This window comes from Humulus lupulus, chromosome 9 (assembly GCF_963169125.1).
Source record: "Humulus lupulus chromosome 9, drHumLupu1.1, whole genome shotgun sequence".
Taxonomy (NCBI): domain Eukaryota; kingdom Viridiplantae; phylum Streptophyta; class Magnoliopsida; order Rosales; family Cannabaceae; genus Humulus; species Humulus lupulus.
This window is the reverse complement of record NC_084801.1, coordinates 25,032,772-25,104,860: the sequence shown is the minus strand read 5'-3', so window position 1 is coordinate 25,104,860 and position 72,089 is coordinate 25,032,772. Positions and strand designations below refer to the sequence as shown.

Sequence of the window (72,089 nt, the reverse complement as noted above, 5' to 3'; positions counted from 1 at the left end):
ATCATGCATATTAGATTTAGTGAAAGTTATGTTTGAAAATTAGTGAAGTAGGCTCTGGGAAATTTGCGTGCTGTGGTGATATAAGGATGAATTGATTTATGCTTGATTATTTTGTTTGTTTGTATTGTTGTTATAGGAAATTTTGAAATTGCGGTATGCTATAGAAACAGAGGATACTCTGCCGAATATTTAAAAAAATTTATAAGACTAGAAACTAATAATGATAGATTCATCTATGCTTGATTATTGTGTTTGTTTTAAATGGTTTTATAGGTAATTTTTAAATTACGGTATGCTATAGAAACAGAGGATACTCTGCCGAATTTTTAAAAAAATTTATAAGACTAGAACCTAATAATGATGGATTCATATATGCTTGATTATTGTGTTTGTTTGTATTGATTTTATAGGTAATTATGAAATTACGGTATGCTATAGAAACAGAGGATACTCTGCCGAATTTTTAAAAAAATTTATAAGACTAGAACCTAATAGAAGTTTTTTTTCTAACTTATTAGGAATTGAATATTGTTATTAGTATGGATAAATCATGGATGCTTGAGAGGAGAGAAACATCATAATTTCAAGATGGATTCAACAAATTTTTAGAGTTTTGCCTAAAGAATTGTAGTGATCCACAAAAAATTCGTTGTCCTTGTATCGATTATGGTAATGGAGTAAAGGGGAATATTACCATGATAAAGGATCATGTATTTTGTCGGGGATTTGATATGAGTTATAGTAAAGGATCATGTATTTACCTAAAAACCGAAGTAGAATCCCCACTTTCTACTTCGGTTTTACCTAAAAACCGAAGTAGAAAGTGCCCAGGATGCTAGCGTATATACACTTTCTACTTCGGTTATTAAGTAAAAACCGAAGTAGAAAGTGGGGATTCTACTTCGGTTTTTAGCTAGTTTTTACTTCGCTCCGAACTACTTCGGTTGCGAATTTTAGCGAAAACCGAAGTAAATCAAGCTTAAAAACCGAAGTAAAAGCCCTTTTTCCTTGTTGTGTCCATTCAGAGCTGAGCAATGGATGGGCATGATCAGTTCCATTCTTGATAGTATGGGGTTGGTAGGTCACAATAGGGTGATCTGGGCGACATATGTATTGCGGGATGATGCCCGGACATGGTGGGAAGTAGTATCCCAGACACGAGACACAGCTGTGATGGATTGGAAAGAATTTAGGCAACTGGTCAATGAAAAATATTACTGTGATGTAGCCAAGACTGCTAAGATGAATGAGTTTGTGAATCTCGTTCAGTGTAATGCAACAGTAATCGAGTATGTTAATAGATTTTATGGGTTGGCCAAGTTTGCTTTTGGCATGGTACCCACAGATGTAGCTCGAAAGGAAAAGTTTGTTCAGGGATTGAATCCTGGAATAGCTTAGGGCATTAGAGTTGCCCAAGTTTATGAAATCTCTACCTATGCTCAGATGGTAGAGAAGGCTTTTACTGTTGAGAGCAGGAGAAATGAGAAGAAGAGTGTTAGGGAGCACGGAGCTCGGATAGTGGTACCTCCACTTATTGGCCAGTTTTATGTTTGAGATTATCATTTCGGAAAGGATTAAAAGGAAAGGTGATTAAGTGAACAACAGATAAGAAAGATTGAGTGGAAAGTCTTAGCTGGATTAGTTAAAGATTAAACAGTGTCAGGTATGAATTTATTGAGGTATAAGGATCAGATTTGGGATCCGATGGACACTGAGATTAATTTGGAGATTCTAGATGAATCTCATGCTACTCTCCTATTCTCTTCATTCAGGCATCATGTCAGTGTATCAGAGTTTGAAAGCTTTATAGTGGTGGCCTGAGATGGAGAGGGGCATGATGGAATATGTGGCAAAGTTCTTAACATGCTAGTAGGTTAAGTCAGAGTATCATAAATCAGTGGGGCCATTGAAGCCTTTGAGTATTTTGTAGTGGAAATGAGAAAACATCGCAATGGGTTTCGCGATGGGATTGCCCAGGTTAGTGGGTCAGCGTGAATTGGTTTGGGTCATTATGGACCAGTTTTCCAAGTGAGTTCATTTCTATCAGTGAGAACAAGTAACACAATTGATCAATATTCATACCTCTTTGTGAAAGAGGTAATGCGCTTTCATGGGAAATTCAAGGTCTATCTTATCAGATGAAGACTCTATTGTTACTTCCAGGTTTTGGAAGGGTTAAGAAAAGTGATAAGTATATAGATGGGATTCAGTACAATTCATTATTCTCAGACTGATGGTAATCAGAGAGAGAGTTATCCATTGTTGGAAAGGTACCTTATGAGACAAGGTATGATAGAGAATGCTTAGCACCAGTTCATTGGAATGAGATGGGTGAGGTTTTGATTCTAGATCATGTGATGGTTCAGGGGACCATTGAGACTATTAGAGGTTAGAGCTTGGATGCTCACTTCTCAGAGTAAATGGAAAGTTTTACTGAATTGAAAAGCAGGAACATAGAGCTCCAGGTAGAAGATTGTATCTTCCTCAAAAGTATCACCATGGAAATGGGTGAGGGGTTAAGGGCAAGTTGAGCCCTAGTGTAACGACCCAAATTCGCTAATAAGGCTTAAGGGCCTTGATTAGTGTGCCAGGAGGGCAGGTTGGGATTTATGTGTGATTTTATGAATTAAATGCATGATTATGATTTAAAGCATGGTATTTGGCTATTTGTTTAACTGAGATGCATGGCTATGTTTACTAGTATGCATGTAGGCCCGGATCGTGTTAGAAGGGCATAATTGTAATTTTGGCCATGTTGGGCATAACTGTATTGATATGTGATAATTGTATTCTGTGAATTGTACCACGTGGGTGTGGTTGTATTATTGTGATGCACGTGCCGAGACGGTCCTAGAGAGCTAGTTAACTCAAGAGTCACAACGGGATTTCTATACCTGGCTCGGGAGGAGCCTAGGGGTACCTCGGGATTTTATGGTTAAGTTGAGATTAAGCGGGTAATGGTTATTGGAGATTTAGTAACCTGGGTAACCATTAGTTACTGCTGAGAGTAACAAGTTTTAGAAAGAAAATGGTAGAAATGAAATAGAAATGAAAGGACTTAAGTGCCCTTGAGGTTTAAGTAGGAAAGGATAGGCAAGGAGGGGCAAATTGGTCATTTGGTTGGGAAATAGATAAATGGCAGCTGGGATTTGGGGGTATACGGTTTGGGGCATTTATGCCACTTGAGGCTTGATAGAAATTGAAGAGAAGAAAGAGAAGGAGAAAGAAGGTTAGGGCAAGAAGAAGAAGAGAAGGAGAAGTGGGAGTCTAGGAGGAGATCAAGGACTTTGTGTGGGTTCTCCATTTGAGGTAAGGTTTTTAGACACATCTAAGTTTTGATTTCTGTTTTGATTGGTAAAATCTAGAGCTTGAGTTGTTTTGTTGAAGTTTTGAGTTAGTTGTTTGAGTTTTGGTTTGGGTGGCTGAAAATAGGAATCAAGGGGTGGATTCTTGGGTGTGTTGATGTTTTGATCTTGTGTGTAATGCCTATAGGTTGTTAAGTTGTTCATTTGAGGTTTTAAATTGATTTTGGGGTTTGGGTATTGGTTTGGTGTGATTTGGAAGGTTTAAGTTCGGGAAAAACGCAAGAGAAAACCCAGATTTTCTGGGTTCGCGTATGAGCGCCGCGGCCCTGTTCTTGGGCGCCGCAGCGCGATGTTGCATCAGGAGAGGGGTTTGTTGCTGGGCGCCGCGGCCCTTGAGGGGTGTGCCGCGGCCCTAGGCCATTTTGGCAGCCCAAAAGTTGAGTTTTTAGGGCTTTTGCCCGGGGACTCGGGGGATGGTTCCAATACTTCGCTTTATGGATTTAGAGGTCCCGGGAGTTCGGGATTGGTCCCGGGAAGTGGTTCTAGGCTTGGTTAGTATTGAAAGTGTTTTATGTGTGTTGTGACTAGGATTTCGGAGGGGCTCGTGCTAGTGGACCGTGCTCGTGATCGTGGTGCATCGGGAAGCACGGAATACAGGTAAGAAAACCGTAACACCCGAGATTAGGGCATGGCCCCACTGTGTGACTGTAGGGCATGGCCCCGGATTGTATTACGTGCAAATGCTTAGCCTTAAATGAACCGTGATGTGTGTGAATGTTTATTTTGAATGTACTATATGTGTGATTATGATGAATTGAACGGCAAGGGCCGAGTACGGCGTAGGCCGGGGCGGCCGTGGGGCCGAGTACGGCGTAGGCCGGGGCGGCCGTGGGGCCGAAAGTAACACACAGCACATGGGATGCTTATATTCAGGGTGGGACCCAAGGGATACATGAGTTATCCTCGCGGTGAGAACCGAAACTCCAGGCTTTGGTAAGGCCTTGGGGGCGGCATGGCCGTACTTGTTTATTATGATGGTTTTTCCTATGTGTCAGTGAATTATGCCAGCTATTTGATTTGCATATGTTATGTGTTATTTGGGTTTTCTTGCTGGGCTTCGGCTCACGGGTGCTCCGTGTGGCAGGTAGTTGCAAGGACTGAGTCAACCAACCATGAGTACGGAGAGCGTGAAGCGACGCGCACATGTTTGGCCTGCCCGACTGCTTTGGTTGGGGGTTTATTCGAAAATGGCTGTAATAATCTATAATTTTATAATTTCTCAACTGTAACCTTATTTCAAGATGTAATTAGTTTTCAAACCTATTTTGGGATCCCAACTGTTTAATAATAGAAGTTTTGATGAAACGACGCATTTTCAAAGATTACAGCCTTATCTTTTAATTAGTCACACTTTTGTTTCAAAACCTCGGTTAGCGAGTTCATTGCACACTGTTTTGTCTTGAAAACTCACTTAGTAACGGCTCTAAGGAAGTAGGGTGTTACACCTAGAGTAGTATAACAGTTTAAGTCCTAGATAGGACTGGTTAGGTTGACTTTGGATCGACCTTATCTTTGGCACTGTTAGTTGTATACAGTGTATTTTGTATTTCCATGCCGAGGACGTGGGTTGAGAGAAACTCATGAGTTGAGTTGTGAGATCAGGGGATTTGAGGCTAAGTTATCCTGTAAAGAATAGCCAGTCCAAATATGAAACAGAAAGAATAAGGTTCTGAGGAGCAAAGTTATACCTTGGGTTAAGGTATGTTACAGAATCAGTGGGGTCGAGGGAACGACCTAGGAAAATGGAATCAGTTGTGCGAAATTCTTATTCCGAGCGATTCAGATAAATTTCGATGACAAAATTTCTGTAAGGAGAGGATAGTTGTAATGCCCCAAATTTCCTAATAAGGTTTAGGACCTTGATTAAAAGGCCAGGAGGGCCATAATTGATTTATTATGTTATTAAATGATAGTATGCATGTTTAGGTGTATTAAATATGCATGTGAACCCATTTATGAGTAATTGGGTGATTTTCATATTTTGGCCATTTCAGGCATATTTAGCATTATGTGATATGTGTGTGGTACTTTATTATTATTTGGTTATGCAAGGGTTACCCAGCACGAGACAATCCTAGGAGGTAAGCTAGTGGGAAAGTCACAACGAAATTTATTCTTGACTCGGAGTGAGTCAAGGGGTATTTACAGTATTACCGAGTTATTGGGTAATGGGAATCAATATTTGGTGATAAATTGGGAGTTAGTAAGATCTGGGGGGAATTATGGAGGTTTTGACTATTATGCCCCCAGGGATGTTTTCGGGACCCCAAGCGTTAGGATTTGTTTGAGGCTACTTAAGCTTGAAGTAACCTTTAAAGAAATAAAAAGAACGTTCTGTACGTTCTCTCTCCCTCAAAGTTCTATTTTCGTCTCCCGATCGCATTTTCGAAGGTAACTTGAGTTCTAGTACTCGGATTCAAGCGAGGATCGAGGCATAGAGATCCTAGGGAAGATTAGAAGCTTATTAGCCGAAGGATTTAGTTGGAAACAACTCAATTGGAGGTAATTCAAGTTTTAAGTTTTTTTAAAGTTTTTAAGCTTGAATTGGACTTTGTGTTTTGCTGAGATTTTGTTAGATTTGAGGCTTAAGTTTTGTTGGTTTTGGATGATGGGGATGTTTTGGAACTTTGATTTTTGAGTTTGGAGATGTTTGGATATGTTTTTGGGAGGTTTTAAAAGGTTGAAAACGGGGGAAAATGGCTGGTCCGAGGTTGGGCCACGACCCTGTTCTTGGCTGCCGTGGCCCAAGCTCGATGAAGCAGGTGGAAGGGTTTTGTGAGCTCTGAGGGACACGACACTGGGTATAGGGCACCGCGGCGCTTGCCCCTGATGCCTCTGTTTTGGCTGGGGGCCCCATCCCAGTGAGTTGGGGCCGCGACACTTGAGTGTATTTATGGCCGAAATGATGTTTTAAGCTTGAGAACTCAAACCTTAGGCCTCGGGATCATTTCCACTACCTGATTTAGTGGGATGGGATGTCTCAGAGGCTAGGTCTTGGTTTCGGGATTCAGTTTTAGAACTTGAACTTATTGGATCACTGCTCATGGTTGTGACTAGGTTATCACTAGAGGCTTGGAATCAGGATCATTCTTGTGGCTCGTTTATTGGTAACCTGTTCTTGGACCAAAGGTAAGAAAAGTGTACCGTACGAATATGACATGCATGGTTATTCTTGATGCATGTTGGACGCTTAAATGTGACATGCATGGTTATTCTTGACGCATGTTGGATGTTCATGCATGGTTATTGTTGAGGAATGTCAAGTGATTAAATTTGATGCATGTGTTGCATAAGAAACATGTGATTATGGCATGCTATGAATATTGAATATGAGATTGTTCCGAGCTTGAGTCTCTGTGTTTATGCATGATCCTAACTATGTTAGCAATTTTTAAGTAAGCATGTTGAATGCCCTATATTCAGATATTTGACATATGATATATGTTTGGTAGCATTGCTTACTTGTGTATGGCACTGACTAGTTAGGGTCGGCACTGGTCGCGTATTACTGACCTGAGAGTCAGAAATGGCCTAAGCGTCATGAACGCAGAGTCGATAAAAGATTAGATCTAATCGATATCAGCGTTCAATTACTCTGGGAGCATTGATGCTGGACCGACCCTAAGGTCGATGAAAATTATAAGTGCTTGACTAGTCTTGGACTAGTTACTCAGAGCCAGGGCCAAAGGCCAAGGTGACTGTTTGTCACGTGGCTAGGGAGCGGAATCACATTGTTGTGACCCTATGGTCATGCGATAGGTTATATTGTTGACTAGTTCATCAAACGCCTATCTTGTTTAAGCTAGTGAAATGATCACTTATCTGCAAAGCCCCGGTGACCCTATCGTCACATGGCTAATGGGAACGGAACCCACCTTAGTGACGATTACAACTGTCACTCTTCTATTTGGGGCTAAAAGCCTGGGATGATTATTATGATCATCGGTTGATGTTTTTACATGAACTCATTTGCCTGGTTGAATAGGGCTACATTTGCTAGGCGTGTGCCTTATGATTTGATGACATGTTATTACTATTCATGAGCATATTGAGTTTTCTTACTGGGCTTCGGCTCATGGGTTCTATGTGGTGCAGGTAAAGGCAAAAGAAAGCTGGACCATCCTTGAGTTGGAGAGCTTAGGTGACGATGTGTACATATGCAGCTGCTCGACCACCACGGCCGAGGTTTGAAGAGGAACTAGGGTTAAACCCTATTTTGCCAGTTAGATTGGCTAGTTGTAAATATTCTATTGTAATAAATCTTTAAATTATATTTTTGGGATCCCAATGTATACAGTAAATGTTCTAATGAAACGTTATTTCTTAACCAAAATTTTTAATCCCTAAACCGCTAATCATCATTAGTTACACGATTTTGGCCAAATGACTCGATTAGCGAATTTAGCACTGTTTATAAGGCACACCGTAACAGTCCCTGAAGTTTAGGGCGTTACAGTTATGATTGGTTAAATACAAATGAGAAAGTGTTAAAATACAATCAATGTATAAACACTTAGTAGAATGCACATAGTGTAGATGTGAATTTGAGTTTCAAATTTTAGGCACTTATAAAATGCAAATTTGGGTCCAAAGTGATACATAAAAGTATCTAAGGGTTTCCAAAAAGTTTGGTGGCATTTGGAGCAGTTTTTGGACCTTTGGAATCCAAAGTTAGAAGGGGTGGCGATACGTCACCACCCAAGAGGTGACACATCGCCTGAAGGCTAAGGTTTCTAGAAATCCTTACACAAATGCTTAGACAAATGCTTGTAGGCGACACGTCGCCTGCTGTATTACGTGGATTTACATAAATGATCTAAATTACATGTTTTGCAAGTCTAATCCTATTGGTTGGACCTATTGACGGTGCCTACTGTATATATGGGTCAAAAAAAATTATTTTTGAGACTTGATCACTCTCTCTACTCTCATTCTTTCTCTGGCTCCAAGAATCTCTAGTTTTCTCCAAGAACTCTCCAAGAAAGTGCTTGACTTAGAGAGTTGAAGGCTTGTTCAATCTCAATCCTCATTTCCTCAAGAGAAGACCTCAAGCATCAATGGTGTTTGGGAAATAGAGTATTAGGACAACGTTTCTCAACGTGTATAAGCCTTTGGTTTTGCTCTAAGGATTGTTCAAAGTGGTGATTTTCCTAGGTTTTGAAGCTTCATCAAAACTTGAAGAACACCATTATTCTACTTGGGTTTGCATGTTCTTTCTTAATCTTTTTTAAGTCTCTGTCAATCCAAATTTTGTGTAGATTCTATTTTTTGTGGTGGTGTTATCTCACTCTCCCCCAACACCATGTTTATGCTAAACTCTTTTAATGAAAAGTATTACTCTTTTTTCCAAAAAAATTTAATACCTAACTTTTGAGTTAGTTTAATTACATTTTCTAAGTCCAAATGACTCGTTTAGCGAGTTAAATACTATTTCAAACACATAGTGTAACGATCCTAAATTAGTAAGGCATTAGACCACCCTTATTAAATTGTAGGGTTGATAAAAGCTTCACACTAGGGGGCTACGTCATTTTTGCAAGCATCGTTGAAGGTGTCTCCTTTATTATGAGCAGACTTCTAGTAGCAAAAACAAGAATGACCTCTTTCTATCTCAAGAACTCCATCCCCAAAGCCACATCAAATTTTTCCATATGGACCACCACTAAGTCATTATGCCTCTCTCATGCGTCAATTTTCACTTTCAAGCCCTTAGCCACTTCTGTTGTAGACAAGGCCTCCGAGTTGACCACCTTCATACGACCTGCATCTTTCCCTAGTGTCAGTCCTAGTCGTTTGAGTTTGAGTTCCAAGATGAAATTGTATGTGGTGCCAGTGTCAATCATCATACTTCTAGTCGGCTTGACATTGATTGTGTCTTCCATATACATTAATATAATGATTGGTTAAAATACAAACACTAAGTGTTGTTACACAAGCTAGTTGTAAAACACTTAATAATTTCACATAGTAAAGATGTGAAATTTGAGTTTCTATTGTAGGCACTTAAAAATTGTGTTTTTGGGTCCAAAGTGATACAATAAGGTATCTAAGGATTCCCAAAATGTTTTGGATCATTTTGAGGTGTTTAAGGTCAATTTGGAAAGTTTTGACCTGCCAAGGTGGTGTTGCGTCACTTGAAGCCCTAAGGTTCTAGCAACCCAGCAGACGATGCATCGCCTACCAGTAGGCAACGCGTCACATGATGTGTCCGTACAGACATATGTTTTAAGCTCCAAATGATGTGTTTTAAGGCTTTAGTCCTATTTGTTAGACCTAATGACGGTTCCTACACTATAAAAAAGGTTCTCATAGAGTTTTGATAGACTTTATCACTGATCTCTTTAAAATTAACACGCAAGTATACGTGGTCAAATCAAATAATATACGATAAGTAAAGTGTCGATCCCACGAAGACTGATATTAATTACCAATAATTAACTTCTAATTCTAATTGATTTAAATAATAATTTCATAATTATGAGTAAAATAATTATTACTAAAAATTAAGGAAACTATTAAGCACTAGAGAAATTCAGAGATAAAAATTTGATTTAATTCAATGGATGTAAAAGTTAGGGCTTTAGTTTCATCAACCATCCCCTTATGATTTTTAACCAATTCTCAATATTTCTTAATTCTATTGTGATAGCAGATTATAATTATATATTATAGTTTTGCTAAGATCTATAATTCTCTACAACATATTATTTCCTACATCTCTGTGGTAAATCAATATATTGCAGGCTTTAAACACCTAATCCCTAAACTACACAATTCATAGAAGTACTTTCCTCTAATATAAAATTGTGATTATCTACCTATAGCATAATCAGCCTTCTCTTTTCAGAGAATAGGTTAAAATCATATAAACATGTAAATGGTGATCAAACATTCACAAGCATTAAGCATAAGATAAATAATCCACAATAAGAGAAAGAAATTCAGAAAAATTGCATTAAGAAATCAAAAGCTTCAAGAAGAATCCACTAACCCCCTAATAACAAGATTAGTTCAAAACAAACATAATGGAATCAATCAAATTAAATATAAACATAAACTCAAGAATAGAGAAATAAAGAAGAGATCAAGAAATTAAACTCTCAGATCTTCAATGTTCTCCCAAGTCTCTAATAATTTCTCCACATAAAAAAATTAATGAAAATCCCCTAATTAACTCTTAAAAACGTATTTAAATAGAAACCCTAAAAAATTTTTTTAGTAAATGACGATTTCGCCCTTCTGATAGCCACGAAAAAAATACACTCGTCGCAGCTCTGGCATTTAAGCGCCGCGGCGCGCCTCTCTCAATTTGCGCAATAAGCTCTCTGACTTCAGCAAGCGCCGCGACCTTTCTCCCATGCGTCGCAGCCCTTGAAAATCCCAGAAAATGGCTCTCTCTGCTTTTTCCTTGCGCTGCAGCTCTTCATGCAAGCATCGCAGCCCTTCATATTGACCCCAAAAACTTATTCCAAAACTCCAAAATGAACAATTCTCTCTGCAAATGAATCCTCAATTGTCTTCTTGTCAACTTTTAGCATAAATTTCCCAAATTGTGCTGATTTTTCATTCATTTCCCCAACTTCACGTTTCCTTATTCTATTTCCTGCAAACATACCAAAACAAGCATAATATCGCATAACATTCCACCAAAATGACTCAAACTTACCCTAAACACATGTTAAAAACAGACTCATCGAATTCCCTCAAACTTGACTTTTACTCGTCCTTGAGGAAACCAAAACAAACAACTAAACTAATGACAAAAACACAACACACACATATGAATCAAGCCAACAACAATACTAAGCCTCAAGCTATGACAAACAATTCACTTATATAATCTTCAAGGAACTCAACTTTTAATCCAGAATTTCAGTTGAAACATTTATTCCATTCAATTAAACAACAAAAATAACAGCTCTCAAAATCATGATTAACAAATAACATGTAATTGAATTCATTTATGCTCACTAAATTTCCACTTCAATCCAACAACCAAATAATATCCCATAAGCTTGCTACACTTGCTAATCTGCACTAATGTAGACAAAACATGCTCAGAAATCAATAGGTCTTTTCAAGCTTATAATTGAATGGCTTAGGCAAAGGTGGATGAGAAAGTCATTTAAGCTCAAAATGTACCATGAACACTAACCAACCAATTCAACCTTTAATACAAATCACAAGCCCAAACCCAAAGTTCCCAATATCTTATCATTTCGAGAGAAGTTGCATAATCAAAAAAATTTCTTTCATTTCTTTCATGTATAACATTACACTCCCCCAAACTTATTCCTTGATAATACAATTTGGAGTGTAATGTTTTCTCATCATTGTATATTTTTTCTTTTCTTTTTCTTTTTTCTTTTTTTACTTTTCTCTTCTTTCTCTCAAAATATATTTTCTTCATTGTTGACACAACTTGTCATACATAACCTCCCATTACAAATCAACCACAATTACTCCAAATTAACGTTCCTATACTCATGGTACATTCAAAGGAAAGGAAAATAATAATTCGGCTCTCAGGATATAATGTTAAAGCAAATGTCAATCAATAAAAAAAATTCAATTTAGGCTCAAAAATGGGTAACTAAGGATTTAATACATCAAGGTTCGCTTGAAAGGCTCAAACAGTCCAAAAAAAATTGCCTAAATCATTTTTCTAAGCATGCATGATCTAGGATTTCGCCTCAAAAAGCAAGCAAACAAGTTCTAGGATAAACCAATTTCAATCTTCCCTTCCTATTTTAAATTTAGCAAGCCTAAATTTTATTCTGTTATCCAAAAATCAGGCACAGATGGCGTGGCAGACGTTTTTAAACACGTGGCTGACACCTGGCAGAAGTTCTGTTCGATCATCGACCAGTAAGATTCTCCTGGTGTAACATTTGAAGTTTCTATACGACCAGCGTGGTCATATACTCTGCGTATTTCAAGGTGATCTTGAGTAAATCATAGTCAATTCTGAGATTGTCTCCTATGATTCCAGATTATCCGATTAATTAGGAATCAATATCTGTAACAGATTCATGTAATCTTCCTTGAGCCTATAAATAGAGAAAGATAGCTCAAGGAAGGGACTTTTGGCTTTTGGTTGATTGAAGCTATACACTTACGAGAGAATTAGAGCTATTGTATTACGATTATTTTGTTTATCTCTCTCAGGCTTGTGAAACTCAGAGAACCCTAGTTCTTTGATCACTCCTTTGAGATCTCATATCAATAATAGCTTAAGTGGACGTAGGTTATTACCAGTTCTTGGGGCTGAACCACTATAATTTACTGTGTTCTTTACTGTTTTTGTCATTATATCCATTCCAACACATCTATCCACGTCAAGCGTTATGACTCCATGTAGCGTTATGACTCCATGTCAGTTGACCAAAACAAGGGTCAACATACTCAATCACATAAAATTTATCAAAATCATGATTAAGCTCTCAATTATTTAAGTGTTTAAGAAAAATAGAACAAAATATTCAACCAAGCACATGGATTTTTTCATAGTTTTATTCCCATTCAATTTACACAGCTCATTATTCAATCATATTATCAATTGCTAATCATTTTCAACTTGATTCAACTGACACCCTAAACAACTTAAACAAAACACAACTAACACAACTTAGACATAATCAACACAAAACAAGATAACACAGACACAAAAAACAGCAATAAATCTCTTCCCCCAAACTTAATCTAAACATTGTCCCCAAGGTTTGTTTGTTTTTTTTTCTTAAAAAAAAATAAAATAAAATAAAAGTAAAGAAAAAGAGACTTACCATAAACATTCAAAATGGTGGAGGCAGCGGCGGTTGATAAGGAAAAAATTGAGATGGTAGTGGGAATGGAGCTACGTCTTTATTGTTTCGGAGAGACCATCGATTTACCAATGCATTGAGCCGGTCCACGTGAGCGATTTGATACTCACTTTGCTGTGCCAAATACTGCTGCATATGCTGATTTTGAGTAATCTGATAATTGTTCTGTTGAACCAAATAGTGGAATTGATTCTGCATCATCTGCATAAATGGATCAAAAGTACCAGCTTCAGGTTGAACAGGCGATTGTACAACTGGTACCTCATGCGTAGGCTCCTCAGGAAGAGTACCCTCTAAGTCTGCTTCATTGTCCTCATCTTCGATATCATTTATTCGTTGTCTTTTATCAGTGGCACGCGATCGAGGTGGTGGTGCTTCTAAGGACGGTGGTTCATAATTAAGCACTCTATTTTTAGAAATTTCTGACATAGGCTTCCGAACTACGTCACTTCCAAACATAACAACTCCATATGTACGGCATAAATCAGTGATTAACGAGCCATGTCCTAATCCTACCGTAGTGGTCAACATACTAATATCTTTCATAATTTTTCTAATAATGTGGCCTACATCAATAGTCATCCCAATCATAATGGCGTACACCAATAACAACCTCTCCTTATTGATATCTGACATGTGGGTAGTCGGCATTAGCCGTGCACTCACAGAATGCACCCAAGCCCGAGCCACATGATTCAATTGATAACGCCAAAGATATTTTGGAACACCACCAACAACACTAAAACGAGCTCCTGGTATACTCAAGGTTTCAGCCACCTCTATCCAATTAATATCATCCCCATGAGCCCATTGATGATACTCATCATCCTCTTGGTCATACGTTGTCATGTTGTACAACACAGAAATAGTATCTATAATGACAGGAACTTGGACACCTCTCACAAATACTTCCGTATTTCTCATCTCCACATAATTGGCATAAAATTCTAAAACCACCGAAAATTTTGCATGACTTACATCCTTCGCAGCAAACATAGCCCAACCCCTTCGTTGAATTTCTCCATGAATATCTTCATAAGTAGAAATTTCACAGGGTGTTTCAGTATACTCAAAACCTCTCTCACTTATCACCTTCCTCTTACGTATCCTTTTGTACTGATCAAAGTTGCCTTACTTACAAATTTCGTAGCATCATATTCTGGTGGTTGTTCAGGTTCCTTAGAGGAAGATGGCCTATTTGTGTTCCTAGAGGATGATGCCCTAGAAGGATTTCTTTTAGGCCCCATAATATTCCACTAAAATTTTGACAGCACCTCCCCTATATTTCAATATTCCCCAAACTTCCCAATGGCTTTTCAAAGAATTCAAAAAATATTCACTACAATGTTTCACAATCCCCACAATAATCTCAAAACAATAATTCCTTCACAATGTCTTCAATATAATGAAATCACCCAAAAGAAATTCAAATATTTGGAGAAACACTTACTTGACTGTGATATACTCCTCTTGAACCCTTCAATTGCACCAAGTAATCATTAAATCACCACTTGAACTCCAATGGATAGAATTTGAAAACTAAGGGTTTGAAGATTTTTGGGAATTAGAGATTTCAATAACAGAATAAGAAATGGGAAGGAAAAAAATGTTTTGAGGAATATATATATGGATTCAAGGTGTAATAGGGAATTTGAGAGAAAACTTCTAGGTTAAAAGAGAGAAAAGCTAGAGAGAAAATTTTTGGAATTTTTCAAAATGGAGAGAAGTGACAAAAATGGAAGAGGGGAAACCATCTTAAAGCTTCAGATCCCACAAGCGCCGCGGCGCGCTCCTTCAAGCATTGAGGCCCATATAATTTTTTTTTTCGGATAACCCAATGAGGCGCCGTGACCCTTCCCTCATGCGCCGCGGCGTTTGCTGCATACCGAGTCGCCCTCTCTGGTTTTGTCAAGGGCTGCGGCCCTTGCTCCATTCGCCGCAACCCTCTCTTCAGGCTTCAATATTTTCATTATTTTTATTTTTTCAATAGTTTTCACTATTTCCACGGTTCTATTATATTAAAAAATACCTAAAAATAATAACTAAAAAAATAATATGTCCAACCACAACTAAAAAATAAAAACTAAAATTGTTCATAAACTTTCAAATTTAAATCAAATGAAAATTAAAAATAATGAGATGCCTCTCAACTGCACTGTCGTTAACTTCATTTAGCTGGACGCTACTTTATCTTCAGATCAAATTGGTTCCAACCCGACCACGGACTTGCATTTTTCCACCGAACCCTCCAAGTAATGCTTCAATCTCTGACCATTCACCTTAAAATGTCCCGTCTTTTCACTATGAACTTGCACTGCTCCATAAGGAAGTGATACAACTACCGTGTACGATCCTGACCATCGCGACTTCGATTTACCAAGAAAAAGTTTAAGTCTGGAATTAAATAGCAAGACTTTATCCCTTGGTTGAAAATCCTTCCTCAATATTCGCTTATCATGAAAAGCCTTCGACTTCTCCTTATAGATCTTCGCATTCTCATAAGCTTTGTGGATGCTCAATATTCCACGCCCGTAAAAGATCCAAGACACACGCTAAGGTCCCATAAAGGCCTAAATGCGTGTCTGAACCGCAGGACGCTCGGGCCACCATCCTCTTGCAACAGCTTCGCATCACCTCATGGCGCATGGCGTCTCGTGAGGCCCCAGCCGCGCACCACCTCTCAGCGCACCTAGCGCCCCGCATGGATCGCCTCGCGTGCGCACATCGCCACCGCCTCGCTCGGACACGCCTAGGCGCGAGGCCCCGCCTCGCTCTCAGCACGCCCACGTGAGGCCATGTCCACACGTCACCATCTCGTGTCTCATCTCGGCCACGCGAGGTCGTGCGAGGCCCTTGCCCATGCCCAGGTGCGAGGCACCGCCTTGCTCACAGCACGCCCACGCGAGGCCATGTCCGCACGTCACCATCTCGCGTCTCGTCTCGGCCACACGAGGCCCTCCCCACGCCCAGGTGCAAGGCACCGCCTCGCTCACAGTACGCCCACGCAAGGCCATGTGCGCACGTCACCATCTTGCGTCTCATCTCGGCCACGCGAGGCCATGCGAAGCCCTCGCCCATGCCGAGGCGCGAGGCACCGCCTCGCTCACAGTACGCCCACGCGAGGCCGTGCCACAGTCTTGGCATCTTGTGGGGAGCCAGTATAACCCGCAAGGCCATGGCTCGGCCATGCCTAGGCCGTGCGCATCATCTCGCGTGCAACGTCTTGGCGCGCCCAGCAGCCTCGTGGGGGGCATCTCGTGAGGTCCTCGCGTGTGGCGTGCCTCCTAGATGCCTCGCCTCGCGAGAGGCATCTCGTGAGAGCCTCGTCAAAGGGCTACGCGTATATGGCGACCTTGCCCCAATGGATCTCGTCCAAAGGCCCCGCGTGCATGATGTCAGTGTTAGAGGTGGCCCACAAGATAGAAAAAGAATACAAACAAGGTACCTCTAAAGGGGTACGTATATGCCTGCAAGGATCATGGGACAGGCCTGACACCTATACCCGACAAATAGTGGCGGTTGGGAATAGTACGAGGAGTGGCTGCACCTCCACCACGTCTCTGACACCCGTACAAGGTGAGTGGTGGAGTCATGACCGGGTACAAAAGCTAAGGTGCTCCCATGAACTCTGACCGTGTACCAGGGCCGACACCACTACATCTGATACCACCCTTCTAATAGTGTACTTGTGCACAGATTGGCCCCATGGACCACAATGTATCAGGGGCCATTAGAGCCCACTATAAAATAAACTCCACTTCCATTTGGAAGGGGGTTGGAAAATTTACTATAGCAAGTGCACCATAGTGAATGAAAATTAATTTCACCGTTGTTCTTCTGCAATTGTTCTTGGAAGCTGATACTTAGATTCCTAAAGCTTTTCCTTTGGTAATCTTTACTTTCCAATTTTTCTGACTGAACTTAGTTGACGAGTTCTCACCGTCAACAGTTTGGCGCCGTCTGTGGGAACGTAAGTACCAAGCTACTGTTCTACCATTACTTCCAGCAAGAAGAAATGCCGAGATGTTCAAAGCGACTCAGGGAGCCACGAGAGGTGGAGGTCCACCTTAACGGAGTCCAGCTGAAGGCCTCCATGAATGATCCTCCTCCACCCAGAGATGTGAAGCCCCCAAGGGACCCTGAGGTTCACGAGGGTGATAAAGAGGCCTCGTCACCGGCCGTCCCGTCCGGAGGGAGTCCTCCAAGGGCACCACCGGGGAATGCCAATGAATTCCCGCTCCCTAAACCGCCACAAGTACCGAACTCCGACTGGCAGGACCCAAGCCCCTTGACGCGTAGACATGATAAGCATCCCCAGGTCCATTCCGTGAGCTCGAGTTCGAAATCTCGATTCTATGAAGAAGAAATACGTGAGCTCCACTGTAAGAACCAAAGGTTGGAGACCACCCTAGAGAACATGCAAGAGGTGTTGAATGGCCTATTGCAGGGTAAGTCGAGCGTGACTTTGCCCAAGAGAAAATAGAAAAGTCGGGAGGGGGTGGAGACCACCGTACCGGTAGATGATGGGAGGACTCGACTCTCTACCAGTAACACCCCCCGAGCGAAGCAGCGCGAACATCCTAAACAACCGAAGCAAGCCCAGAAACCAGAGCCAAGGACCAACGCTGCCCCTCGGAACGAGGACGAGGTCACCTCTAAAAGAGCACCCTTAGAATTACGGGAGGAGCTCAACAAAAAGAGGGCGGGTAAAGGGACCACGCCCCCTATGGCGCCTCGAGAGGGCAAAGGAAAGGCGAATCTTAACCTGTCCGCTTTAAAGGACTCCCTAAGCAAGAGGAGGCAGGACCTGGACACAGAAATGAGGAGCCTGCGAAGCAATATCGTCACCGCCTCTGGCGGTCAGGATTTTGAGGAAGAGTTTGACCATGAGTCACCCTTCGTGAGGGAGATCCAGGCCATCCGGCTCCTTGCCAACTTTAAGGAACCCAATATGACCCCCTACGAAGGAAGCACAGATCCAAAGTACCATCTGGACACATTTAATGACCTGATGAAACTAAGGGCATTGGTAGCGGAGCCAGATGCCACTGCTTCGCCGTCACATTGAAAGGACCCGCATACAAATGGTTCAATAGATTAAGGTCGGGGTCCATTGGGTCTTGGCAGCAATTTTCTGATGAATTCCTCCAACAGCACCACGCAGTGCGGGACTACACGATGCCAGGCACCAGCCTGGCCAACGTGAATCAGGGAGAAAAGGAGAGCCTGAAGAGCTACATTCACAGGTTCAACATGGAGGCCACAAAGGTCGGGAGCCTGACCCGCCGAGAGTTAAAAATGGCCATTACAGCCGGAGTGCGCCCAGGAAGCAAATTGTGGGACAACATGCTGAAGAGGGAAGTCACCGACTTAGATGACTTCTACGAGAGGGTGCAGAAGTACATTCGTGTGGAGGATGGCCCCGCAAACCTAAAGGCAGGAAAGGAGGAGTCCAACGCGAAGCCTTCACCTAACGACGGATCGAATGTAGCAAAGAAGAAAAGGGCTTATGCTGGGTCGAGGGATGATCAACAGAGAAAGACCAAACGGGGGAGTGATCATAGGAAAGCGGCTTACACTTACTATACGAACCTTACAGATACCAGGGAGCATATTTACCTCACCAATGAAGATCGAGTCCCCTTCAAGAAGCCCCCACCAATGAGAAAGGACCGATCCAAAAGGGATCCCAGTAGATACTGCCAGTACCACAAGGATATCGGGCACACCACAGCAGAGTGTATCCATTTGAAGGAAGAAATTGAGGATCTCATCCGCGGGGGGCATCTAGGCCGTTATGTCAGGAGAGAAAGGCCAAAGCCAAAGAACGAACCTACGATACCCCAGACGCAAGGGCGAGCCCCAAAAATACAGGGAGAAGTCCGAACCATTTTCGGAGGTCCAGGGTTTGGGGGAGATTCTCGGAAGGGACGAGATAGGTACGCAAGAGAAGCCAGGCGAAGTCCGCCACCCTGTGTCATGAGTTTGGAACAACGACCCCCGAAAAGCTTCAAGGGGGAAAACGACTCGATCACATTCACTGAGGAGGATGCACGGGGGGTACATTTTCCCCATAACGATCCACTGGTGTTGACAGTTCAGTTGGCAAATATGTGTGTGCACCGGGTTCTGGTGGACAATGGGAGCTCAGTGTACATCCTGTATCGCCCTGCCTTGGAAAAGATGGGACTGGGCACTCGTCACCTAAAACCTTGCCAATCTTCCCTGTATGGATTCACAGGGGACTCAGTGCAACCCCTATGGATGATCGAATTGGCACTCACCATGGGGGAGCAACCCCAGCAAACAACGGTCATGGCTAACTTTGTCATAGTAGATTGTGCGTCAACTTTCAATGCGGTATTGGGTAGACCATCCCTAAGAGAATTGAAAACCATAACTTCTATATATCACCTAGTCGTCAAGTTCCCAACTCCAGGAGGGGTCGCTATTATGAAAGGAGAACAGAAAGAAGCAAGGGAGTGCTACAACACCTCACTCCGTGCGCCTATGAAATCGCGGGAACCAATGGCCATGGTGATACATGAGGCGCTACGAGTGCCCACGGGGAGCTCGCAGAAGCTAGACCCTCGAGTCGTGGAGGAGTCAAGAGCGGAACCAGTGGAGGAAGTAGAGGAGGTTATAGTAGTGGAAGAACCGTTGAGAAAACTGAAGGTAAGAAGAAGCCTGCAAAGTGACGTGAAGGAGGAGTTGATAAGGTTTTTGAAGGATAATCTGGATGTATTTGCATGGAGCCACGAAGATATGGTGGGTATAGATCCTAGTGTTATGTGCCACCATTTGAATATCTTCCCTAAAGCGAGGCCCGTTAGGCAGAAGAGGCAGGCGCTAGACCCAGAAAGGTACGCAGCCTTAAAGGAGGAGGTCGACAAGCTGAAGACCAATGGGTTTATCCGTGAGTCATTTTACCTTGTATGGGTGTCGAATCCAGTACTAGTCCCAAAACCGAATGGGAAATGGAGGACCTGCGTCGATTTCTCAAACCTGAATAAAGCTTGTCCTAAAGACAGCTTCCCGCTCTTGAGGATAGATCAGCTAGTAGATGCGACAGCGGGGCATGAATTACTAAGCTTCATGGACACCTACTCGGGATACAACCAGATTCCTATGAACCTAGCGGATGAAGAGCATACGTCGTTCATAACGGATAAAGGACTCTATGTTATAAGGTGATGCCCTTCGAGTTGAAAAACGCGGGTGCCACCTATCAAAGGTTGGTCAATAAGATGTTCGCCAACCAGATAGGGAGGAACATGGAGGTATATGTTGATGATATGTTAGTAAAAACCAAGACTGCTACAGAGCTCAACAAGGACCTTGGTGAGATGTTTGACACACTCAGGAAGTATCGAATGAAGTTGAATCCTATCAAGTGCACCTTCGGTGTATCCTCAGGAAAATTCTTGGGTTTCATGGTCAACTCTAGAGGCATCGAGGCCAATCCTGATAAGATAAAGGCCCTGCTAGAAATGAGCCCGCCAAAGAGCAAGAAGGAAGTGCAATGTCTAACGGGAAGGGTGGCTGCCCTTAATAGATTCATTTCGAGGTCAACTGATAAGTGCCTCCCCTTCTTTGATGTCCTAAAAGGGAGCAAAAAGTTCCTTGGGATGAGAAATGTGAAGAGGCATTTATTAAGCTGAAGGAGAACTTGGGGAAGCCACCTCTTTTGGCAAAACCTGAAAAAGGGGAAAAGCTATACTTATACTTGGCAGTGTCTGAGCATGCCATAAGCGCGGCCTTGATTAGAGGGGAGAAGAAGGATCAACGACCCATCTATTATATCAGTAAACGGTTGGTGGATGTGGAGAACCGGTACCCTGAAATCAAAAAGTTGGCATATGCATTAGTTGTGGCTTCGAGGAAGCTGAGACCCTACTTCCATGCTCATGCAATTAAAGTTCTCACTGATAGCCCTTTGAGACAGGTCCTGCATAAACCTGAGACCTCAGGAAGGTTGATGAAGTGGTCCATCGAGTTGAGCCAATTTGATATTGTTTATACCCCAAGAGTTTCCATCAATGGGCAAGTGCTGGCAGACTTCATAGTGGAGTTCACCAATCAGCCGAGTGAAGGAAGAAGTGAGGAAGGGGGGTGGACAGTCATGGAAAAGGAGCAAGGGGGCCTAGAGGAATGGAGCCTGCATGTGGACGGGGCGTCCAATGAAGGAGGATCTGGAGCTGGTATCATGATGACGGGGCCCGAAGGACACAAGATGTATTGTGCGATCCAGTTTGGGTTTGAGGCCTCCAACAACAAGGCGGTATACAAAGCACTCTTGGCAGGATTACGGTTAGCCCTGGAGCTAAAGGTGACACGCCTACGTATTTTTAGCGACTCACAGCTGGTGCTGTACCAGGTGAAAGGAGAGTATCAAGCAAGAGGACCAAAGATGGCCGCGTACTTAGAGAGGGTTAAGGGCTATCTGGGATGATTGGCGGAATACAGCATAGAGAAAATCCCAAGAGAGAGGAACACCCATGTCGATGCCCTCGCAAAGCTGGCTTCCACCAAGGATGGGGATATTCTGGAGTCGATACCTGTGGAATACTTAACTAGGCCCAGCATCATCACCACGGAAGTGCACATGGTCAGTGCCCCAAAGGAGTCGTGAACTGAACCGATTAAGAGATGCCTGGAGGAAGGAACCTTGCCCGCGGACAAAAAAGAGTCCCAGAGGTTGGTGTACAAGGCCACTAGGTACACCTTGGTAGAAGGGGTTCTATACAAGAGAGGGTTCTCGATGCCACTTCTGCGATGTGTGGAAAGGGAGGAGGCGTTGAAAGTATTGCATGAGATACATGAGGGTGAGTGTGGCAACCATGAGAGTGGACCCTCCACAGCTAGGAAGGCCATGAGACAAGGGTACTACTGGCCCTCCATGGAGAGAGACGCGCATGACTTTGCCAAGAAATGCGACAAATTCCAGAGGCACGCCAACTACCCTCGGAAGCCCCCAAATGAGCTAACTAGCATGACCAGCCCCTAGCCCTTCGTTATCTGGAGGATAGACTTGATCGGAGCTCTTCCCGCAGGCAGGGGTGGAGCGAAGTACGCGATGGTAGCAGTGGACTACTTCACTAAGTGGGTTGAAGCAGAACCTCTCGTGAAATTAACGGCCAAGCATATCACCTCTTTCGTCAACAAATTCATTGTCTATAGATATGTAGTACCCTACAAAATTGTTTCTGACAACGGTACCCAGTTTGAGGGGGGAGCTTTCGAGGAATATTGTAGGGGAAGAGGGATAAGGATAAGCTTCTCTGCAGTTGTACACCCACAGGCCAATGGACAGGTGGAGGCCATTAACAGGGTTCTTAAAAAGAACTTGAAGGCAAAGCTAGAAAAGATGAAGGGAGCCTGGGTAGAGGAGCTACCAAATGTGCTATGGGCCTATAGAACCACCCCACGCACGACCACTGGGGAGTCCCCATTCTCCTTGGCATATGGATGCGAGGTCGTACTCCCGGTAAAGATGCAGGTTAAGTCCCTTAGGATACAGACATACGGGGACAAGACCAATCGCGTAGCTCTAGCGGAGAGCTTGGACCTGCTAGAAGAAAAAAGGGAGAAGGCACAAATGAGAATAGCAGTATACCAGCAGCGCGCAGCAAGGTACTACAACTCGAGGGTGCGAGAGAGGACTTTCAGAGTTGGTGACTTGGTGCTGAGGAAGGTCCTCCCCAACACGCGAGACCCAGGGGCGGGGGTGTTGGGGGCGAACTGGGAGGGGCCCTACCAAGTCGCTCAGTGCATACCCCAAAACACTTATAAGCTGGCGCGCATGGATGACACTGTCATACCTCGAGCATGGAATGTGGAGCACCTTAGGAAATACTACCAGTGAGGCACCCACACCCAGTGCTAGAAGGACATGCTTTCAAATTGTTGCATCTTATCTTAGTTCGGTAGGCAAACATCAAAGAGGTTACTTAGATAACCTCCCAAGTAGGTGTAAGTTCTTATATGTATCGTTGTAACCTGAATTCTATGAATGAAACTGGTCACATTTTCGCACGCTATTTTTTCTACTTTATGTGGGCATCAATCAAAGTGCCTGCCGAAGTAAACTTCACCAGACACTTTGGGGGCAATAGTGGCCCGTGAAGATAAAGCATGCAACAAACTGGAGAATCCAAAGAAGGACCCCTTGCATCAGGATCCTAAAAAGGACCCTATGCACCAGGAGGATCCTAAATAGGGCCCTCCATCAGGAGGACCCAAAAAGGGACCATGACCCTAAAAAAGACCCTTTAACGGGAGGTCCCAGAAGGACCCCTGATATCGGGGCCTTAGGCGAAGTCCTTATATATAGAAAACAGGGAGAGGACCTTGCAAGGCATCCCTTAGGTTCACAAGGATTAGCTACCCTTGTGAACATCAAGGAGGCCAAAGGGACTTACAAAAAAAAAAAAAGTATAGTAACAACAATAATAAGTCTAGAGTGGACACCAAGCCATCTAGCCAAAAAGGGTCCTAAAAGAGACCCTTGCAAAAATAGTACTATGAATAACGACGAGAAGGACACTTGTCGCAAAAAATAATAAGCGCGTGCAAGAATATATAAAAGGATAGCTAGGACCCAAGGGGTCAAAATATCCTTATAAAATTAATCAAGAGGCACCAAAAGAGGTCCCATTGAACCCTTTCACATGGGCTCCGAAGGACCTCCAGCCTGGTAAATAAAAGAGGGGAACCTGCCAAACCCCATCATACAGGCTCAAAAGGGCCTCAAATGCAGTGGAATAAGAGATAAATAACCACATATGTATATATACATTAAAAAAAAAGGAGTCTTGAGGACATGACAAGATTTACAAAAGAAAAATAGTAATAACAATAATTTAATGACCCAAATTCGCTAATAAGGCTTAAGGGCCTTGATTAGTGTGCCTGGAGGGCATAATGGGATTTTGTATGTGACTTTAATGAGTTAAATGCATGATTATGATTTAATGCATGTTATATGACTATTTGATTATTTGAGATGCATGACTATGTGAATTAGTATGCATGTAGACCTGATTATCTTAGAAAGAGCATATTTGTAATTTGGCCATTTTGGGCATGACTGTGTTGATATCTGTGATCTGTGACTCGAGACGATCCTAAGATGAGCGGGTTAGTGGAAAAGTCAAAGCGGGAATTTATACCCGGCTTGGGTCAAGCCTGGGGAGTTTAAATGAGAATTTGAAAAATATATTGAGGTTAATCTTGATGATGAGGAATGTATATTTGGTGATTTATCAGGTATTGGGTAGCGAGCGGGAAATTATTAGGAACACTTGAGGAATTAGTGGGGATTTGGGTAATAGGACTAAAATGTCCCTACATGGGCAAATTGGTCTTTAGGCTTGTTAGAGAAAAGTTAAAGGGAGCTTTATACTTAGTGGAATTGGTAGAAAAAGAGTTAAGGCTGAAAAAAAGAAAGAAAGAAGGAAGAAAAAGGAAAAGAGAGAAAACAGAGGGGCTTTGTTTTCAAAGGAACGGTTTGTGGTTCTCCCACCATTTCCCTTCATTTTTCTTGGAGTTAAGCTCAGTGGAGAGCTAGGGTAGGCTGAGCATCAAGGATCCTAAGCTAGACTTGAGGATTGGCAAGGGATTAGCAAGAACACATCAGAAATTTGAGGTAAGTTCTTGGAGATTTCATTTTTAGGGTTTGACTGGTTTGAGCTGTGTATATAAGCTAATTAGATGGGGATTTTTGGGAAATCAGGCCAAGATTGAGAAAGAGAAAGCTAAGGAGGTCTAGGGTTCAACTCAAGGTCGAATTTCCATCCACGGTATGATTTCTAAGACTTTATCTTTGATGTTTGAATGAATTTCTGGTTTTAGGGTTCATTATGGTATATCTTGAGTTTTGAGTTGCTTGAGCTTGGGTTATGAGTTCTTGGGATGCTTGGGATGAGTGTGAGGTGTTGATAAGTTTGTTTTTGGGTTTGGGAAAGATTTGGACAAGTTTGGGGTTGGAATGGTTGAAGGAAATCGCAGGAAACGATTTCTGGGTGTGGCCTGCCTGCAACTAGCGCTACAGCGCTAGTCATTGGGCGCTGTAGCGCTAGGCCCTGTTTCTGGGGATGTGTTGTTCTTCTTGTAGCGCTACAGCACCCTCTTAAGAGCGCTGTAGCGCTGCACTGTTCACAGAAAAGGGTTTTTGGGCTTTTGTTGAGGGATTTTGACCTAGGGTTCGGGGCTCGATTCCACCACTTTGTTTTAGGGATCTAGGACTTCCCGGGGGCTCGGGATTAGTCCCGAGGCTAGGTTTTGGACTTGAGGTTTGGTAATGACTTTGACTTATGGATTTTTCTTAGGTAAGCGCTAGGGCTCGAGTAGGATCGTGCTCGAGGAGTCAGGAGATCAAGGCTATCGAATTGAAAGGTAAGAAAACAGTAACACCCGAGAACAGGGCATGGGCCCACAGTGTTATTACAGGGCATGGCCCTAGATTGTATTACGTGCGAATGTATAACTTTAAATGAATTATTATATGTTTGAATGATTATTTCGAAATGTACTATATGTGTGATTATAATGAAATGAACGGCTAAGGCCGAGAGCGGTGAAGGTCGAGAACGGCCTAGGGGCCGGAAGTAACACTTAGCACATGGAGTGCTTATAGCCAGGGTGGGACCCAGTGGATACATGAGTTATCCTTACAGTAAGGACCGAGACCCCAGGCTTTGGTAAGGCCTCTGGGGCGGCATGGCCGTGCTTGTTCAGTCTGATGGTTTTCCTATTTATCAGTGGATTATATGTCAGCTATATTCTATGCATATGTTATATACTGTATGAGTTTTCTTGCTGGGCTTCGGCTCACGGGTGCTCTGTGTGGTAGGTAAAAGCAAGGAGTCAGTCAACCGGCCATGAGTATGGAGAGTGTGGGGACGGCGCGTACATGTTCGGCCTGCCCGACTGCTTTGGTTAGGGGCATTTTGTATATGGTTGTATTAACCTATTCTTTTGATAGTTAATCAAGTGTAAATCTATTTTTGAGTTGTAAATATTTTGTAAACCTTATTTTGGGATCCCGGATGTTTGAGACTTAATGTTTTCAATGAAACTAAACATTTTCAAAAACTACAGCCTTAACTTCTGATCAAGTCACACTTTTGGTTTTAGAAACCTCGTAGAGTCAGTTAGTTGCACAATTTCCATTTTAAACTCACTTAGTAACGGCTCTAAGGTAGTAGGGCATTACAATGGGCTGGAGGGCTCAGGCGGAAGGAGTACCTCCATAAACTCTAACTCCCTGTTCAACTCTAAAAGGGTCACCCTAAGGCTCGCTACATGGTCACTAAGGTCTGGGGGGAAAGGTGCTCCGTCTCCTCTCGACACCGAGTCAATTTCGCTTTCCACCACCCAAATTTTACGCCTAAGTTCAACCATGTGCTCAAGATGGCAGATACGGGCCTGCCTTAAGGAGTCATAGTCTGAGGACAGGTCAATAAACTCAACCCCCGGAGTTGTGTCGAACGGACCATCACTAGCCATGAGGCCTCGTCCCAAAAGCAAAAAGGGGTTCGCGTGTAAATGAGGGGATGGCTACAAAACACAAAGGAATGGGCTTAGAACCTCTAGATGCAAACGCCCTAGATGATTCGCTATGGGGTACAAAAAAGAGGGGCATGCAAATGGGCAAACTCACTGCAAGCTCAGGCCAAGGTACCCCATCCTGAGTAATGCTAATTTGGACCCAATGAACGTGAGGGAAAAAGAAAATATACCTGAAGTAGGTGAAATGGGGTGCTGTCGAGGTCAAAAGGAGGTCGAGGGCCAAAAGCACCAAATGGTCGAAAATACGCGTCTGCAAAAATAGACAAAAAGGATGTGTTAGCCTCCAAATAGACATACCAAAAAAAAAATTAGCTCATATGTAAAAAAAAAAAAAATGATGGAATGAAAAAATAAAATGAAGGAAACTATGGCAAAAATGAGGATGTGGGGGATTGAACCCCTTACCTCTTGAAAGAGGAAAGATTCTCAAAACCACCAAGCCAATGAAGTAAGGTGAAAATAATAAGCCTTGCATGAGGGCCTATTTATAAGAATCAAGGAGAAAATTCTACAAGAGCACCTAAAGGTCCTCTCCTAGTCTGGGGGGCAAGTGTGGATGCTCAATATTCCACGCCCGTAAAAGAACCAAGACGCGCGCTAAGGTCCCATAGAGGCCTAAATAAGTGTCTGAACCGCGGGACGCTCGGGCCACCGTCCTCTTGCAACGGCCTCGCATCACCTCATGGCGCATGGCGTCTCGTGAGGCCCCAGCCACGCACCACCTCTCAGCGCACCCAGCGCCCCGCGTGGATTGCCTCGCGTGCGCACATCGCCACCGCCTCACTCGGACACGCCTAAGCGCGAGGCCCCGCCTCGCTCGGCCATGCCCAGGTGCGAGGCCCCGCCTCGCTCTCAGCACGCCCATGTGAGGCCATGTCTGTACATCACCATCTCGCGTCTTGTCTCGGCCATGCGAGGCCGTGCGAAGCCCTAGCCCATGCCCAGGTGCGAGGCACCGCCTCGCTCACAGCACGCCCATGCGAGGCCATGTCCGCACGTCACCATCTCGCGTCTCGTCTCGGCCACGCGAGGCCATGCGAGGCCCTCCCCATGCCCAGGCGCGAGGCACCGCCTCGCTCACAGCACGCCAATGCGAGGCCATGTCCGCACGTCACCATCTCATGTCTCGTCTCGACCACACGAGGCCATGCGAGGCCCTCGCCCATGCCCAGGCGCGAGGCACCGCCTCGCTCACAGCACGCCCACGCGAGGCCGTGCCACCATCTCGGCATCTTGTGGGGAGCTCGTATAACCCACGAGGCCATGGCTCGGCCATGCCTAGGCCGCGCGCACCGTCTCGCGTGCAACATCTTGGCGCTCCCAGCAGCCGCGCCTCACCAAGAGCGCCTCGCGTGTGGCATGCCTCCTAGATGCCTCGCCTCGCGAGAGGCATCTCGTGAGAGCCTCATCCAAAGGGCTACGTGTATATGGCAACCTCGCCCCAATGGGTCTCGTCCAAAGGCCCCGCGTGCTTGATGCCAGTGTTAGAGGTGGCCCACAAGAGACAAAAAGAATACGAACAAGGTACCTCTAAAGGGGTACGTATATGCCTGCAAGGATCATGGGACAGGCCTGACACCTGTACCCGAAAAATAGTGGCGGTTGGGAATAGTACGAGGAGTGGCTGCACCACCACCACGTCTCTGACACCCGTACAAGGCGAGTGGTGGAGTCATGACCAGGCACAAAAGCTGAGGTGCTCCAATGAACTCTGACCGTGTACCAGGGCCGACACCACTACATTTGATACCACCCTCTTTATAGTGTACTTGTGCACAGATTGGTCCCATGGACCACAATGTATCAGGGGCCATTAGAGCCCACTATAAAATAAACTCCACTTCCATTTGGAAGGAGGTTGGAAAATTTACTGTAGCAAGTGCACCATAGTGAATGAAAATTAATTTCACCATTGTTCCTCTGCAATTGTTCTTGGAAGTTGATACTTAGATTCCTAAAGCTTTTCTTTTGGTAATCTTTACTTTGCAATTTTTCTGACTTAACTTAGTTGACGAGTTCTCACCGTCAACAAGCTTCATTTCGGAATTCTTCAAGCTCATTTAACTCCATAAGCCTATTCTGCCCAGCCATGAAGAGATCAACATTTAACTTTTTCACAGCCCAATATGCTATATGCTCCATTTCCACTGGTAGATGACAAGCCTTACCAAACACCAATCGATAGGGTGACATACCAATCAGAGTTTTGAATGCAGTGCGATACACCCACAGTGAATCATCGAGCTTCTTCGACTAATCCTTCCTCGAAGTATTTACTGTCTTTTCCAAGATACCTTTTATTTCCATATTCAACACTTCAGCTTGGCCATTAGCAATTGGGTGATAGAATAACGCCTTTCGATGATGGACACCATAGCGAGCACAAAGAGCAGTGAACCACTTGTTGCAAAAATGTCTTCCCCAATCACTAATAATTGCTCTGGGGGTGCCGAATCGAATAAAGATACTTTTATGAAGGAATTTAAGTACTTCCTTCCCATCACAAGTAGGTGTTGCTGCGGCTTCTACCCATTTAGAAACATAATCTACCGCAAGAAAAACATATTTATTATTATACGATGATGGGAAAGGTCCCATAAAGTCTATCCCCCATACGTCAAATAGCTCAACTTCCAAAATACCAGTCATCAACATTTGATCTCTTCTTGATATAGTCCCAGTCTGTTGACAACGATCACAGCGTTTGACAAAATCATTAGCATCTTTAAATAATGTAGGCCAGTAAAACCCACTTTGCAAAACCTTCGCTGTTGTTCTTGTTCTGCCAAAACGACCACCGAATGCAAACTATGATAATGATTTAAGATTGAAAACATCTCCTCTTCGGGCACACATCTTCGAATAACTTGATCAGGGCAATGTTTATACAGAATAGGCTCCTCCCAATAATAATGCTTCACCTCCGAATAAAATTTCTTTAATTGTTTCCTTGTCATCTCAGGAGGTATAACTTTAGCAGCCAAATAATTAACATAGTCTCCAAACCATGGAACATCCTTCCAAACACTTACTTCGAACAGCTGCTCATCAGGAAAAGCATCATTAATCTGAACTTCTTTATCAAGGGAATCTTCATCAACCTCCAATTGAGACAAATGATCAGCCACCAAATTCTCAGTACCTTTCTTATCCTTAATTTCCACATCAAATTCTTGTAATAACAAAATCCACCGAATAAGACGAGGCTTGGAATATTTCTTAGCCATAAGATACTTTATCGCCGAATGATCTGTGTAAACAACCACCTTTTTCCCAATCAAGTATGGCCTAAATTTATCAAAAGCAAACACTATGGCCAATAGCTCCTTTTCTGTAGTTGCGTAATTTATTTGAGCATCATTCAAGTTACGACTTGCATAATAAATCATTCTGAATACCTTGTCAACTCTTTGTCCCAACACTACCCCAATCGCAAAATCACTGGCGTCACACATCAGTTCAAATGGCAAATCCCATTGAGGCGCAACAACTATAGGTGTCGAGATCAATTTCTCCTTAAGTATCCTAAAAGCTTGTTGACACTTCTCATCAAAATCAAACGTAACCCCATTAATTAACAAAGTGGACAGTGGCTTCGAAACTTTGGAAAAATCTTTGATAAACCTCCTATAAAATCCCGCATGACCTAAGAAACTCCGTACTCCTTTTACTAAAACTGGTAGTGGAAAATTCTCTATCGTTGAAATTTTTGCCCTATCCACTTCAATGCCTTTCTTAAAAATCTTGTGCCCCAATACAATTCCTTCATTTACCATAAAGTGGCACTTTTCCCAATTAAGCACCAAATGCGACTCTTCACACCTCCTCAACACCAACTCCAAATTAGTCAAACATGTGTCAAAAGAGGACCCATAAACTGAAAAATCATCCATAAAAATTTCAATCCCCTTCTCAACCATGTCAGAAAATATTGCCATCATACACCATTGAAACGTGGCTGGTGCATTACATAACCCGAATGGCATCCTTCTAAAAGCAAAAGTCCCATAAGGACATGTAAACGTCGTCTTCTCTTGATCCTCCGGTGCAATTACAATGTGATGATAGCCTGAGTACCCGTTTAGAAAACAATAGTAGTTATGCCCCGCCACCCTATCCAACATTTGATCAATAAAAGGCAAAGAAAAATTATCTTTCCTAGTTTCCTTATTCAAATTTCGATAATCTATACATATCCTCCAACCCGTCACAGTCCTAGTTGGAATCAGTTCATTACTTTCATTCTTCACCACAGTCATACCCCTCTTTTTAGGTACTACTTGTACTGGACTCACCCAAGCGCTATCAGAGATAGGGTAAATCACTCCAGCATCTAACCATTTCAAAAACTCTTTCCTCACCACTTCTTTCATTGTTGGATTAAGTCTTCATTGAGCATCAATAGTCGGTCTTGCCTCATCTTCCATAAGAATTCTATGCATAACTGTCGATGAGCTAATTCCTCTTATATCAGCCAGAGTCCACCCTATAGCAGTTTTATGAGCTCTTGACACCCTCAACAACTTCTCCTCCTCTACTTCTGAAATAAATGATGAAACTATAACTGGAAGAGTCTCTTTTTCCCCAAGATAAGCATAACAGAGATGGTCCGGTAAAACTTTCAATTCTAAAACAGGTGGCTTCAGAATCGATGGTAATGGTCTTTCTGGTCCTTCACCGAATTCTTCAAACTTCTTATGCTTCCATGACTCAGCTGATTTTATCCACTTCAAATAACTCATCGCTTCTTCATGTTCCTCACCATATACATCATCAACTGTAAGACTTAATTCAAGAGGATCCTCACTTAATTTTTTTGTTCCTACTACTTCTTTGACCACATCAACTGAGAAACAACTATCACTTGCTTTAGGATAAGTCATAGCCTTAAACACATTAAATACTACTTCTTCCCCTTGAACTCTCAGCTTTTACTCTCCTTTTTGCACATCTATCAATGCTTGCCCAGTTACTAAGAATGGTCTCCCCAAAATAATAGGAACATTCTCATCCTCCTCCATATCAAGAACTATAAAATCAGCTGGAAATATAAAGTTATCCACCTTTACCAATACATCTTCTATAATACCACGTGGATGCTTCACAGATCTATCAGCCAGCTGCAATGTTACTGCGGTTGGCCTAGCTTTCCCCAAACCAAGTCTACGGAATACTGACAAAGGCATTAAATTAATACTCGCCCCCAAATCACAAAGTGCATGCTTACATTCAAACTCCCCAGTCGTGCATGGAATAGTAAAACTCCCCGGATCTCGTAACTTTTGAGGAAGCTTCCTTTGCAAAATCGCACTACATTCTTCTGTTAACGCCATTGTTTCGTAGTCACCCATCTTTCTCTTATTAGAGAGAATCTCCTTCATAAACTTTACATAGCTGAGCATCTGTTCTAATGCTTCTGCAAATGGTATATTTATATGTAGCTTCTTGAACACCACTAAAAACTTTGCAAACTGTTTATCTAAATTATGCTTACGAAGTCTTTGTTGATATGGAATTCTAACATGATGCTCAATATTCACAGGTGGGGTCTCCTCTTCTTTCTTAAGGTCTTCAGTAACATTTTCATCATTCAACTTATTTTCTTCTTCTTCTGACTGATTCTTCTTTAGCCCTTCATATCTCGTTCCACTCCTTAAACTAATAGCTTGGCACTGTTCTTTAGGATTAACTTCTGTAGTGCTAGGCAAATTTCCTTGAGCTCTATTAGTCATTAAAGTAGCCAATTGCCCTATTTGAGTCTCCAAACTTCTTATAGATGCCCTGGTTTCAGTCATGAATTGGTTAAGTACATCAGGTTGGGTTTCAGCTGGTTTCATTTGCATTTGGTGAGGTGGTCTATTTTGTGGTTGATAATAGCCAGGTGGAGGATTTTGGTGTGCATATTGCTGTGGATTAGGTGGCCTATTTTGGGTAGGTTGATATGGTGGCTGAGGTGGAAGATAAGGTTGGAGAGTGTTTTGGTTGTTAGACCAAGAAAAATTTGGATGGTTCTTCCAAGCTGGGGTATAGGTCATGGAATTGGGATTATTAGGCTGTCTTTGGTAATTTCCTATAGCTTGTACTTCTTCCATGGGCATGTTATTCATATCTATAGCAAGGCATTGGTTGGGTGGATGGTTTGTACCACACACTTCACAAAGGTTTTGAACTTGCATAGCTTGAGATGGGAGTGTAGTCTTTTGTAATTGCTTTGTCAAGGCTGCTACTTGAGCTGTAAGCATGGATGTAACATCCAATTCCATCATTCCAGCCACCTTCTTTGATTGTCCCCTTTCAGTTGTCCATTGATAATTATTCATGGCCATCTCCTCTAATAGCTCATATGCCTCATTAGCACTTTTACTTATAAAGGCAGCTCCCGCTGCAGCATCTATAATTGTTCTAGTCGTTCCATTCAACCCATTATAAAAATTATGCATCAGCATCCACTTTTCTATTCCATGGTGTGGACACTTCCTTAACAACTCCTTAAAGCGCTCCCAAGAATCATACAGTGACTCTCCATCCAACTGATAAAAGTTATTAATCTCGCCCCTTAACTTTGCAGCCTTTGCTGGAGGAAAGAATTTGGCAAGGAATTTCTGGGCTAACTCCTCCCACGTAGTGATAGAATTTGCCTGTAAAGATATCAGCCAACTCTTCGCCCTATTCCTCAGTGAAAAGGGGAATAACCTCAGTCTTATAGCATCATCACTCACCCCATTCATCTTGAATGTTGCACATAACTCCAGAAAATTAGCTATGTGTAAATTGAGGTCATCCGTTGGCATACCTCCAAACTGAACAGTTGACTGAACCATCTGAAGGATTGCAAGCTTAATCTCAAAATTGTTGGCAACAATTGTTGGAGGTCTGATGCATGAATGCACTCCTGTAACAGTAGGAAGTACATAATCTCTCAAAGTTCTTGTTCCTTGCTCCCTTGGAATTTCTACAGCCCCTTGACCATTATTAGCACCAATTCCCAAATTGTCAGCCATGGTAAATTCCAATTTCCTTTTTATTTTCTGGTTCTGTCTGCGCGTTCTTTCAATTTCCCGATCTATTGGTATAATCTCCTTTTTTCTATTGCTTCGCATATACCAAAAATTCCTGGAACACAATAAACCTTGATCCGAATAAATGTTAAAAAAAAAATCAAATTAGAACAAAAATTAACTTTATTGATATTAATAAAAAACAGTCCCCGGTAACGGCGCCAAAAACTTGATCTCTTTAAAATTAACACGCAAGTATACGTGGTCAAATCAAGTAATATTCGATAAGTGAAGTGTCGATCCCACGAAGACTGATATTAATTACCAATAACTAACTTCTAATTCTAATTGATTTAAATAATAATTTCAGAATTATGTGTAAAATAATTATTACTAAAAATTAAGGAAACTATTAAGCACTAGAGAAATTCAGAGATAAAAATTTGATTTAATTCAATGGATGTAAAAGTTAGGGCTTTAGTTTCATCAACCATCCACTTATGATTTTTAACCAATTCTCAATATTTCTTAATTCTATTGTGATAGCAGATTATAATTATATATTATAGTCTTGCTAAGATCTATAATTCTCTACAATATATTATTTCCTACATCTCTATGGTAAATCAATATATTGCAGGCTTTAAACACCTAATCCCTAAACTACACAATTCATAGAAGTACTTTCGTCTAATATAAAATTGTGATTATCTACCTATAGCATAATTAGCCTTGTCTTTTCAGAGCATGGGTTAAAATCATATAAACATGTAGATGGTGATCAAACATTCACAAGCATTAAGCATAAGATAAATAATCCACAGCAGGAGAAAGAAATTCAGAAAAATTGCATTAAGAAATCAAAAGCTTCAAGAAGAATCCACTAACACCCTAATAACAAGATTAGTTCAAAACAAACATAATGGAATCAATCAAATTAAATATAAACATAAACTCAAGAATAGAGAAATAAAGAAGAGATCAAGAAATCAAACTCTCAGATCTTCAATGTTCTCCCAAGTCTCTAATCATTTCTCCACATCAAAAATTAATGAAAATCCCCTAATTAACTCTTAAAAACGTATTTAAATAGAAACCCTAAAATGTTTTTGCCCAAGTAAATGACGATTTTACCCTTCTGATAGCCACGAAAAAAATACACGCGTCGTGGCCCTGGCATTTAAGCGCCGCGGCGCGCCTCTCTCAATTTGCGCAATAAGCTCTCTGACTTCAGCAAGCGCCGCGACCCTTGAAAATCCCAGAAAATGGCTCTCTCTGCTTTTTCCTTGCGCTGCAGCTCTTCATGTAAGCACCGCAGCCCTTCATATTGACCCCAAAAACTTATTCCAAAACTCCAAAGTGAATAATTCTCTCTGCAAATGAATCCTCAACTGTCTTCTTGTCAACTTTTAGCATAAATTTCCCAAATTGTGCTGATTTTTCATTCATTTCCCCAACTTCACGTTTCCTTATTCTATTTTCTGCAAACATACCAAAGCAATCATAATACCGTATAACATTCCACCAAAATGACTCAAACTTACCCTAAACACATGTTAAAAACTATGCTAAAAACTGACTCATCAATCACTCTCTCAAATCTCTCTCTAGCTTTCAAGATCTCAAGTTTTCTCCAAGAAATTCATAAAGAAAATGTTTGTCTTTGTGAATTTGATGGCTTGTTCAATACTAATCCTCATTTCCTCTTAGAAATGCCTCAAGCATCCATTAAAGGCTAGAAAATAGAGAATTTAGATGGCAATACTCCTCGTGTATAAGCCTCAGTTGTGTTTTGTAGAGGAAGAAGTTCAAGGTTTTTCTCTAGCAAGGATTTGAAGTTCTTAAGAAGATCTAAGAGGTTTGGTCTACAAACTAGGATTTTCATCCTTTAACCCAATATTTTGTTGGTCTCTGTCAAAGGAAATTTATATGTAGATTTATAATATTGTGGTGGTGTAATCTCACTCTCTCCCAACATTCAAATTCTCTATTTTCTGAGATACATCATCGTGGAAGAATCCTCTTCGATTTCGGCCTTGAAATTCATGAATCAAGGTTTCGTTAGATTGGATAGATTTGATGGGACTAACTTTATTCATTGGCAAGACAAGATTATATATTTTTTAACCACTCTCAAAGTGTTCTATGTCTTGGATAGAGATCTAAATGCTATAAATCCCGCTAAGAATGATGACACTCAAGAAGTAAACAAAGGAATAAACATGAATACGATGAATTGATATGTAGGGGTCACATTCTCAATGTGCTATCGGACTAGTTATATGATCTCTGCACCAATACAAAGACCGCTAAGGAGATAGGGGAAGCTTTGGAGAAAAAGTACAAAGTAGAAAAATAAGGTACAAAGAAATTCCTTATTACTCAATACATGGAATTTAAGCTGTATGATATGAAACCCCTTCTTTCCCAAATCCATGAATTATAAATTATTGTGAATAAGCTATCTACCCATAATATTGTATTACTAGAGCAATTCCTTGTTGGTGCCATTATAGCGAAGTTGCCTCAATCTCAAAAGAGCTATAGGAAGAAAATCCTCCACAAGAATGAGGAGATTTTCCTTGGAGGAAATTCTCAAACATTTGAGAATTGAGGAGGAATCTCGTTCAAGAGATAAGGACATGGAAGAGTTTAATGAAAAGACTTCTATGGCCAATGTGGTCGCTAATCCTCCCAACAAAGGCAACGGAAATAGCAAGAATAAAGGCAAGGGTCAAAAACCCTTAGGGCCTAAGAAGAATGAAGGTCAAGTCAAGAGTTCCTAAGGACCTTGCTTTGAATGTGGCAAGAATGACCATTTTGCAAAAGATTGTAGGTTCAAGAGGAACCACAATAATGAAGCAAGAGTCAACTCAACCGAAGAAGAGCTAGTGGAAACACTAATTGAGGTTAATGGGCAATGATAAAAGATCCAAGGTTGGAGGAAAGAGAACTATTGACTTATTCTTCACATCTGACAAGAAGGTTCTACTCACTAATGTTTTGTATGTACCAGAAATGAGTAGAAACCTTGTGAGTGACAATTTGCTTGGTAAACTAGGAATCAGGGTTATGATAGATTCTGGCAAGCTTACATTGTCTAAAGGAAATGTATTTGTGGGGAAGTGATATGCTTGTGATGGCATGTTCAAACTTTGTACCTCCATTGATAATTTGAACAATAAATCTTCCAACTCTTCTTGTTATATGACTGACTACTTTGTGGCATGTTAGACTTGCATATATAGGATTTAGCACAATTAAAATGGAAATTAAATGTCAATTGATTAATTGTGATAATGTTGAGCATTATAAATGTGAACTATGTGTTAAATCTAAAATGGTAAAGAAACATTTTCCTAGTGTTTATAGAAATTATAAATTGTTAGATTTGATACATAGTTATTTATATGAACTAAATGGAATATTGACTTGAGGAGGAAGTAGATATTTTATTACTTTCATAGATGATTGCTCTAGGTTTACATATGTATATTTGCTTAAGAACAAATATGAATCATTTAATGTGTTTAAAGCATATAAAGTGGAAGTTGAAAATCAATTAGAAAGGAAAATAAAAGTACTTAGAAGTGAGAGGGGTGGTGAATACTTTTCAAGTGATTTCAACTTGTTTTGTGAAGAGTATAGAATAATACATGAATGTACCACCCCATACACTCCACAACAAAATGGTATAGCGAATAGGAAAAATTAAACATTTCTTGAGATGATTAATGTTATGATATTGCATTCAAAATTGAGTTTTAATTTGTGGGGTGAAGCCTTGCTATCCGCATGCCATTTTCTGAATCGTATTCCCGTGAAGAAAAAAAAGTCTCTATATGAGTTATGGAAATGAAAGAAACCAAATATTGGTTATCTTAAATTGTGGGGGTGTCTTGCTTATTGCAAGAACACGGATCCTAAAATGATCAAGTTAGGTACAAGGGCTATAAGATGTGCATTTGTGGGCTATTTCTCAAACAGAAAAACTTAGAGATTATTAGACTTAGAGTCTAATGTGATAATTAAATCAAGAGAGGATGAGTTCTTTGAGAACATGTCATGTGATGACAACAAGTTAATCGAACCAACTCAAAATAGAGAGTCTCAAGAAGAGACTCATAAAATGGTTAGTGAGCAACCTCTATTGCCTAAAAGGAGTCAAAGGTTCAAAGATTTGGGATCAAGTGAAAAGTGTTCTCAAATAGAGACACTATACATTGTAAAAGGGAATAATGAAGAAGTCACTTGGAAATATCCAATAGTACTTCAATTAGAGAATGATCCCAAAACTTTCAAAGAAGTTATGTCTTCTTAAAAAGGTCTCAAGCATCCAGTAAGGGCTAGGAAATAGAGAATTTGGACAGCGACACTCCTCATGTATAAGCTTGGGTTGTGTTTTTTTGAAGAAGTTCAAGGTGGCATTTTTCTTAGGATTTGAAGTTCTCAAGAAGATCCAAGAAGTTTGTTCTACAAACTAGGGTTTGTATCCTCTAACTCAATCTTTTGTTGATCTTCGTCAATGACACTTGTGTGTAGTTTCATAATATTGTGATGGTGTATTCTCACTCTCCCCCAACAACATACACAGACAAGTATTATAAATATCATTTTATTAATATAAGACATTGATAGGGCAAGGGAGTACACAGCTTGAGTCACTATCTGCTGGTGGCTATGGTACTTCACTAAGTCAGCAGGTCACCTCCCCCTAAGAAACATTCCTAGATATAATATGTTCCCAGGAACATCTTTTATTTTTATCAGGGAGACATATACATTATTACAACACAGCCACTACCCTACCCCCATGAGATTTCTTGGTGCAAGGCTTAACTAGTGATCAAGCACCAATGCATGCTCATATACAAAATGGCCCATGTGGGTGTGCCAAAGGAGCAACACAACACACATGGCTTTACAGTTTCCAAAACTCTCTCACAGGGTGCCACATGGCTTGGCTCTAGGTGGCAATCCATTGTGGACCAATTGCCTAATGATCTTTTCACCATACCCAAAATATATGCAGGGAATGGGAATTAGAAAACAATTCAAGCTTCTTTAAACTCACTGATTCTTGGAAGAATGGATAAATTGATTCCATTGATGAATGAGAAGTTTCTAGAATTAGGCTTACTAGCAAAGATTGTATTAGGATGTGCTTGATCTAGTCAGACATGTATACTTTGCTGGGTACCAAAAAGGTCAACCACTAATTACAAGAGCTTTTTAAGGGAAAATCTAACTTTGTGAAAAAACCTATACTAGAATTTGGATTGAGAGGGATTTGGAAATGGTTTTTGGAAGAATATTAGTTTGTATAATATAGAATCAAAATCAGAATCTCCATTCCCTCAAAAGAAGGAAATATGTATAATATACAGTACTTAGTGAAGTGGAATGAGGATGGAACTAAGTTGTCGAACAAATATGTAAGATGGATTAGGATGCTCTATAGGTACATGTGGCCTTATGTTTCAAACTCACATAGGGCTGCTTATGTGAACTTAGAGACCTTGATTTGGGGACAAATAGAATGGGAAAGACAAGCTTTGAAGTAGCAAGTGTTGGGTACAAAGTACTTCAATAGTAGCTTTAAAAGACTGGTTCACGTGAAGAATATGGTCGATCCTAACAACTTCTTCAGAAGTGAACAAAGTATTCCACCTCTTCCGGAAGTAGTATGATGTGATATTTGTAGAAAATTTTAGCTAGGAAAAATAAAAATGGGTTTTATGCGTGGATTTCATGGAGAACTAGCTTGTTTTATATCTTTTTCTATGAAAAGGAAGAAGCATTATATTATAGTCATGTACTGAACCTTTGCTACTGTAATTGCAAATAAGTCAAGGACATTACTATATCTCAGTTAACAACATGGTATTGTGCCATTTTCGACATTCACAACTTCATGTATAAATTCTACGAGTAAAACTTTTTATACCGTGAACTACAAACCTGCATTACTCTCTGAAAGTAATTGAAGAAATGTGATTAAAGCTCTGTGGCTCTAAGTCACAGTAAGTCTTATTATATATAGTCATTACACTTGAGTAAAATAGTTACAAAAGACTTTAACAAAAACTAAACAGAATAAAACAGATTGTATAACTAACTACTAACAAGAAATAAGTAAGCTAACTACTTAATACATCTGTCTTCATCGCCCCTCAAATGAAACGGCCTTGGAAGAACAGTGAGTTTTCCTTTTAGATGGAGAAAACGCTGAGAAGGAAGATGCTTGGTGAAGATGTTAGCTACTTGATCATCAGTGGGGATATACTTGACGAGAAGTTCCTTGCGGAGGACCATATCTCTAATGAAATGAAAGTCAATTTCGATGTGTTTAGTACGAGCATGGAACATCGGATTGACTACCAAATGAGTGGTGCTAATATTGTCACACCACACAACTGGAATGGATTGAAGAGAGATACCAAGTTCGCTGAAGAGAGAACGAAACCAAGCAAGTTCAGCGGCAACACTAGCTAAAGCACGATATTCGGATTCCGTACTGCTGCGTGAGACAACTTTTTGCTTGCAAGAGGATCAGGAAACTAGATTATCTCCTAAAAATATACAACAACCCCCAGCACTGCATCGATCATCAGGTGAGGCAGCCCAATTGGCATCTGTGAAAGCTGAGAGGAGCAAAGGAGAAGGATGAAAGTTCAGGCAATGATTTAAAGTGCCTCTTAAATAATGTAATATATGCTTTACAGCCAGCCAATGTGTGTCAGTTAGAGCTTGCATAAATTGGCAAGCTTTGTTCATGGCAAAGGAGATCTCAGGGCGAGTAAGAGTGGCATTCTGCAAAGCACCCACAATGCTTCTATACATGGTTGGATATGAAAGAGGTTTTCCATCAAACTTGGACAATGGTTTAGCTAGAGTGCTCGGTGTAGCCACAGGTTTAGTGTCAAACAGCCCAGCACGAAGTAATAAATCTCTGATGTATTTATTTTGAGACAGATGGAGCTGACCCGAGAAGGAATGAACTTCAATTCCAACAAAATAAGAGATATGGCCAAGGTATCGAAGAGCAAACTGAGCATTAAGTGACTGAATAAATGTTTGGACATGATGAGGGGAGCTGCCTGTGACTAAAATGTCGTCAACATATACAAGAATAATCAGCACTGTGGCAGCAAAGGTGTAAACAAACATTGAGTTATCAGCTTTAGAACAAATAAATCCCCATTTAAGTAAGGCCGAACTTAACTTGGTAAACCAAGCACGTGGAGCTTGTTTGAGGCCATATAGAGCCTTAGCAAGCTTGCAAACATACTTGGGATGATTTTTATCAACAAAACCAGGGGGCTGGGACATGTAGACATGTTCAGTAAGATCACCATTTAAGAAAGCATTGTGTACATCCAGTTGTCTAATAGGCCAACCTTTAGATAGAGCAAGTGAGAGGACAATTCTAACAGTAGGAATCTTAACAACTGGACGAAAGGTTTCAAAATAATCAAGACCATAAGTTTGATTAAATCCTTGGGCAACAAGCCTTGCTTTAAACCTGTCTACTGTGCCATCTGGTTTATATTTCAGCTTGAAAATCCAACGAGAACCAATGACTTTGGCCGAAGATGGTAAAGGAACAAGAGACCAAGTTTTATTCTTGTGAAGAGCATCAAGTTCACGTTGCATAGCAGATGTCCAAGATTGATGGTTTAAGGCTTGTTTGTATGAAGTAGGTTCAGACGTATCTAGAGAAAGTGTAGATAGAAGAACCTTTGGCTTGTAAATCCCAGACTTTGATCTTGTAACCATAGGATGTACATTCGTAGTTGTACTTGGAGTTGTATTAGAAGCCTGCAAAACCACATCAAAAATCAAGCCATCCTCACTAGACGGAGGTGATGAGTTAGAATTAGTAAAAGCATTACTTTCAGAAATAGATGATGTTGGTTCGGGATGTGGAGAGACGGAGGGTGGTGTGGACAGAGGAGGAAGAGATGAAGAAAGATGCATGTTGGAGGGAAGAAGAGAGGAAGAAGTATTGGAAATAGATGAAGAAAAATGAATAATAGCTGGAGTGAGAGTGGTATTCTGTGGAGGAGTAGAAATAGAGGCAGCAGAAGAAGCATAAGGAAAACTTGATTCATCAAAAATAACATGGCGAGTTATATACATACGATGAGAAAGTAAATCAAGACACATATAACCTTTATGAGGAACGAAAATCCATTTTATGTTTATTATATGGGCGGAGGTATGGAAAACATAAGCAGCCAAATGTTCGAAAAAGTGCATAGTCAGGACTGCGTTTATATAATAGTTCATAAGGGGATTTAGAATGAAGGACTGGAGTTAGTAACCTATTTATGATATAAACAGTAGCTCTCAAAGCAAAGAGCCAAAAATGTAAAGAAAGAGAAGCATGAGCAAGCATAGACAAACCAACCTCAACAATAGGTCTATGTTTGCGCTCAATTCTACCATTCTGAGCTGAAGTATACGGACAAGGCTTTCGAATAGAGATGCCACAAGAAGTAAGAAAAGCATTAAATGGACGGTATTCACCACCATCATCAGCTTGAAAATATTTTATAGAAGTGGAAAACTGATTCTCAACCAATGTTTTAAATTGCTTAAAAAACAGTTAGAGCTTGTCCTTTTGTGTGAAGAGGATATAACCAAACAAATCTAGAGAAATCATCAACAAAAAGTATGAAAAAGCAAGAGCCATCAACAGCTAAATAGGGAGAAGGACCCCATATATCTAAGTAAATCAATTCAAGCGGCTTAGTGGCCTTAAATGTAGATTGTGAAAAAGGAAGTTTATGGCTTTTGCCAAATTAACAAGCAGAACAAATTGAATCTTTATTATATGTGGAGTTGATATTACATTTATGTAGAATAGAATTGACAATAGTACTATGGACATGACCCAATCGGGCATGCCAAATGGCTGCTATAGAATTAGTTTTAGTAGAAGGGAAAGCAGAAAAATCTTGATTTGGGGAAGCATTAGAGTGAGAAAGAAAGCAATTTTGGGCAGTAGGAAGAGCTGAGGCTGCTTGAAGATGATACTATCCTTTATGTAGATGACCGAGATGTAGAACCTTCTTCGAAATAAGATCCTTAACATGAAAAGAATTTGAGAAAAATTCAACAGAAACATTATTGTCAGAACATAACTGAGATACACTCAATAGTTTTGAAGGAACATGAAAGACATGGTTCAATGTGAGAACATAGTAATGACAAGGAATGTGAGTAGAACCAACAGTAGAAATTAAAAGTTGATGACCATTACCTATAGTGACCTTATCATCACCTATGTAAGAAGAGGGATTATCAAGATTAGAGGTGCTTGAGGTCAAATGGTGAGAGGTGCTTGAGTCAAGAATCCAAGCATCGTCTTGGGATTGTGTAGAGGCAGCAACCATAGCATGTGGAGTAGTAGAGGAATTATATTGCAGAGATGGATCAAAAGGGTGATAGCATTGAAGTGCCACATGACCAACACGTCCACATAGTTGACATTGAGGTTTGGAGCCATGATCAATGGAACGGGATGTAGATGATGGACGAGAGTCAATAGATCGATCATTGAAACGTGTGGAAGAACGAAAATCCCTACTGTTGGAATTATATTGGGAGCGATTGGAACTCCGAAAAGGCTGTCGTGATGCAACATTAGCTTGAATGTTAATACCTTCATCTGTAGTTTGTTGTTGCTGAAGGCGATGCTCATGAGCTAGAAGAAGACTAATAACATCTTCAAGGGTGGTGGAGTTAGCAGTAGATGTGACAGAAACTACAAATGAATTATATTTAGAGCTAAGACCTCCAAGAAGATACAAAATGTGATCTTGTTCTGAGACTTTTTCAGAGATGGCAGTGAGACAATCCACATAACTTTTCACACGAAGAACATAATCCATCATAGAGAGATTAGCTTTCTTGACCGTCTGTAGTTGAAGACGAAGTTGCGTGATCCGAGCCTTTGAAGCTCCTGCAAAAACACGTTGAAGAGCACCCCGAGCAGAGCAGGAAGTAGTATGACCAACTATCTGGGACATTATCTCAGGAGTAAGAGACGAAAATATCCAGGAAAGAATAAGTCGATCCTTGCGACGCCATTGCACAAAATCAGGATTCAAAGTCTGAGTACCAGGAAGAAATTGAGATGGGGCAACACAAGTACCTTCTATGTAATCATCAATACCATTTGCATATATAACATTTTCCATTTGAGTCTTCCATAGCAAAAAATTCATATGATCTAATTTGACTGGCAGTGTATGATTGAGAGCTTGAGCCAAAGTGACAAAAGAATCAAGCATGGTGGTTGTGGCAGGAGGCGCAGTTGGAGGAGGGGTCTCTGAACCAGCTTCAGAGCCTGTAGTTGACATGAAGGAGAATCAAGAAGGAATCTTGAGAGAAGCACTAGAACGAAAGGGAAGGGGAAAGAAAGAAAATAAAAATAAAGAAGGGGAGGAAGGATCTAAGGCTGTGATACCATGAAAGTAATTGAAGAAACGTGATTAAAGCTTTGTGGCTCTAAGTCACAGTAAGTCTTATTATATATAAAGTCATTACACTTGAGTAAAATAGTTACAAAAGACTTTAACAAAAACTAAACAGAATAAAACAGACTGTATAACTAACTAGTAACAAGAAATAAGTAAGCTAACTACTTAATGCATCTGTCTTCACTCTCAGCTTTTCAACATACTCAAAATGCAATTAAAAATGAAAAGGGAAACTATACAAGGGCATACCGCCAAATAAGTTCTAGACATAAAACGGTCTATACGGTTAGACTAATAGTCCATTGTTGATCCGGGTTATACAACATTGCCCATCTGGGCTTGTCATTTTGAAATCTATCTAAACATCGGTTGAGCCAGTAGAAAATGGTTATGGTCGGAGAGATGATGGATTTCAGGCTTTCAAGTTGACAATGCTGATCTGTTCATTGCTTCGCACCCTTCCCTGATTTCAAAAAATACTAGAATCAACAATAATCAAGTTCTTTTAAAGACGAGTTCATGGTTGCCACAAACCTAAACAAAGTCCAATCATTGAAACTCTGTTTAAATCAATGTCCACACTATTCAGATGCTGAATTAGTCTATATACCAAGGAGTGAGATCCACAATCTACCAATTGTTTCCCCGATATTAAAACAGTCTAGATCTAACTTACAAAATTGGTAAACAAGTTGAGCCTGGACTTTATGCAATCCTTAATAATTAGAGTCAATATTTACAATTCCCTAGAGAAATGGAAAATTAAAAAAAAAAACTTATTTGAATCCCAAGAGCTGTCTAAAATTTCCTCAATTTCTACGAGCTACAAAATGATGAAAATTGACTGAAGTTCCCAAGATTAACTCTAATCATTTTGACCAATGTGTTATCAGGTTAGGCTTTTTCACAAGACAATGTACACCACTACTTATTTACACCACTAGCCTGTAAATGCTGAAAGACAAATCTTGTTGCCTCCTGTTTAGTAAAGAGAACAATTCCCTAACCATATCAACCACTACTTATTTACACCAAGTTTTTTTTTTTATATTTGCTTTATGTTTCTAGCTTCCAAAATAAGTTTTCAATGAGTTAAATGAGTCAATATGGATTTTATAGAACACATGTAGAACATTTTGATTCAGTTGCAACAAAAATATGGAGTATGTGCTTCTGTGAAGCACATTTACATATTACTCAATATGCTTGACAATAGAAAACAAACTGAATAAATAAAAATTCAGAACATATTTAGATGCAAAATACTAAAAATTCACAGGAAAATTGATCTGAGTACAAATGCTGAAACCTATTCGTGAAAATGATACATAGGAGAGATCTTCACCATTAATCTGAGTTCCTTAAAGAAAGTTTCATTCTCCTGCTGTGCAACTCACTAGTCAGTGTGTGGATATAGTAGCTAGACAAGTCATTAAAGAAGGAACAAAATAGTAGGACAAATCAGTATGAGATAATTCTTCTAATATGTTTTACTGTTTTGGTATGCAATTGGAATAAAGTAAAAGCTAATGCAAGTAATTATGTTCGATTATATTACCTATTAATTAGTTGGTCTGGTCCTTTGTCTATGTTCTTGTCTCGCAAGGCTAACATAAGCATTTTTTATATGTTGTAGCTCCTTGATCACATCTCCTATGTTCATTCGTTCATGTGGTGAATCTTTTGAACATGCAAGTCCAATCTCCAAGATTGAAATCAAGCACTTACACAGATTACTGCTTATCTGATTTGTGTTGTCAAAACTAATAATAATTTCTCCTGTGAAAATTTCATTTGTTCTTCTATTGTTGTTGTAGTTTTGTCTTCTTACTATGGTTTCTTCAACTTCTCTACGGAGAAGAGCAAAGTCCACGACTTGAACAACTCTTTCTGGCAATGCCATCTTAACAAAGTTATGGAGATTGAGATCGTCTTTGAATGACTCATCCGTTGGGCTCCTTCCTGTGAACATCTCCAACACTAAGATCCCATAACTATACATATCCCCTTGCTTTGATGGCTCACTGCCCATCGCGTACTCTGCAACTTATAAAAAGATAATGTTAAACTTGAAGTTTCTATGTTCTAAATAATGGTTTTAGACATGACATATAATTCTAGAGATTCAATATTTTTGTGTTTCCAACTTCTGTTAATGTTGAAAAGGAGAAGAGGATAATGTCTTGTTATGCATTAAATGGTTTTAGCCAATTCCCATTTATTAACTTCTCCTGTGTAAATTTCATTAGTTACGGCAAGTTACATTGTCCAAAGGGAATGTATTTAGATACTAAATACTATTATTCTAAGAAATGTACGTCAATCCACTCTAGCTCAAAATTAAATGATAAGTCATTATTTGTGTATTATTTTTGTAATAGCAAGCTAGTTTGATTCTTTGACAATAATCTCAATTCACTTATCTATATTTTTTTGAGAAATAAAACTATGTAGAGTTGAATTATTACCTGGAGGTACATAGCCAATGGTGCCTTTCATTCCAATTGTGCTAGATTGAGTTTCAGACATTTGATTGGTGTTAAAGATCAGCCTAGCTAATCCAAAATCACTTACATGAGCAACCATTTCATCGTCAAGAAGAACATTGCTTGGTTTCAAGTCACAATGAATGATCGGATGGTCACAATGATCATGAAGATAACATATTGCAGAGGCCACATCACTAGCAATAGTTAGTCTCTGAAAAAACTTCAAACCCCTTGATTGGTTTTCTCCATCGGCCACACTATGTAACCACTTATCTAGGCTCCCATTTGTCATATACTCAAAGACTAAAGCCTTAAACTCATTCCCATTGAAATCCATGCTGGAGCAGCATGTCAAGATCTTAACAAGATTTCGGTGTCGAATATTTCTCAACGCTTTGCATTCAGCAATGAAACTCTTGGAAGCTCCTTTCTGGTTTAGATTGAGGACCTTTACAGCAACTGCATTTCCTTCTTGACCAAGTATGCCTTTGTATACAGAGCCGAAGCTACCTGTTCCAATCAACATGCTTTGAGAGAATCCATTGGTTGCCTGGTATAAAGTCTGGTATGAAACCTTTGAAAGAAAGCTGATTGATGAGAGTTCAGAATTAGATGGTGATGATCTCCTTGTTGATTTCCTCCTCCAAAACAGAAATGATAATGATGCAAATAGAAAGAGAAATGCAATCACACAAACAATTATGATTATCAGTTTGAGATCTATTCTCTTTCCTTGTTTGGATTCTATGGTTTTTCGACATCTTGGAAGTTGCAGCTTTGGTACCCCACCACAAAGCCTAGTATTTCCAACAACTGATATTGCGGTAGCATTTCTAAAGACTCCTTTCTCTGGCACCTCTCCCTCCAGCCCATTGAAAGAAAGATTCAAATAATGCAAGAATCGAAGATTTTGTAAATCTTTAGAAATATTTCCTGTCAAGTTGTTTCTTGAAAGATCTAGGTAAAGTAGACCTCTAAGAGAAGCCAAAGAAGAAGGAAGAATTCCGTGCAAGAAGTTCCCTCGTAGGGAAACTGATTCCAGACGGCTACAACCTCCAATTGTGTTTGGAATTTCACCGGTCAAACTGTTTTCAGAGAGGTTAAGTTTAGTGATAGTCTTAAGCTTGCCCACTTCTGTTGGTAGGCTACCACTGAGTGAGTTTCGTGATAAGTCCAGTTCAAGAAGTGAAGGAAAACCAAAAACTTCTTTGGGAATAGTTCCACTTAGACTATTTTTTGAAAGGTCAAGTTTCTGCAGCCTTTGGCAGTCAACAATATTTGGAGTTATGCTTCCATTAAAATTGTTTTCTGATAAATTAAGCTCTGAGAGTTGTGTGAGGTTTCCTAAGGATGAGGGGATTTCTCCTGATAATGCATTCCCATTCAACAGTAGCATTTGCAAGAGCCTTAGCTTCCCCAAAGAAGTCGGAATGACACCTTCGAGAAGATTATTCTCCATGGTTAAAAGGATTAAGTTGACCAGATTTTTTAATGCTGGAGGAATAATTCCAGATATTTGATTCCCTCCAAGATAAAGTTGGGTGATTTGAGCTGACAAATTGGCTAAAGATTTTGGTAAAGGACCTCCAAAGTTGTTATATGCCAGGGACAACATTTCCATTTGACTACAGTTTTTTAAAGATGCGATAAAATCCAAGCTATTAGGCAAGTTCTTTCCTAACTGATTTATCTCTAAATTGAGTGACCTAAGATGTGGAAGGTTGACCCCAAAACTGGCTGGAACTTTTCCCACAAAATGATTTTCAGAAACATCAAGTATTTCAAGCTTAGAAGCATTCGAAAATGACTCTGGGATTGTCCCAGAGAACTCATTACCACCCATAACAAATTCTTCGAGATTGGGAAGTTGAAGGCCTACGTGGGGAGGCAAAGTGCCTTTGAATTGGTTATCTGTAGTTGAGAAACTGATCAAAGATGATATGTTGTAAAGAGAGGGAGGAATCATACCAGACAGGTCATTAGACCCTACTGCAAAGACTTTCAACATTTCCAACTTGCCAAACTCTTTCGGAACAGTACCTACCAGAGTGTTGTCTATTACATTAAACTCTTCAAGTGATGAAATATTTGCCAGGGTAGGTGGAATTTCTCCTGTGAGGTTGTTCGTCTGAAGATTGATCCGAAAAAGCTTGGTCAAAGAGCCAAGTTCTTTGGGAATGAACCCTGTAAGTATGGTGTCTTCAAGATCTAACTCCCTTAGTTCCAAGCAATAACTCAGGTCCAATGCAAACAGTTCACCTTCCAACATGTTGTGACTGAGACCCAAATATTGCAATCGAGGTAAATGAAAAACTCGGTGTGGGATTTCACCAAAGAAGCTATTGTTTGTTAGGTCGATGATCCTCAAGAATGTGAGGTTTCTAATGTAAGGTGATACAGTACCTCTTAACTTACAGTCACCTAATTCTAAGGCTGTTATCCTTTGGTGCTTGTGACCGCAAGTGATTCCATTCCAGTTGCAGAAGTGAATGGAATCATTCCAGGATCTCAACACTGCATAAGGGTCAGAGGAGACTGACTCTTTAAATTTGAGCAAAGCAAATCTGTCAGTTTCATTTCCTAATGCATTGGTCATGGCTTCGAATGACACCATCAAATGCAGGAACGAAAAAGTAAGCCAAAAAACATAAGAAGTGATGGGGCTCTTAAGTTTCATGGCTAATGAATGGTAGGAGTAGGATATGCTGAAGCCACAGTTATATATATGAAAATGGAGGTTGGTTATTAAACCTTAATATCACAATAAATTAAGATAAAAAAAAATAAAAAGTTAAAAACATTAAGTAGAAGATACTGCAATTTTCTTTTCTAAAAAGTCTTCATACCAGTTGATACGTTGGAGCATATTTGATTGAATAGAGCAAAGGAAAGAATTGAAACCTCAAATTGAGCAAGACGTAGAAATTATTCTAGTCAAAAGTGGGGTATACTTGAGTTCTAATCCATTATCTATCCCAACATTTACACCTCTCACATCACATTATATCATCTACAATTAATTTTTCTTTTATTAAGTTGATTTTGTATTGACTTTTCTAGGTTGATCAGCCAAAATCAATCACATCATGATCAAATATTATATTTTGAAAAAAATCACTTAAATTTTTAAAAAAAAAAAACATATAAAGAAAAAAATTCCTTAATTTTTTTTTTTTTTTGAATGATTAATATTTATAAAGGTGAAATTCATTTTTGAATTAGTTATACGAGTAATTTTGTACTACTTTTTAGAAGGTGTGTGAAAACAAATGTTAATATTTTATAAGGGATTTTGTTTAAAAGGGTTGAGAAGGAGGAAAACAAAAAGTGTTATATAGAAGGACATTATAAATATATATGACAATTCTCTTAGGGTTTCATTCTAAATTTTACCGGTGCGGCTTTCATTGTTCTCGATCCGTGAACAGTTTTCGGCGCGATTTTTTTTATGACCGTGTATATTGTAGCCATTTAGAGCATCCTGCAAATTTTCTATAAAATTTTGAATAATTTACAGTACCGAAAACTAAGTTCAAACATGTTGCACGGGTGACTAATTTTTTTTATGCGCGTGGAAAAAACATGTTTTAACCTAGTTTTCGGTAGTGTAAACTATTCAGAATTTTCTAAAAATTTGCAGGATGCTCTAAACTACTACAATATACACGGTCATAAAAAAAATCGCGTCAAAAACTGTTCTCGAACACTGAGAGCCTCACCAGTACGGCTTAAAGTGAAGCCCATATATGAGAATTGTCCTAAATAAATATATACTAGGTAAAAATAAATTGCAATGCACGTTTGCTTAGTTTAAAAGTTATAAACATGTTTATTCAAGCATGAATTTATTTTTATTATTTTTTAATTATTATATAAACTAAATAAACAATATCATAAAAATAAATAAAATATGTTTACTATAATGTATGACATAAATGTATTAAAAAATTAGGGCAAAACATTATCTGTAATTTTAATAAAAATCGGTTTATTTTTTTAATATATCAAATAATGAATTACAGTTACATAGTATATATAAATATTTATATAAATAATCTCTACATATATGACATATAAACACAACAATGCCATATATATATATATTTACATGGCTACATGACATATATATAAATTACAATAATATTTAAAAAGAAATTAATAATAGAATAAAATAAGAATATAAAAAGTCATAGTGTAGAGTAGTATACATACACCAACTATTTTTAGTTTCTAATGTAACTCGCAATGCCCTTTGGTGAATTTGATGAAGAAAAAGAGCTTCAATCACTTGATAAAAAATAAACTATAATCACACAAATTTATAAGATAAAAAAAATGATATGTATGACTTTATTATTTTTAAATAAATATGATTTAATTATTTAAAATATCATATTTTAATTAATTAATTAATTTTTGTTTAAATTTATATTTGTTCTAGTTTTTGAATTTGACAATGACAACAAGATATTATATATTATATGTTTAATATCATACTAATATTATGCATAAATTTTAAATTTAAGTTTGTTGCTAGCTTTTTTGTTTAAAAGAAGTTTGTTTCTAGTTGATAGTAGATGATATTATGTTTAATATATGATATTATTGTAATACTTGAAGTTTAAGTTTAAGTTTAATTAAATTTTATTTAAATTATAAAACGTATGGTTTTTATTATTTTTAAATAATTGTCATTGTAAAATATCTCCAAAATATATCTTACTTTAATTTGTTTATTTATTTAATTTGATTTAAGTTTAACCCGTGTCTACAATCTACCGTTAAATATAAGAATGTTTTGTTATATATAAGACTATTTCGTTATATATAAGAATATTTTGTTAAAGTTAACAAAAAAAATAAAAAACGGTTAAAACCAAAAATTTCTGTTATCTACACACTTATATTATATAGAAGAGATATATATAAATAAGGAGCCAACTGGATAAATTACCTTTCCAACTAATAGGAAAATAATCTGGTGCAACTCCTAAAAGTAATACACTTTAGTATATATCTTTTGTTAAGTGCATAAGTTATAACACCAATTATATGATGGTAATCACTGTAATTATTTAGGACATTAAATCTTAAGAAATTATGAAATCAGACTGTAAAAAAGAATGAAACAAGCAAGTGCAATAAGTTATTTAAACTATAATTCTCACACATTAAATAATTCAAAATTTTCTGAAAATTTATAAAATATCCTAAATAACTACAAAATGGAATGCACCAGTGTATTTTTTAGGAGTTGCACTAGAGAATTTATTCCAAAAATAAACTAGGATCTTCCATTCAAGAAGAGAGTCAAACAAGGTTGTCCATGTATTAGCTCATTTTGGTCTCAAAAACCCTTAATTGTACTTGGCTAGAGAATTTTCCTCTTTGCTATTGTAATTATTGCTCCCTTCTTTAATGAAGTTCTTTTAAAAAATAAAAAGTCTTCATACCAGTTGATACGTTGGAGCATATTTGAATAAGCAAAGGAAAGAATTGAAGTACAGAATTTCTTTGATGAAATAGTAAAACGCACCACGCAAAAGAGTAAAAGGCAGAAATTATTGTAGACAAAAATGTAAGGAGTATACTTAAGTTGTAACCCATTATCTTTCTCAACATTTCAAACTCGCACACTACATTAATATTCTTCCAAATAATCATAATCAGGCTTAGGGTACTCCTTTGAGGAGAATTTGTGGGTCCTCGCAATAACAAAATTATCTTGCTTACATTATATCATCTACTATTCTGTAAAAATTAAAATAGAAACATTTCACTTCAATTTATAAATAAAATATGGTTAAATTTAAAACAAAAAAGAAAAAAAAAACATGTAGTCAAAATTCGTATACTAAATTCTTCAAAAAAAAAAAATCATATGCTAAAGTTAATATAACACTTTAATGAGGGTTACAAAAACACAATATTTATTTACTTTTGTTATTCATTTAATATAACTATTATGAAGAAATAAAAAATTTCCCTAGATTATTGACTTCTATAATTTTCGGTTTGATGAAAACATTTATTTTTATTACTCTCATCTTAAAAAACAATTAAAAAAAAATAACCCGGCAACATAATTTTAAAGGAAAACTCAATAAATACTTAAATTAATAATATTTAGGCATTTATCTAAGTTAATTAAATTTTTATCCACTTTCCATATGAACTCATCAAATTACCCTTCTTATATTCTTCATAATTCACCATCTTTAAAAAAAAAAAAGGATAAATAATTCAAATAAGAAGATAAAATAATCAATTTATGAGAATGTCATGTTACAATTTTGTTCATTTCTAACCAATAAAAAAAAGTGAAAATTACATTTTATATGAGTTTTTTAATAAAGTTTTCAAAAAGATAGTTTTTTTTACAAGTATTATTTTATGGCTTTTTAAAACTTGTATTCCCTTTTATGGGATTTTTTCCCATATTTTTGTAAAAAAAATTATTATTATGCCATATTTTTTCCCCATATTTTTTTTAATTAAATTTGTCCATACAAACTAAGAAAAGTTTAATTACCATATTTTTGCATATTAATGGCCAAAAAGCCATATTTATGAAAAAAAAAATCCCTAAAAATAATTAATACACTTGTAGAAAAAAAATAATAAAAAAAAAGACTATTTTAGCTCTCTGTTTAGGCCCAATACCAAATTTAACTTATTATTTTAAACAATAAAAATGTGACTCCTTATGCTTACTTTTAGTTGAAATTTCTTGACAAACACAATAAATTTCTTAAAATAACATAATATTTATATAATAAAAACTAAATATATGAAATTTTAAGTGAGTATTTTACTAAAAATAAGGGAATGGGACCATATTTTTACTATTTAAAACAATGTAGGTTTATTTTAATTTTTTTGAAACTTAAGATCAAACTTGGTAATAGGTTTAAACTGAAGAGCCAAAATGGCAAAGAAATTACCATTCCAAATAAGTTGACTGGTCTTGAGTGGCTCGATATAAAAGAATACAGAAAATAGAATCAAATCCATTACGTGTGTAAAATATGAAGAATAGTGAGAATATTGGCATTCTTGTTTATTCTCTTCTCACTGCTCTTAAATATTTAATTATTGCCAAAATATTATTTTGATGAATTAGCATAAACATCCTCATTAAACATTAAGAAACAAAAATCAATTATTTAGCACTTCCAAAAGGATCATACTATTTTGGCCACTCTATTTTACTAAATGACAATTATACTCTTGTGTTATGCAAAATAGAACAAACTAATACTTGAATCTGATTTTGGTTAAAGTAATTTCAAATATATGCATCAAAATATAATATCTCACATCACTGATTAAAAAAAAAAACAAATGGTATCATCTTAAATAAATATGAATAGTTATTAAAAACTATTACATTATTGTGTGTAATATTTTGATACATATTTTAAATGCACGTATTATTATCCATGAACGAAAGTAGGAAGAAATCTCATAAGAAATTTCCTACATAAGTCCTTTTTCATAACTTTTGAAATACTAAGTATGGATTCTTGAACCTATATTTAAAGCATCAGAAAAGAACACTAGTAGAGTACCCACCTCTTTATAAAATTCGACTGTAAAATTAAGGCGGGTCATTTCTAATTGGTATATCTATTAATAAAATACTCCAATAGAGAAGACCGATTGCTATGCTCAAAACAACAAAAATGAAATATATTTAAATGGAACAAAGAAAGGCCGTGGAACATGATGAATCGTGTACATATATTAATTATTTATACACAAACTAATACATGGATATATATTTAAATATAAGTATGTCACTGTGTACTCTCATTATTTTCATTTTCAACGGCAAAACTACACACAATCAGTACTGCTACTCTTTCACTCTCTCCCTCACTCCAATTTTCTGGTATCACTATTGTTTAGTTAAGTTTTTCAGAAACTATGAATATATCAATAAATAAGAACTAGTAAGAAAGGAAAGGAAATAAACAAGATCAAAATTTTTACGTGGTTGAGACGTTAATGAGTCTTAGTCCACGAGTCAATTGTATTGAGTTCTAAAGAGTTTAACAATGGGGGTTTTCAACATGTTCAACAACGTTTTTGTATGCATGAAAAGTCAGATCATCGCTACAGTGCACTAATGACCCTATTTATAGGTGGTCATGTAGCTTGGGACGGACTAATCCAGGCCCAATAAAGATTTAAGCATAATTGCTCTCTAACAGAGCTATAATACAACTGTATAACGTGATTACAGAATATCTAGTCTAGGCCCACCGGGCCGGCTTAAGCGTGGTAGAACATTACAGTTGCCCTTTGTACATTAATATGGAGTGGTGTGCATGAGCCGTCAGGGGGATTCGGGGACAGGATCTATCAGAGAAGTGGTAGTACCGATCCCTAGGAACATTGTACGTTCCGTGCGTACTCCTTTTGCAGGTTAATTGAGGAGACCAACTGCCGAATTTCTCAGGGACACGTCAGCTATATTAAGAACTAATCTTGTTCTACCAGGACGTATGGCCCGGATTCATTTACCAAGGTGGACATCAATAAGTTACGACAGACTAAAGAGTATATCATGGTGGTGAGTTGTAATGTGAGGATGGATCCAGAAACTCCATCCGGATCCCACATGATGGGATTGCCCCTTGGACTGGGATATCCACCATAACGATCTACATCTCGGAGGATCGAAGTTGTGTGAGCTCATGACATTGGTTCGGGCCCTCATCTCAGGTCCGGGTTCTCGTTATACTTGGAATCATTCTCTAGTTACTAGACCTAGGATGGGTTTGGGCCTTCAACCTTCTGATAGTTCAGTGTTTGCTGGGTCTTGGTTGGTTTCGGGCCTCTCCTGAGAATTCATGAGGCCCACTTGACAATGCCATGTGTCCTTGGTGGAAAATATGGACAACATTTACCCCCCAAGTCTTCATCCATGCTTGTGCGGTGGAGATTTGCCTCTTCATCCTGGTTCAATCACCTGAGTCCAGGATTAAATACCTACGTCCCAGTTCATTTACCTAAGTCCTGGTTCAATACCTTGGGGGCCAACGGAGTAATCCCCAACCTTTCGGATTCCCAATGAGTTGGGCACGTGTCCTTAGGTGAAAGGTACATTGGTGCCACTCGCGCCCAAAAGACGTGGGGAAATTCATTTGTGGTCCTAGGTGACTGATGGATGTCAGCACTTTTTTCGAGGCGTCCCATCTAGGTGAAACGACGCTTTTATCACTCGAGTTGGCTACCTGTGTCATCCGGAACCATCAGATGTGTTTTTCTTGGGATATTCAATGAGTCGTTGGATAAGAACGGCGCAGATTGCGGATTGACGAATTGATGTTTTAACACTTGATTGGGCTAATTAACGTACATGTGTTATCTGGAACCGTTATATGTGTTTTTTCTAGGGATATCCAATGCGAATCGTTGGATTGGAAAGGCACGGATGTCAAATTTCTCTCCTATGAATATGCCAGTGGACTCTTCTCCCTAATTTTTACTGATTCTGAATTTACGAACTAGAGAGCAGAGAGCAAAGACCTTGAATGTCTGAAATTGCAAACGAAATTTTCCAATGTTTACTGCATTTTCGAGCCCAACTATTTCCATCAAACCCACTCTTCGTTCATCAAAAGGGAAACTTCACCCTGGACGACCCTTCTGAGAATATCGACGAGTTGTTCTACCGCCTCCCCAAGTTCAAGACTGAGTGTTTGCCGACGTTCCCGACTCTTCACCAACAAATCTCAGGTTCAAGTTTCTCCAGTAAGTTTTTGGCCACTTCTTTGTTTTCCATTATTATTTTCTATTATTATATTTCCTTCGCGATCATGTGGTTGTTAGGGCCTCAAACACTGTGTCGGGTGGTTCTAGGTAATGATGAATAATAAAGAAACTTCTAAGTGAAATTTCTTTCCTAAGATAAACTGTGACTAGTGGAGCGAGCTGGGCCGCTTTGAATCGACGAACCTGAATGCCTCAAAACCGTCCGGTTGAATTAGTTTTCCTTTGCAAAGATATTTTTCTTTTAGTTCCTAACTCATGCTCCTGGGACCTTGGTTGTTCCCAGAGCAGTGTCCGGAGGGGACCTCTCCAAGCAGTTTAGGAGAATCCCCGTGCCTTAACCATTTTTCTTCAGCTTAGGTGCTAACTGCTTGGTTCTTGCTTTTCTTTTCGCTTCCAGCTCTCTGAACATGGCTCACATCATTACACTTTACCCGGATGATGCTGTCAATGTGAGCCTAGTCATCCTGAAGGGGCATAAGCTTCCCACTGGCAACACATGGGAAATGGATGCAAAGACAAACGAGTTCCAGAACTACTGGATACTGAATGAGTTGGATAAATCCTTCAAGGTAGAGTTGACTTCGGGGCTCTTCTTCAACAGGTTGGCCTAGAAGGATGAAAAGGCCCACACTAGAGTGGGTGTATTCAGGGCCTAGAGCACACGCCACATTAGTGCGGGATCTAGTCTCCGGCTTCACGACTATTTTGCGCGATTCCTCAGGTTCGTGGGAATCGCGTCGTTCCAACTCCTACCCCAAGCGTACAAGTTGCTCACGAGGAGGCATGTGTTCTGCGCCTGGAAGGACATGGCAGAGCCAACCCCCGTGGAGGTGCTATATTACTATCGGTTGGAACCGCAACTGAACTCCAAGGATAAGACGCGGGACAGGTTTTGCATATTGAAGAGTCATAATGTCAGTCTGGCTCCATCCAACACCTAGAAACACCCTCCAGGTGTCAGACACTATTGGTTTATGACATCCAGGTTCCTCCTGGAGAAGAATCCCACTTTAGTGCTGGAATTTTAGCGTGTGGGTAAGTTTTCCTTTCCCACTCTATGCTTCATCATTTTTCTTTTTATCTTTCATTAGATATTCAAGTTCCTTTGAACAGGTCTATATGCTCAGACCCAGACGAATAAGTTCATCTTGGACCGGAAGAAACAATTTGCCACCTTCAATGCCAAAGATCTGGACGTGGGGGGGGGGGGGGGGGGGGGTTAGTGAGCATGGAGAATATTCGGCTGGCCAGGTTGCTTGCCGCACATCAATCAATAGACGCCCCCAATCTCTGAGGAATGCAATGTGAGAGGGAACCTACTCTGAGGGAAGAGTTGGCCCTCATTCATATTGAGGCAGTGGAGGCCGTGGTCAATGCAGACGCAGAGAGGTTGAAGGCCAAACGTCGTGCACCTTGCAGAGCAGGCCATATCTGAGGATCTGGATGCCTTTCTCAAGGGGAGGGAACCCAGTACTGGAGCTCCTGAAGCTAGCATCTCAGGGCAAGTTAAAACGCCTCCATTTTTTACTTATGCCCCTCATACTGAGGGTTTTGTTAGGAATAGGCAACGGAACCAGGACTATTTAATCGGGAATGCTAGCAACATAGGGCTTCCTTCAATATGATAGCTGTTATCCCAAAAATTTGAAAAGAATGACGTGGCAGTGAAATTGACACATGGCATGAGTTAGTGGGGTGATCTGGCTTAGTAATGGCCCAATACATCAGTTAAGGAATGAGACAGATAGTCAAGCCAGATACGCCCGATCGAAGAGAATATTTGGACTGGGGGTTGCTTGGCTCAGACCTCAGTTTAAAGACCCTTATTAAATTGGAGCCAAGTCCAAGAAGTTGAAGGGGAGGTTTGAATTTTGGTTCAAAGTATAAAAGCAATAGGTCCGATCGGACCTAAGCTTAGGGGACCTCTTGTTAAGCTTGGTTCGAATGAGTTCAAAGGGAATGACCAAGGCTCAAGTTTTACTAAGGGGAAAGCCACATAATGGCCGATCGGGTATGATGTGGAAGAGGTACACTTGGGCTTGAATGAGGTGAGGAGGAGAAGTATACCTCGGACCACTTTGGTCCGAGGAGAAGGAAGTTGTGTCCGATCGGACATGATGCTTTTGGGTACCTTGGACCATTTTGGTCCAAGGAGATGACTATGCCCGATCGAGCTTTGATTGAAAAGGAGAGGACTATGTCCGATCGAACATGCTCATAGGAGGTACCTTGGGTCGTTTGGGTCCAAGGTGGTGATATGTAAAAGAAGAGTCCAAGGTCCGATCGGACCTTGGTTGAGCAAAGGAAGGCTCGAACCATGTTGGTTAGAGGAGAAGAAGGATGTGTCCGATCGGACATGGTGCTTGTGGAGTACCTTGGACCATTTTGGTCCAAGGAAATGTAAGTGGTGGCTCGGACCACCTTGGTCCGAAGAGAAAGGACCAAGGTCCGATCGGACCTTGGTTGAACGAAGAAGGCTCGGACCATTTAGGTCCGAGAAGAGGGGCATTGTGCCCGATCGAACAAGACGCCTGAAGGGGTGCCTTGAACCATCTTGCTCCAAGGAGATGGCAAGAAAGATGGCTCGGACCACCTTGTCCGAGGAGGAAAGTGCAAGGTCCGATCGGAGCTTGACTGAAGGAGTCAAATAGGGTGGTTTGAACCACCTTAAGCCAAAGAAGACAACCATTGTGTCCGATCGGACACAATGAAGGAGTATACCTTGAGTGTGCCCGAGGTAAGAAGCAAAGTAAGTACCCTCGGACGACCTTAGTCCGAGGAGAGCCAAATGTACTTGACCTTTGGTCCGAGGAGAACCATGCACATACCACCTTTGACCTACGTAAAGCTTGAAGAGTAGTCCACATGCATGACAGACTACGTCAAACTGCCCGAAACTACTTCAGTGAGAATTGGTCCAAGCATCTGGGAATCACTCAATCCTCACTTGAATTTAGGGATCAGTTATATTTTGAATGCTTATTTTGTAATATAAATATTAGGTAAATAATGGAATATCCCTATCTAAAGGGGATATCAGTTGAGAATCCCAGGTCTATAAATAGAGACTTGGGAAGATCGTAAAAGGACTTTTGGCAAAAATTAAGAGTGAACCTGTGTTCTAGAGAGAGAAAGTGTTTTCCCTGAGAGAACCCCTTTTTGTATTCTGGAATATTTCACACTGAAGAAACTCAGTTGACACGGTTCATCTGATCTTGAGTGTGAATACATAATAAAATCTCTAAGTGGATTAGGCTATTACCGATCATCGGGGCTGAACCACTATAAAATCTCGTGTTATTTACTTTCATTGATAAAAACTGTCTGTTGTCGTTTATAATTCTCTTGAAGGTTTTTCGTAGTTGACGTTCTTACGTCGTTGGCTAAATTTATAGTCAACATTTTGGTGCTTTCATTGAGAGCCTGAAGAGAAAACAGAGAGTCCCTAAAGCGATATGGCGCCTAAGAACACCACCGCGGCCTCCAAGAGGGCAAGCACCTCCAGGGAGCATGCAAGATCGGAAGGCCCCAGCGTTCAAGATCGTGAGAATGAGCCCAGGGTCGTGCTTGAGGATGTAGCTCCTGAAGTTGAGGAGCTTCAAGAGACCATGAGCGCGTTCCAGGAGGAATTGGGCCAGTTCAATGCTAGGCAGGAGGCCTTTGCTGAGGAAATGGCCAAGCAGAGACGAGAGATGGACGCTAGGAGCGAGGAGATCCGTCGACAGTAAGAGGAGGCTGGTAGGCGACATCGCGAAGCTGCACTTGCATTGGAGGCAGCTACGCAATTAACCCAAGCCAACGCTCAAGCTGTGCCTGGGGTGACACCCACCCCAGAGGCAAGGACCACAGAGGCTGGTCATAAGAAAACTGATAGGCCAGGTAGGAATGATGGTAACCCACCTGGTCATGAGGAAGAGGGAGTACGATCGCGCACTGCCTCTACCCAAAGGGGGAATTCTAAGACCCCCTTAAGGAGCCACAGATCAGAGACTTCCAGGTCAGGGAGTCATAAGTCTGGCAGTAAGAAAACACCTTCTGAGCAGGGGCACAACAAAGCTCCTCGTGGCAAGGAGACTTCCCACTTCAAAGATGGACATGGGCGTGATGAAGCTGACAGTTACCACTCCAACCAGTCGAAGGAGAAGAATAATAACCGACGAGGAGGAGAGGATCAACCGGCTCAAACGGGAAAGCCACCACGGCATCCCAACCAGCGTAATGGCAAAGAGCACGCTCCACCTAGTAGACCTTCCGAGAGGACTCGGAGTACGGTGTTCGACCGGTTGGGAAAGAACACTGCTCAGAAGGACCTAAGGGACGTCATTGATGACAGAAGGAGGACCGTTCCGGTCGAAATGCAGGAGCCAACCCGTCCTACCAGCCGAGTCGAAATACTCGATGTTGATACGCCGGATAGGAGTGCCCGACTAAACGGTCCCGAGAGTGCGTCCCCAGCAGTAGCCCCAGGCATCCAAGCCCAGCTTGATGCTTTAACGACGGCAATCCAAAGTTTGTCAAAACAGCCAATTATTGATCCGATAGACCACAGAAGTGGTAGCCCTTTTTGTGCTAGAATAAGAGTAGCCCAACCACCAAGGAAATACAAAGCGCCGGTATTGCCAGTTTATACAGAAAAGGCAGACCCGGTGAGACACGTTGGAAAGTTCGAAGAACAGATGGAGCTGCTTGGGGTGAGTGATGACTACCGCTGTAGAGTCTTCCCCACCACCTTGTCAGACACTGCCCAGGAGTGGTACTGGAAGTTCAAACCCGACTCCATCACCTCTTGGGAGAGCTTTAGGAAGGAGTTCTGCAGGCAGTTCAGCACTGCCCGAACCCCTCCTGTTTATGCCAACCACTTGGTGGATATTATGCAAGGCAAAGATGAGTCTCTCAAGAACTACATTCAAAGGTTTATGAGAGAAGCCAATCGGGCTACCGCAGTTGGAGATGAAGGGAAGATGGTTGCAATCTCCTCGGGTATTATTTATCGAAGTCCTTTGTGGGACAGCATTCACCGCCATCCAATTTCAACTTTACAACAGTTTTTAGACCGTGCAGATAAGTACATGAAGTTAGATGATGCCATTGAGAAAGGAGAAAACGGGTTGAACAACCCAAGTGGATCAGAGGATACTCCAAAAGATAGCGGAAATGATCAAGGCGGTAGTAAGAAACGTGGGAATAACGGGTCTGACCGCCGCAGTGAGAAAAAAGCTAAGTCTGGGTCGAATGACAAACCTACGAAGTACGAACCTCGATTCACCAACTACACTACTCTTTCGGCAACCCGAGCGGAGATCTATCTAGCCAGCCATCAGGAGGTCCCTTACCGAAGACCCCCTCCAATCAAGAAGGAAATGAGTAAGAGGGATAAGAACAAGTTCTGTCATTTCCATGGAGACTATGGTCACGACACGAATGAGTGTAATCACCTTAAGGATGAGATAGAGTTTCTCCTCCGTTCGGGGAAACTAAAAAAGTATAAGGCAGAGAAGACCCAGGGAGAGGGAAGCAGCAATAATCCTGGGTTCAAGCGGCAACGGTCCCCACCTTTGCAACCTGAACCTGTGGACTTCACACTAGATACAATATGTGGAGGACCACATCTTGCTGGTGATAGCAACAAGGCGAGAGAGAGATATGCTCGCACCCTTCGTCATGAGTTGGAGGCAGCGTCCACATCCGAGGTTATGACGGTGGAGGAGAGACCATCAAAGAACCCAAGGTATGAAAGTGAGTCCCTCACTTTCACTGAGGACGATGCTAAACACGTGAGGTATCCTCACAATGACCCTCTTGTAGTGACAGTTCAAATAGCTAACGTGAAGGTGAAAAGATGTCTGGTTGATACGGGAAGCTCCGTAAACATTATTTATAAGTCCTATTTTGAAAAAATGAAGCTATCCATCAATGACTTGAAGCCATGCTCTCACGTAATTTATGGGTTTACTGGAGAGGGACTATCACCAGCTGGGACAATAAAGTTACCAGTCACCACGGGGGAAGCTCCCAAGCATGAAACCGTGATGACTGAATTTTTGATTGTTGACTGCCCGTCTACCTACAATGTGGTTATTGGTCGACCACTACTCACCAACTTGCATGCGGTAGTTTCAATTTGGCACCTCTCTATGAAGTTCCCGACCAGCGCTGGCATAGGCTGCGTCCAAGGAGACGAAAGGGAAGCTAGGGAGTGTTATAATGCCTCCATAGCTAAGGCAAAGAAAGGTGCCAAGGAGAACAACATGATTGTATGCGTTGAAAGAGAGGAAGTGGATGAGATGGATGTAGACCATAATCTTGTAGTAATGAACGATGAAGAAGTGTTGAAGGAGTGTGGCCAGGAGAGCACTCCTAGTTTGAAAGAGCAGAAGACCCCATCAGGTGATGAAGTCACCAAATAGGGCGTTGCCCAAAGCGAGGGAAGAGATATTGATCCTCGCTTTGGGGATTATGAGAGTGATGTGGGACCGTCCGAGGAGTTAGAGGAGGTCCCTATAGATGAGAATGACCCGACAAGAGGGGTCAAGATTGGGAAGAAGTTGAAAGCTGAGGTGAGAGTACAGCTGATAGAGTTCTTGCGAAGGAATCAAGATGTCTTCACCTGGTCTCACAAGGATATGGTGGGTATCTCACCAACTGTGATCAGCCACGTGCTCAACGTGGATGAAAGGTATCCAGCGGTACAGCAGAAGAGGAGGTTGCTTGACAAGGACCGAGCAAAGGCTCTTAAGGAGGAGGTAGAGCGGTTGAAGGAGAATGGGTTTATTAGAGAGGCATACTACCCAGCTTGGGTTTCAAACCCAGTCTTGGTGCCTAAACCCAATGGAAATTGGAGGACTTGTGTAGATTTTACTGATCTAAACAAAGCATGCCCGAAGGATTGTTTTCCTTTACCAAGAATAGACCAGTTGGTGGATGCAACCTCTGGTCACGAGACCTTGTCCTTCATGGACGCATATTCGGGATACAACCAAATCAGCATGCATCCTCCTGATGAAGAGCATACCAGCTTCCGAACGGATATAGGGCTCTATTGCTATAGAGTGATGCCCTTCGGGTTAAAGAATGCAGGAGCTACCTACCAGCGCTTGGTGAATGGCATGTTTCGTGACTTAATCGGCAAGAGCATGGAGGTATACGTAGATGATATGCTGGTGAAGTCGAAGGAAGCTGGGGGGCACGTGGGAGACTTAGAGGAGTGCTTTGCAATCTTGAGGAAGTATAACATGAAGTTAAACCCCCTCAAGTGTTCATTTGGAGTGGGTTCTGGGAAATTCCTTGGGTTTATTGTCAACTCCCGAGGAATAGAGGCAAACCCAAAGAAGATCAAGGCTCTCATAGAGATGAAGTCTCCGACAAGAATTAAGGAGGTGCAAAGCATGACTGGGCGGATTGTGGCTCTAAGCAGGTTCGTTTCAAAATCAACAGACAAGTGCGTCCCGTTTTTTAACCTGCTTAAAGGAGGCAAGAAGTTCGAGTGGACCACAGAGTGTGAACAAGCTTTCCAAGCGATAAAGGAACATTTGGCTCAACCTCCTGTTCTTTCTAAGCCAGTTGATGGAGAGGACCTATTTATATATCTAGCAGTCACGGAACACGCTGTTAGTGCTACCTTAGTACGTGAGGAGGATAAGGTGCAGCACCCAGTGTATTACGTTAGCAAGCGTTTGATAGGAGCGGAGTCCCGATATCCCATGATTGAGAAGTTGGCTTACTACTTGGTACTTGCATCACGAAAGTTGAGGCCGTATTTCCAAGCACACCCCATCAAGGTCCTCACTGACCAGCCTCTTCGCCAAGTTTTGCAAAAGCCGGAGTCGTCTGGTCGGCTACTTAAATGGGCGGTCGAGCTAGGCCAGTTTGAAATCAAGTACCAACCAAGGACTGCTATTAAAGGTCAAGCCTTGGCAGATTTCATAGCTGAGTGTACCGGAATCGTTGAGGTCCCTGACCAGCAGGAGAATGTTACTGGGTTAAAAGAAGAACTCCCTGCTTGGCAACTTTTCGTTGATGGATTGTCGAACGAGCACCATTCAGGAGCTGGGATTATACTAGTCACACCAGAGAAGCACCGAATTCATTGTGCACTGAGATTCGGATTCAATGCTTCTAATAACAAAGCGGAGTATGAGGCCCTCTTAGCAGGCTTGCGACTGGCTAGAGATGTACGTGCCCGGTCGGTGGAGATAAACAGTGATTCTCAATTGGTGGTTTATCAAGTATTGGGGGAGTACCAGGCAAGGGGCCTACGCATGGTGGCATACTTAAACAAAACTAAAGATTTGCTAGCCCAGTTCGAGGAGTATACCATCAAACTAGTACCAAGGGAGCAGAATTCCAATGCTGATGCTCTAGCAAAGCTTGCAAGTGCGAAAGATGCCGAAACACTGAATATAGTTCCAGTAGAGTACTTGGCAGAGCCAAGCATTGATAGACAAGAGGCCATGCCGATTACGATAGTCGACACCTGGATGACCCCCATCATTGCTTACCTTGAGCAAGGGACACTCCCAGATGGTCGTAATGAAGCAAGGAAAGTTATGAGGCAAGCTGCTAGATACACCATGGTGGATGGAGTGTTATATAGGAGAGGATACTCCTTACCTCTCCTTAGGTGCATAACTCCCGACCAGTCAAAGAACTTATTAGCTGAGGTGCATGAGGGGTTTTGTGGAGATCATGCTGGGGGGCAGAGTCTATCTAAAAAGATCTTGAGGCAAGGATTTTTCTGGCCTACTATGAACGAGGACTCTATGGAATATGTGAAAAGGTGTGACAAATGCCAAAGATTTTCTAAAGTACCCAGAGCACCCCCAAATCTTTTGAAGCAAATGCAAAGTCCGTGGCCTTTTGCAGTGTGGGGCATTGATCTGATCAGGAAGTTACCCAAAGGAAAGGGAGGAGTGTAGTTCGCAGTGGTCGCGGTAGATTATTTTACTAAATGGACTGAGGCCGAGCCATTAGCCACGATCACATCAAAGAAAGTGTTGGATTTTGTTGTTAAAAACATAATATGTCGCTATGGTCTGCCTAAGAAGATAGTGTCTGACAATGGCACCCAGTTTGACAGCGACATATTTACCGATTTTTGCACTTGGCATGGCATCACCAAAATTTTCTCCTCGGTTGCCCATCCTCAAGCCAATGGGCAGGTCGAAGCGGTGAACAAAACATTGAAGGACACTTTAAAAAAGAGCCTGGAGCAAGCTAAGGGTGCTTGGGCAGATGAGTTACCAGAGGTCCTTTGGTCATATAGGACTACCGCTCAGACGGCAACTGGCCATACCCCGTTCTCTTTAGCATATGGGTATGAATCCATGTTACCTGTGGAGATAGACCCACCCTCTCATAGAAGGACCGTTTACAACCAAGAGGAGAACCATCAGTTGTTGGCAGAATCATTGGACTTCCTCGAAGAGAGGAGAGAGGAAGCAAGCCTCAGAGTAGCAGCTCATCAGCAAAAAGTGGCACGCTACTTCAATTCCAGAGTACGGGACCGAAAGTTCCAGGTTGGAGATTTGGTCCTAAGGAAGGTATTTGTTAGAGACCCAGCAGCTGGTGTGCTAGGACCAAACTGGGAAGGACTGTATCAAATTGAACAAGTCTTACCGCCCGGCACTTACAAGCTTGCTCGGTTGAATGGGGAGCTGATCAGAAACTACTGGAATGGCGAGCACTTGAGAAAATATTACCAATAAATACTACTTGCAAAGTAGTAGCTTTGTATCAAGTGCTTAACTTGTTATTTAAGTTTTTTGTTTGTGAACTGGTTATTTGCTACCCAGTCACATTATTTTGAACAATGTTATTTTGTTTGGAACTCGTTGTTAGACACGTTATGTCATTTATTATTACGAGTAATAAAAGAGACCACGCGCAGCGTGGTCGCACCTTGCTACAAACTTTGCATATGTGTTGATTATTTTTGCTTGGCAGTGTTCAACTGTCATAATGACTTAAACAAAACAAGTCTTCTAAAAACTAAGTGTAAATATATACTGGACAGTGTTCAACTGGTCGGTATCATAGCATGAAGGACCAACGTTTAAATAATATTTTTGTAGTGGTCAACTACTGATATATGTTCGTATATTTTATGTGTTTCACGAGTAGTAACTACTCGAACAAATTCGATCAAGTAGCAAGTGATCAAGGATTTATCAACCCTCAATCACTTGGGGGGCACATAGGGTATACTGGTATGTATTTCAACACAGGCAATAAGAGCACGAGCAAATATGTTTGTTTTTGGGCTGACTTGTAAGTTTGGAAGTCTAAAATAGCCGTTAAGCTAACTTGTTTTACAAAGCTTAAGTAACTTAGAATTTTTCAAAGTTTAAGTTAGAAACTGATATTCGTGTAATAAGAAATTTATGCTCATAAAAAGTTAGAGCATGAGGAAGTATATTTAGTGTGAACTCATGGAATGGTAAAAATTTCTAAGTTAAAAAACTAAATTCTCATGTGAAACTAAAGGCATCTAAAAACTTTGCTATGCACAATAAAAACTTAAAAGTTTGAAGTTGTCAACAAGGAAAGAGTAAAGTGCTAAATGTCAAAATAGCTCACTAGTTCGAGCAACAAAATACAAAGTAAAGTAGACTGTGATGAACTACAAGAGGGAGTCACAGACGAGCTCCTCTAGAGGATTGATCGACTCCCTCCTCTGCATCAGCTGCTCCTCTCGCTCGGAATGATAAAGCAGAGCAGGTGGGGGTGAGTGCAGGAGGATTGGCAGCTTCTTCAGCGACCCTTGCTTCACATCTGGCAAGCTCCTCTGCCTGGGCCTCCTTGGAGAAACAATCAAGATTAAGAGGCTTGTTCAGCTTCCAGACCTTATAAAAGCAGTCAAAACTGGCCTCCTCAAAGCGAATCAAGTCAAGCTCTTTTTCTTGCTTCAGCTCTTCGTTCTCGCTGATCAACCTCTCATTGTCTCGAACTAACTCTTTAATATCGAGGGATTGCTTCTCCAATTGAGTTGTCAAGGAAGCATTATTTTGAGCCTGCTTTTTGAGAGACTCGTCCCGTTCAGCTACAGTTCTCTCTGCTTGCTCCAGCTTGGACTTGGCCTCCACCAGTTGATCGTTCTGCACCTTGATCAACTCCTTGTAGTCTACGGCTCGGAGCTGAGCATGACCAATGGTGACAAGTGACTGCATGGAAGACAAAAGGTTAGTACAAGTAAAAATACTAATAACAAAGTGTCTCAAGAAAAAATGCTTACCTTCATCAATTGAGCGAGTCCTCTCTTCAAGACAACTTCGACACTAAGTTGAGGGTAGGAGTCTAGGCTTTGAAGCTTCGATGCATCATGGCCAATCTCCTCAAGAAGCCCCTTGCCCAGGTCGCTAACAGCACGAAAAAGCTCGCTCGAACTACCCTAGTGAGTAGGAGTTAGGCTCGCAGAAGAAGGAAGGGAAGAGGGGGTCAATGGCGGAAGTGTAGTCGGTCCCTCAGGTTGCCTCCCTTGACTGGGCGGCGCTACCTTCTGAATCTTCTGTGGAGGCATAGAGCCACTTCCATCACCAGTTTTCCTCTTTGAAGCAACGCACTCTCTGAACATGTCTGAATCTGCAAAGGATGAAAAAACAAGATTGTTAGAGAAATAAACATAATGAAACGTGTACAAGTGTATGCTACAATTGTGTTACTCTCTAATTACCGATTATCAAAAATATTCCTATTTTCACTAGACATGTGTTACCTGCGTTGAGGATCTGATCAAGGAACTCATCCTCGTCGTCCGAGGATGAGCTAAGTTCCCCATTAACCTGGATAGCTTTTCCTTTCCCAGGCTGAGCGGGAATAGTAGATTTGCGCTGAGGATCAGGCTCTCTAATGACTAGGTCGCCAGGTCTGCGAGAAAGTGGAGAAGGCCCAGGAGAGGGCCGATCAGTCACTAGCTCCGTGCCCTCATTAGACTGATCAGGTGTGTCGTTCTCCCTGGTGGTACTGTCCACCGCCAGATCCTGGTCACATGGCACCAGACCCACCATCTGAAGGAAGTCCAACGTGACCAACCTTTTCACATCCTTCTCTTCAAGACTCATGTTAGCCAACTTTTTGGCCCGCCTAAACATCTCTTCAGTAGGCAATGGTCGCTCAAATGGACCCGAGCGCGTAAAAGCCAAGTTGTTGGCCTCAATATCCAATGTGAGGAAGTATTCCTTATGATACTTCCCGGCGTTTGATTTGTGGGAGATGCCGTTGAGATATGTAGTCCCCCTGTGCCTGTGATAGAAGTGGAAGAAGCCTGAGTTGTTGTGGGAAGGATTGGTCCGAAGATCAAACAGGTAATGCACCTCATGAGGGGTGGGCTCGTCCCAACCATTCAGGAAGTAAAGGATGAATAGCGCAGAGAGTGCCTGGATCCCATTCAGTGTGATCTGAAATGGGGAGACGTTGAAGTAGTCTGCTACAGACCGGAAATAGATGTGCAGCGGGAGTGTTGCTCCAGCGTGCACATGGTGCCTGGACCAGGCGCAGTACCTTCCCCGGGCCTATTGGCTCTTTGATGCGAGCCCGGACACGTCACGTTTGCCCCGCTCAAGCCTAAAGCTTCAATGTGTTTCTGGAATAGCGCGGGACTAAGTTTTGAAGCTTCGGCAACGAACCAGGAGGGTTCTTCTTCTCCCTCATCACGTGGCTTCTGGACAGCCAAATCCTGGATCGCGGTAGCAAATTTCAGAGAAGGCTTTCTTGAAGCTGTGGTAGTGCTGGTTTGATTGCGCTTTACCACCTTCTGTACTGCTCTGCGGGCAACCTGCGGGTCGTGTTCCTGAGGAAGCCTGTTAGATTGCTTCACCCTCATTGTCGACTGAGAAGCCTGTCGAAGGAATTGTTCCTCGTGGAGAAGATATAAGGCTGAGCGAGGGAGGATCTGCTTGAAGCGGCGAAGATGATCCTCTGGAGTGTAACCAGTAGACGAGCCTGGTGAGGAGTCGCTATTCAAGGGAGTCTCGATTGTTTGCGGGGCGGATGATTCGGAGTCCGTATGATTGTCACCTCCCCTATAGTCAGAGCGATTCATCTACAAAAATGAATAAAAAATGGGGAGAGGTTGGTTATATATTTGGAAGGAAAAGAAGCCAAGGTCTAAGGATTTAGGTGTGGTCCGATCGGACCACATTTTAGGCTCAAAGGGATGGTTTTATACCGTTAAAAATTCTGAAGGGGGTACTAAAAATAAGGTGGTCCCATCATCAAACTTGGCAACACCAGCCCTATTTTTGGCACCTAAATAACAAAGAAATTCAGTGTAGGAAGCAAAATCTTCCTCACTGTCAGGCAAGAAGAACACAATTTCAAATCCAATTGCTTCAGCATAGTGTTTAGTTAACATATCCAATCCTGTTCTAGCAGAGCAATTGACTACTTCAGAAAGCTCAGATCCTATTCCTTTTCCAATTGGGACACAACGAGCATGACAAACAGGAGGAGCTAGAGGCACTAAGTGGTTTATACCTCCGATCGGATGCCTAGAGGCATTAAGTGGGCATGACCAAAAGAGGCGTTCAGAGCCCATGGGTCAAGGAACCGTGCATCCACGCGAGCCCAGAGCAAAGTGCACTTGGTCCGATCGGACAAATTCTAGCCAGGAGACGTCTTGCCTCGCCACCGCACGAGCCTCACGCGAAGACCCCAGGACGTCCGATCGGGCGTAGCACGCCCGAGGAGAAGACACGCACCCACGATCCAAGTCCGCCTGGTGTGCCTCGTGCCTCCTAAGCTCCCAGCCAGCAGCAACAAGTCAGGTTCGATCGGGCATGGGTGTCTAGGGAGGTTCAGAATTGGCTATTAAAGACTTGGGCGTTTAAAAGCAAAGGAAGGAGCGTGTGGTCCGATCGGACCACACGCTTGTCTGAAGCTTTTCAAGGCCCGATCGAGAGTGGTTGTCTCACCTCGTTCAGAAGAGACGCACGCCTCAAGCTTGACCATACTTCATCATCCCCGATCGAACATGGGCTCACGATGAAGACAAAGTGTGGTCCGATCGGACCACACGTTTATGCCCAGAATTTCTGGGCAAAATTATGTAAAAAATGGTCCCTAAATGGCATACTTTGCCTACCTTGAATCCGAACCAAATAGACAAAGCCCTAAAAATCCCTAGTCTCAAACACATTCCATCATTTACACAAACAAAAAACAAGATCAAAGTATAAAAATGAAAGGTTTTCTTCATGTTCTTAAAAACCCATTACACTATCAAAACCCTTAAAACCCATATTCATGTTCATGTCAAAATAGCCAAAATGTCTTGAAATTCCTACGAAAATAGAAGAAATTCGGGTTACCCATGCCACAAACCTCATCAAAGCAACAAGCAAACACATTGTACAAAACATTCTCAAGAACTTCAAGAACATTCAAGGCACACAAGCATTTTCGGCCATGGCATTTTTTGAGAATTTCTGAAAAAAAAAAAATGTAGCAATCTAAGAGGCATGGAGAAGAAGACTTACCCAAGGTTGGAGAACTTTGAGTTTGCTTGGAGGATGCTTGAAGATGAAGAACTCCCCTTGAAGCTTTTGAAATCGGCAAGATGATGGGTTCCTTGGGAGTTTCGGCCAAGTGAGAAGGTGAAGGGTTTTTTAGAGTGATTTTTGTATATGTGAAGAAGAGAGTGTAGAGTGGGGATATTTAAAGGAAAAAAAGTGGGTTTTTTATTTACTTTTTGGACCTTTGGTATTCTGGGATTTTTTTTTTTTCCTCCACGATCATGGGTGGATTTTTGCAGTGATCGTGGGTCTGCTGCATGAAGATGAACAGTTATTATTTTTTATAATGACGTCAGCGGGAGAAAAAGTTTATTACGTGAATGAGTCATATAATAAACTTTGGGGGCAAATGTTATCCCAAAAATTTGAAAAGAATGACGTGGCAGTGAAATTGACACATGGCATGAGTTAGTGGGGTGATCTGGCTTAGTAATGGCCCAATACATCAGTTAAGGAATGAGACAGATAGTCAAGCCAGATACGCCCGATCGAAGAGAATATTTGGACTGGGGGTTGCTTGGCTCAGACCTCAGTTTAAAGACCCTTATTAAATTGGAGCCAAGTCCAAGAAGTTGAAGGGGAGGTTTGAATTTTGGTTCAAAGTATAAAAGCAATAGGTCCGATCGGACCTAAGCTTAGGGGACCTCTTGTTAAGCTTGGTTCGAATGAGTTCAAAGGGAATGACCAAGGCTCAAGTTTTACTAAGGGGAAAGCCACATAATGGCCGATTGGGTATGATGTGGAAGAGGTACACTTGGGCTTGAATGAGGTGAGGAGGAGAAGTATACCTCGGACCACTTTGGTCCGAGGAGAAGGAAGTTGTGTCCGATCGGACATGATGCTTTTGGGTACCTTGGACCATTTTGGTCCAAGGAGATGACTATGCCCGATCGAGCTTTGATTGAAAAGGAGAGGACTATGTCCGATCGAACATGCTCATAGGAGGTACCTTGGGTCGTTTGGGTCCAAGGTGGTGATATGTAAAAGAAGAGTCCAAGGTCCGATCGGACCTTGGTTGAGCAAAGGAAGGCTCGGACCATGTTGGTCCGAGGAGAAGAAGG

General features: G+C 40.9%; 2 protein-coding genes and 1 non-coding gene across 5 annotated transcripts; 1 reads left to right on the top strand and 2 right to left on the bottom strand.

Moving 5' to 3' along the window:
• Positions 1 to 31,149: 31,149 nt before the first annotated feature.
• Positions 31,150 to 33,024, bottom strand: LOC133799531 (uncharacterized). Its single transcript, XM_062237540.1, has 3 exons — positions 32,572 to 33,024; positions 31,831 to 32,433; positions 31,150 to 31,647 (listed from the first exon to the last, which is right to left on the bottom strand). Exons 1-3 carry the CDS (start codon positions 33,022 to 33,024, stop codon positions 31,150 to 31,152), a joined length of 1,554 nt encoding a protein of 517 aa, XP_062093524.1.
• A 193-nt stretch (positions 33,025 to 33,217) lies between these two features.
• On the top strand, positions 33,218 to 33,324 carry LOC133803009 (small nucleolar RNA R71). Its single transcript, XR_009877746.1, has one exon. It is a non-coding gene; the product is annotated as a small nucleolar RNA R71 (small nucleolar RNA).
• Positions 33,325 to 44,247: 10,923 nt separating this feature from the next.
• LOC133801078 (probable LRR receptor-like serine/threonine-protein kinase At3g47570) lies at positions 44,248 to 49,507 on the bottom strand. Of its 3 annotated transcripts, none has more exons than XM_062239217.1 (3): positions 46,718 to 49,501; positions 45,808 to 46,289; positions 44,248 to 44,712 (listed from the first exon to the last, which is right to left on the bottom strand). In XM_062239217.1, exons 1-2 carry the CDS (start codon positions 49,413 to 49,415, stop codon positions 45,811 to 45,813), a joined length of 3,177 nt encoding a protein of 1,058 aa, XP_062095201.1. In that variant the 5' UTR covers positions 49,416 to 49,501; the 3' UTR covers positions 44,248 to 44,712; positions 45,808 to 45,810. The 3 variants fall into 3 exon arrangements, with proteins under 3 accessions (XP_062095201.1, XP_062095203.1, XP_062095202.1); XM_062239219.1 differs by lacking the exon at positions 44,248 to 44,712 and adding an exon at positions 44,719 to 45,669 and having other exon boundaries at positions 46,718 to 49,507; XM_062239218.1 differs by lacking the exon at positions 44,248 to 44,712 and adding an exon at positions 44,719 to 45,630 and having other exon boundaries at positions 46,718 to 49,507.
• Between the last annotated feature and the right edge of the window lie 22,582 nt (positions 49,508 to 72,089).

What these genes read in the sequence shown, in the direction of transcription:
- LOC133801078 (XM_062239219.1), bottom strand. Translation starts at nt 49,415, where the DNA reads ATGAAACTTAAGAGCCCCATCACTTCTTATGTTTTTTGGCTTACTTTT. An exon ending in CATTGGCTATGTACCTCCAG is followed by an intron (nt 46,290 to 46,717) that starts GTAATAATTCAA and finishes TATAAGTTGCAG; the next exon opens with AGTACGCGATGGGCAGTGAG.
- LOC133799531 (XM_062237540.1), bottom strand. Translation starts at nt 33,024, where the DNA reads ATGGAATTGGATGTTACATCCATGCTTACAGCTCAAGTAGCAGCCTTG. An exon ending in CAGCTGAAACCCAACCTGAT is followed by an intron (nt 32,434 to 32,571) that starts GTACTTAACCAA and finishes CCTAAAGAACAG; the next exon opens with TGCCAAGCTATTAGTTTAAG. An exon ending in GTATTATAGAAGATGTATTG is followed by an intron (nt 31,648 to 31,830) that starts GTAAAGGTGGAT and finishes AATGTGTTTAAG; the next exon opens with GCTATGACTTATCCTAAAGC.